Here is a 72,089-nt window from a genome sequence, read left to right as displayed (position 1 = left end):
ACCTCATCATCTTGATATTCCACTTTCCATAGAAAAACTTGACATAGCCTCTATGATTAAACATGAATTTGTTTCTGATTCCTCCAACTTGGGTAACCTGTTTTACAAGATGACATTTTATAAGAAAGTCTGGAGAATAACTAAGAAAACTGAGAAACTAGTAAGATTGCCTGCGCCTGTTCTGTCTAACCTTGATTCCAGGGAGGATTGGTCGGTCACAGAAGGTGCACTGGATGCACACATAGAGGGAGGAGACCATCATGCAAGAGGCAACACGGAGGAGGCTGAGGAACACCTCGACTCATCGTCCGATGCAGCAAGTTCCTCGCATCAACATGTTGGGCATGTGGAGCCTTCACGCTTTTCTTCTGCACAGGAACTTTACTATGACTACGCCGTGAATTATCCACCGGCGAGGAACAGCGGCCCTCGATGGGATTGAACTCCACTTAGGCCAAAAGCCTAAGCTTGGGGGGAGGTATACCGGCATCACTCATTCCTTGCATATTATGGTTGCTGGATACTTGTACATACTTGTTTAGTCTCTTTGAGTGGTTTTCTAATGAGAGGGAGATGATATTTGGGGAAGTGCTGCCTGAAAACAGATTCTGGACTGTTACTAGAAAAATTCGTGCGCACAGCCAGAACGTTATTTTGAGCTGCCAATTTTTGTGCAGGTTCCCCAGGTTGTTATCTAACTTTCATTAGTTGAACACTTTTCTAGCTGAGCAACGTAGGATTTTTGTAAAAATCAATTTCTGTACTGCTGTCAGGTTTTGGCAGATTTCTGCCATCTCGCTTTTCTGTGTTTCTTTTAGTTTTCATTTTCTTGTTCTTGCTTTGTTTCTTTCCTAAAACACAAAAAGACCAAAAATATTTCTGCTGTTTCTCTTCACCATTTGTTTATCTTGGTTTCTTGCATTTGTTTCGCTTTATTTGCTATTGCCAGTTTGCTATAAGAAAACCCAAAAAGATTTTGCTTTGTTTGTTTGTTTCCTTTTGTTCTTGTTCTCAAATTCGAAAACACCAAAAATATTTGCTGTTCTTCTTTGGTTTTGTAAAGTTCTTTATGAGTTCAATGGTCTTCGGTGGCTGGAGCGTGGTTTTCATTTCATATTATCCAAGCTATACAAGTGAAAAGGCAATAATGACGATCTACGACAATCTGATTGTGGTGAGAGGCTGGTATGAACTCTATTTGTTTTCATTTTTGTACATATACTCATCCATGTGAGCATGCTTAGTTGGTTCATGTGAGGTATATGTTATTTGAGAAAGTCTAGTAGTTTATGATCTCTCATGTTTAGCTCCAATTTATTAATATGAGTAGCATGTCATGGATGTTTGTTGCATTGTTTTATTCATAAGTAAGTATGGCATTGTGGTATCCTCCTCTGAATAATTCATTTATATCGACTTGGCACATGCTCACGCATGCATATGACTGAACCAAAGTCAATTAAGCCTCGATGATTTATATTGCTTCAGAGTTCTTGTATCACTTTTATGCCTCCGTTAAGTTATTTTGCCGCAAGCATGATTATGACGATTCTTTGCTCTCTTGATTTGTCGCTCCCTAGTCTTTTGCTAGCCTTCACTTGTACTGAGCGGGAACGCTGCTCGTGCTTCCAAACACATGAAAACCAAGTTATTCCAGAGTGTCCACCATAAATACCTATGCATGGCATTTCAAACCATTCCAAGTAAATTCTCATGCGCTACCTTTAAAACCTTCAAAATGCTTCTCAATTTGTGTTTATGTTTCATAGCTCATGAGGAAGTATGTGGTGTTTAGCTTTCAACCTTGTCATTTACTTTTGACGGACTCTCATATGGACTAGTGGCACATCCGCTTATCCAATAATTTTGCAAAAAGAGCTGGCAACGGGATTCCCAGTCCCAAATTAATTAACCTAAATAGACACTCCTCCATGGTTTGTGATTGTTGGACGGCACCCGAAGGATTCGGTTAGCCATGGCTTGTGTAAGCAAAGGTTGGGGGGAGTGTCATCATCATAATAAAACTAAAATAAAAAGGCACTCCTTCATAGTATGAGATTGTTGGCAGGCACCCGAGGATTCGGTTAGCCATGGTTTGTGTAAGAAAGGTTGGAAGGAGTGCCACATAAACATAAAAAATAATTCATGGGAGCCGCTCTTGGAAGTCCGGTTGGCGAGGTAGTTATTGTACCCATTACCATTCGTTGACAATGACAAACACCTCTCAAAATAATTTTACTCTTGATTTCAAAAATGAAAAGCTCTAGCGCATGTTAATCCCTGCTTCCCTCTGCGAAGGGTCGATCTTTTACTTTTGTGTTGTGCCTCCATTCTTTCTTTGAGCACTATCTTGAGAGCACAACTGTCATTCTTAGTATAATATGCTTGTCTCAAAATATGATTGATTGTGGTATAACTTTGATGCTTTTATCTTTGACAATCACTACTTCTAGTCTTTCTATGAACTCCAGAGGTGCCTTGGCATTTATGTTTTGCCGATCAAATACGGGCAAGCGAGATACCACTTTATCATACTCTCTTATGAACATTGCAATCCTGCTTATATACATGATTCATGATGCTTATTATTAATTGTTGGTACCTCTCCATGATTGACATAGCTGTTAGATGATCTTATTTGCATGTATCTCATTTTGAACTGTTTAAGTATTAGCCATAGCATGAGAATATATACATCATATGAGCAAATGTGTTCGTGAAAGTTCTTTTATCGCTCAGTTGTTAACTGAATTGCTTGAGGACAAGCAATAAGCTAAGCTTGGGGGGAGTTGATACGTCCAAAACGTATCTACTTTCCCGAACACTTTTGCTATTGTTTTGCCTCTAATTTGTGTATTTTGGATGCAACTAACACGGACTAACGCTGTTTTCAGCAGAACTATTCTGGTGTCTCGTTTTTGTGCAGAAATCCAACTTTCGGGAAAATCCTCGGAATTTATGCAGAAGGCCCAATTTTCCCAGAATACTGACGGAGCCAGAAGGACAAGTAAGGTGGAGGCCCGAGGGCCCCACACCATAAGGCGGCGCGGCCTAGGGGGGCCCGCGCGGCCCTATGGTGTGGCCCCCTCGGCCGGCCTCCGACGCCCTCCTTCGGACTACTTATCGGCCTCGACCTAAAAACGCACGGAGAGAAGTCGAAGTCGCCAGAAAGCCTCCAGAACGCCGCCACATCGCGAAACTCCGTCTCGGGAGCCAGAAGTCTCCGTTCTGGCGCTCCGCCGGGACGGGGAATTGGAGGAGATCATCGCCATCATCACCGCCAACGCCTCTCCATCAACCAGCCATGTTTCCCCCATCCATGTGTGAGTAATTCCCCCACTGTAGGCCGAAGGGGATGGTAGGGATTGGATGAGATTGGTCATGTAATAGCATAAGATTGTTAGGGCATAGTGCCTAGTGTCCGTAATTGGTACTTTGATGATATTGTTGCAACTTGCTATGCTTAATGCTTGTCACTAGGGCCCGAGTGCCATGATCTCGGATCTGAACATGTTATTGTTTCATCATGATATTCATTGTTTTATGATCTTACCTGCAAGTTGTATACACATGTCGCTGTCCGGAACCAATGGCCCCGAAGTGACAAGAATCGGGACAACCGGAGGGGATGGTAGTGATGTGAGGATCACATGTGTTCACGGAGTGTTAATGCTTTGCTCCGGTACTCTATTAAAAGGAGTACCTTAATATCCAGTAGATTCCCTAGAGGCCCGGCTGCCACCGGCTGGTAGGACAAAAGATGTTGTGCAAGTTTCTCATTGCGAGCACGTACGACTATAATTGGAATACATGCCTATTGATTGCTTTGTACTTGGACACCGTTTTATTATTATCTGCAAATGCCCTGCTATGATTGTTACATGAGTTTCTCTCATCCATGCAACGCCCGTTCATCCGTCCCCGTGCCTACAGTATTTTAATCCTGCTGTTTACTAAAATCACTACTGCTGTCTTTGTTACTCTGCTTTGTTATTTCACCATCTACTGCTATAAAACTGTTACCTCTTGATAAACTCTTGCGAGCTAGTCTGTTTCAGTGCGGCTGAATTGACAACTCCGCTGTTAAGGCTTTCAAGTATTCTTTGTCTCCCCTTGTGTCGAATCAATAAATTGGGTTTTACTTCCCTCGAAGACTGTTGCGATCCCCTATACTTGTGGGTCATCACTTACCGTATTCATATTTTCTGAAGTCGTCGTTCGCGGTATTATGCGAAGAATCTTGAAAAATTTGTCGGGTGTCCCGAATCAATCGAATGTTTGCATAAACAAAACTTGAACTTTATTAATAAGTCTATAACGATAAGATAAGCTAAATTTCTATGGCTTAAAAAAGCCGTATTGAAAATAAAGATGCTACTAAAGGTAAAGATGTATGCCACCACTCGTCTTCTTAAGTAAGAGGAGGGCTCTTCTTGGCTTGGCTAACGTCTGCTGAACTGCCGATGACTTCCGGGGTGGTGCCGATAGTTTTCGTAGAAGCATTGGCAATTGTTCCCATTGTTGCCTTGCATCTTGAGCTCTAAATACGCATAGTGTGGTACGGCCATGAATTTAGCGTAAGCTAGTCTTCCAAGAATAGCATGGTACTGCGATTCCCAATTTACTACCTCGAACTCGATCCTTTCCCTCCTGAAATTGTCGGGTTTTCCGAATATTACATTCAAGGAGATCCTGCCGAGAGGGTATGCTGGCAAGGTTGGACAATGCCATGGAAACACATATCAGACTCCTGCAACATGTCGACTGTGATGCCAAATTCTTGATTGTGCTTGTGAATATCAGATTCAATCCGCTTCCACCGTCCAGGAATACTTTGCTCATGCTGAACCCTCCAATTTGTGCTTCGATTACCAAAGCTGCATGACCTGGCCTTGGAATAGACATCGGGTGATCGACTCTACTGAACAAGATGCTTTGCGCAGACCAATCGATGAATTATGGGACGTTAGCCATGGTGCCTTCCGCAAGATTAATTTCTTGCGTGAGCTTTTTCATTTCTCTTCTGGAGATACCGGTCTTGTGGATCATGCTCATTTGTCCTTGAGGTGGAGGGAAAGCTTCGTTAGAGGCATGAGCTTGAACTTGTTGAACTTGATGCTGAGGTGGCGGCGGTGGGCTCGGCAGCTGCGTCTGCCCTCTATACGACTAATAGAACTTCTGAAGTTCAAGAAACTATCGGCAATCCCTGAGCAGATGACCCGACTTTTTGGTGTTGTCCTTCGGGTCGATGTACGCGTGTATGTAACAAGGAGCATTTAACTGCTCGGCGAACGGTAACTCCGAGACCCGTGGTGGTCGTTCCCTATAATTGCCTCGATTTCCTCGAGAATCGTTGCAGTTACCATCCCGATGATTGTCGCGTCTGTCGATGCGTTGATCATCGTACCGATCATCACGTCGATCGGAGTATCGGACAGCTACAATGTTGGTGTCGCCGAAGGTTTCGTACCCACGATCTCTCCTCTTTTTGTGGCGATCACGACGATGACCTGACTCGTGTTTCTGATCATCTTCTTTGTTGTCACTGCGCGGGCGCGGTTTCCGCACATGATCTTCTCTATCAGCCCAACTATTATCAATTTCCATGAGCTTGGTAATAGTCTTCGGCTTCTTCCGGCCGAGTTCCTCGATGTAAGATTCTCGTCGAATGCCATTGCGGAAGGCGTCAATCACCCTGTCAACGGAGACATCTTCGGCAGCATTCAGAAGATTAGTAAAACGTCCAATGTACGCGCGCATTGACTCCTTCGGCTTCTGATAGCATTGACACAATTCTTTGATTCCGACATGCCTTTTGTATGTGGCTTGGAAATTTTTGACAAAAGCGTCGACTAAGTCTTCCCATGACCTGATAGATCCCTTCGGCAGCCCTCTCAGCCATTGATACGTCTCCGATGTATCGATAATTTCTTATGTTCCATGCCACATTATTGATGTTATCTACATGTTTTATGCACACTTTATGTCATATTCGTGCATTTTCTGGAACTAACCTATTAACAAGATGCCGAAGTGCCGATTCTGTTTTCTGCTGTTTTTGGTTTCAGAAATCCTAGTAACGAAATATTCTCGGAATTGGACGAAATCAACGCCCAGGTTCCTATTTTGCCCGGAAGCATCCAGAACACACGAGAACCGCCAGAGAGGGGGCACAGGGCCACCAAACCCTAGGCCGGCGCGGCCAAGGGGGGGCCCGTGCCCCCCTATAGTGTGGGCCCCCCAGAACTCCACCGACCTTGCCCTTCCGCCTATTTAAAGCCTCCGTCGCGAAAACCCTGATATGTTCGACGAAACCAGAGAAAACCTTCCAGAGCCGCCGCCATCGCGAAGCCAAGATCTGGGGGACAGGAGTCTCTGTTCCGGCACGCCGCCGGGACGGGGAAGTGCCCCCGGAAGGCTTCTCCATCGACACCGCTGCCATCTCCACCGCCATCTTCATCACCGCTGCTGCTCCCATGAGGAGGGAGTAGTTCTCCATCGAGGCTCGGGGCTGTACCGGTAGCTATGTGGTTCATCTCTCTCCTATGTACTTCAATACAATAATCTCATGAGCTGCCTTACATGATTGAGATTCATATGATGATGCTTGTAATCTAGATGTCGTTATGCTAGTCAAGTGAATTTTACTTATGTGATCTCCGGAGACTCCTTGTCCCACGTGTGTAAAGGTGACAGTGTGTGTACCGTGTGGGTCTCTTAGGCTAAATTTCACAGAATACTTATTCACTGTTATGAATGGCATAGTGAAGTGCTTATTTATATCTCTTTATGATTGCAATGTGTTTGTATCACTACTATTCTATGTGCTACTCTAGCAATGTTATTAAAGTAGTTTTATTCCTCCTGCACGGTGTAATGGTGACAGTGCGTGCATCCGTGTTAGTACTTGGCGTAGGCTATGATTATGATCTCTTGTAGATTATGAAGTTAACTATTGCTATGATAGTATTGATATGATCTATGCCTCCTTTCTTAGCATGAAGGTGACAGTGTGCATGCTATGTTAGTACTTGGTTTAGTCGTATTGATCTTCATGCACTCTAAGGTTATTTAAATATGAACATTGAATTGTGGAGCTTGTTAACTCCGACATTGAGGGTTCGTGTAATCCTACGCAATGTGTTCATCATCCAACAAGAGAGTGTAGAGTATGCATTTATCTATTCTGTTATGTGATCAATGTTGAGAGTGTCCACTAGTGAAAGTCTGATCCCTAGGCCTTGTTCCTAAATACTGCTATCATCGCTTGTTTCTTGTTTCTTTGCGTTACTACTGCTGCGTTACTACTGCTGCGTTACTACTGCTTGTTTACTGTCCTGGGCAAAGCACTTTTCTGGTGCCGTTGCTACTTATTCATACCACCTGTACTTCACTATCTCTTCGCCGAACTAGTGCACCTATTTGGTGTGTTGGGGACACAAGAGACTTCTTGCTTTGTGGTTGCAGGGTTGCATGAGAGGGATATCTTTGACCTCTTCCTCCCTGAGTTCGATAAACCTTGGGTGCTCCACTTAAGGGAAAACTTGCTGCTGTCCTACAAACCTCTGCTCTTGGAGGCCCAACACTGTCTACAGGAAAAGGAGGGGGGCGTAGACATCAAGCTATTTTCTGGCGCCGTTGCCGGGGAGGAAAGGTAAAAGGTACTCACACTCCGGATCTCGGCTACTAAGCTATTTTCCGGCGCATTGTAAGTACTCGAAGCTATTTCCTTTAGATCCTGCAATTGCATCTTTTTGTTTCTTGTTTACACTAGTAAGGCATAATGGACGACAATGAGCTTCTTATTCTATTTCCTGATTTAAAACATGGATGGTTTGATCCGAAAATTTAAAAACCCATGGAACATATTAGTATGAACACTTTGAACACCATTGTTGCTAACGATATGGAAAATTCTAAGCTTGGGGAAGCTGGTTTTGATGAGCATGATCTTTTTAGTCCCCCGGGCATGGAGGAGAAAATTTACTTTGATGATACTTTGCCTCCTATTTATGATGATTATAATGATATTGGTCTTTTAGTACCGCCTGTTATGGAGGATAAATTTGATTATGATTACAATATGCCTCCAATATTTGATGATGAGAATAATAATGATAGCTACTTTGTTGAATTTGCTCCCACTACAACTAATAAAATTGATTATGCTTATGTGGAGAGTAATAATTTTATGCATGAGACTCATGATAAGAATGCTTTATGTGATAGTTATATTGTTGAGTTTGCTCATGTTGCTACTGAAAGTTATTATGAGAGAGGAAAATATGGTTGTAGAAATTTTCATGTTACTAAAACACCTCTCTATGTGCTGAAATTTTTGAAGTTACACTTGTTTTATCTTCCTATGCTTGTTACTTTGCTCTTCATGAACTTGTTTATTTACAAGATTCCTATGCATAGGAAGCATGTTAGACTTAAATGTGTTTTGAATTTTCCTCTTGATGCTCTCTTTTGCTTCAAATACTATTTCTTGCGAGTGCATCATTAAAACTGCTGAGCCCATCTTAATGGCTATAAAGAAAAGAACTTCTTGGGAGATAACCCATGTGTTATTTTGCTACAGTACTTTGTTTTATATTTGTGTCTTGGAAGTTGTTTACTACTGTAGCAACCTCTCCTTATCTTAGTTTTGTGTTTTGTTGTGCCAAGTGAAGCCTCTAATCGAAGGTTGATAATAGATTTGGATTTCTGCGCAGAAACAGATTTCTATCTGTCACGAATCTGGGCTGTTTTATCTGTAGGTAACTCAGAAAAATATGCCAATTTACGTGCGTGTTCCTCAGATATGTACGCAACTTTCATTAGTTTTGAGTTTTCTGACCTGAGCAACGGAAGTATTTATTAAAAATTCGTCTTTACGGACTGTTCTGTTTTGACAGATTCTGCCTTTTATTTCGCATTGCTTCTTTCGCTGTGTTGGGTGGATTTCTTTGTTCCATTACCTTCCAGTAGCTTTGGGCAATGTCCAGAAGTGTTAAGAATGATTGTGTCACCTCTGAACATGTGAGTTTTTGATTATGTACTAACCCCTCTAATGAAGTTTATGAGAAGTTTGGTGTGAAGGAAGTTTTCAAGGGTCAAGAGAGGAGGATGATATACTATGATCAAGAAGAGTGAAAGCTCTAAGCTTGGGGATGCCCCGGTGGTTCACCCCTGCATATATCAAGAAGACTCAAGCGTCTAAGCTTGGGGATGCCCAAGGCATCCCCTTCTTCATCGACAACATTATCAGGTTCCTCCCCTGAAACTATATTTTTATTCCATCACATCTTATGTGCTTTTCTTGGAGCGTCGGTTTGTTTTTGTTTTTTTGTTTTGTTTGAATAAAATGGATCCTAGCATTCTTTGTGTGGGAGAGAGACACGCTCCGCTGTTGCATATGGACAAGTATGTCCTTAGGCTTTACTCATAGTATTCATGGCGAAGTTTCTTCTTCGTTAAATTGTTATATGGTTGGAATTGGAAAATGATACATGTAGTAATTTGCTATAATGTCTTAGATAATGTGATACTTGGCAATTGTTGTGCTCATGTTTAAGCTCTTGCATCATATACTTTGCACCCATTAATGAAGAAATACATAGAGCTTGCTAAAATTTGGTTTGCATATTTGGTCTCTCTAAAGTCTAGATAATTTCTAGTATTGAGTTTGAACAACAAGGAAGACGGTGTAGAGTCTTATAATGTTTTCAATATGTCTTTTATGTGAGCTTTGCTGCACCGGTTCATCCTTGTGTTTGTTTCAAATAACCTTGCTAGCCTAAACCTTGTATCGAGAGGGAATACTTCTCATGCATCCAAAATACTTGAGCCAACCACTATGCCATTTGTGTCCACCATACCTACCTACTACATGGTATTTCTCCGCCATTCCAAAGTAAATTGCTTGAGTGCTACCTTTAAAATTCCATCATTCACCTTTGCAATATATAGCTCATGGGACAAATAGCTTAAAAACTATTGTGGTATTGAATATGTACTTATGCACTTTATCTCTTATTAAGTTGCTCGTTGTGCGATAACCATGTTCACTGGGGACGCCATCAACTATTCTTTGTTGAATATCATGTGAGTTGCTATGCATGTTCGTCTTGTCTGAAGTAAGAGAGATCTACCACCTTATGGTTAAGCATGCATATTGTTAGAGAAGAACATTGGGCCGCTAACTAAAGCCATGATTCATGGTGGAAGTTTCAGTTTTGGACAATATCCTCAATCTCATATGAGAAAAATAATTGTTGTTACATGCTTATGCATAAAAGAGGAGTCCATTATCTGTTGTCTATGTTGTCCCGGTATGGATGTCTAAGTTGAGAATAATCAATAGCGAGAAATCCGATGCGAGCTTTCTCCTTAGACCTTTGTACATGCGGCATAGAGGTACCCCTTTGTGACACTTGGTTAAAACATGTGCATTGCGATGATCCGGTAGTCCAAGCTAATTAGGACAAGGTGCGGGCACTATTAGTATACTATGCATGAGGCTTGCAACTTGTAAGATATAATTTACATGATACATATGCTTTATTACTACCGTTGACAAAATTGTTTCATGTTTTCAAAATCAAAGCTCTAGCACAAATATAGCAATCGATGCTTTTCCTCTATGGAGGACCATTCTTTTACTTTCATTGTTGAGTCAGTTCACCTATTTCTCTCCACCTCAAGAAGCAAACACTTGTGTGAACTGTGCATTGATTCATACATACTTGCATATTGCACTTATTATATTACTCTATGTTGACAATATCCTTGAGATATACATGTTACAAGTTGAAAGCAACCGCTGAAACTTAATCTTCCTTTGTGTTGCTTCAATGATTTTACTTTGAATTATTGCTTTATGAGTTAACTCTTATGCAAGACTTATTGATGCTTGTCTTGAAGTACTATTCATGAAAAGTCTTTGCTATATGATTCACTTGTTTACTCATGTCATATACATTGTTTTGATCGCTGCATTCATTACATATGTTTACAATATGATCAAGTTTATGATGGCATGTCACTCCAGAAATTATCTTTGTTATCGTTTACCTGCTCGGGACGAGCAGAAACTAAGCTTGGGGATGCTGATACGTCTCCGACGTATCGATAATTTCTTATGTTCCATGCCACATTATTGATGTTATCTACATGTTTTATGCACACTTTATGTCATATTCGTGCATTTTCTGGAACTAACCTATTAACAAGATGCCGAAGTGCCGATTCTTTGTTCTGCTGTTTTTGGTTTCAGAAATCCTAGTAACGAAATATTCTCGGAATTGGACGAAATCAACGCCCAGGTTCCTATTTTGCCCGGAAGCATCCAGAACACACGAGAACCGCCAGAGAGGGGGCACAGGGCCACCAAACCCTAGGCCGGCGCGGCCAAGGGGGGGCCCGCGCCCCCCTATAGTGTGGGCCCCCTAGAACTCCACCGACCTTGCCCTTCCGCCTATTTAAAGCCTCCGTCGCGAAAACCCTGATATGTTCGACGAAACCAGAGAAAACCTTCCAGAGCCGCCGCCATCGCGAAGCCAAGATCTGGGGGACAGGAGTCTCTGTTCCGGCACGCCGCCGGGACGGGGAAGTGCCCCCGGAAGGCTTCTCCATCGACACCCCTGCCATCTCCACCGCCATCTTCATCACCGCTGCTGCTCCCATGAGGAGGGAGTAGTTCTCCATCGAGGCTCGGGGCTGTACCGGTAGCTATGTGGTTCATCTCTCTCCTATGTACTTCAATACAATAATCTCATGAGCTGCCTTACATGATTGAGATTCATATGATGATGCTTGTAATCTAGATGTCGTTATGCTAGTCAAGTGAATTTTACTTATGTGATCTCCGGAGACTCCTTGTCCCACGTGTGTAAAGGTGACAGTGTGTGCACCGTGTGGGTCTCTTAGGCTAAATTTCACAGAATACTTATTCACTGTTATGAATGGCATAGTGAAGTGCTTATTTATATCTCTTTATGATTGCAATGTGTTTGTATCACTACTATTCTATGTGCTACTCTAGCAATGTTATTAAAGTAGTTTTATTCCTCCTGCACGGTGTAATGGTGACAGTGTGTGCATCCGTGTTAGTACTTGGCGTAGGCTATGATTATGATCTCTTGTAGATTATGAAGTTAACTATTGCTATGATAGTATTGATATGATCTATGCCTCCTTTCTTAGCATGAAGGTGACAGTGTGCATGCTATGTTAGTACTTGGTTTAGTCGTATTGATCTTCATGCACTCTAAGGTTATTTAAATATGAACATTGAATTGTGGAGCTTGTTAACTCCGGCATTGAGGGTTCGTGTAATCCTACGCAATGTGTTCATCATCCAACAAGAGAGTGTAGAGTATGCATTTATCTATTCTGTTATGTGATCAATGTTGAGAGTGTCCACTAGTGAAAGTCTGATCCCTAGGCCTTGTTCCTAAATACTGCTATCACTGCTTGTTTACTGTTTTACTGCGTTACTACTGCTGCGTTACTACTGCTTGTTTACTGTCCTGGGCAAAGCACTTTTCTGGTGCCGTTGCTACTTATTCATACCACCTGTATTTCACTATCTCTTCGCCGAACTAGTGCACCTATTTGGTGTGTTGGGGACACAAGAGACTTCTTGCTTTGTGGTTGCAGGGTTGCATGAGAGGGATATCTTTGACCTCTTCCTCCCTGAGTTCGATAAACCTTGGGTGATCCACTTAAGGGAAAACTTGCTGCTGTCCTACAAACCTCTGCTCTTGGAGGCCCAACACTGTCTACAGGAAAAGGAGGGGGGCGTAGACATCAGCCATGCTCATGCCGAATCTTGCAGGTAAAGTTGCAGACATTGCATTGTCGCTACTTGGTTTCCCTTGTGTAAGATTAGAGTTTGCATATAATCATCTATCCATGACCTCGGCTCCTGCTGACCATCATATTTGGCAGCATCAGTAGGTGTAGGCTTGAATCTCTTTGGCGGCATCGCCTCTCGAATCCTGTGGCTTAGACAATCGGCACCTCGGAGTTCACCATCATACTCTTGAGTTTCCTCGAAATCATCGCTGTCATAGCCTTCTCTTGCAGCACGTCGACGGCGAGCTTTGTCAATTTTACTCCGCGTAATGTCGTCGCGGGCATCTTTTGAGCGATGCTTAGATCCTCTACCTTGATGCGTAGTTTTCTCTTTTCTAGGAGTGAGCTTATATCCGAGGATCGCAAGACTTTCCAAAGCGCCCTTATGAGCTTGCACCATTGGATCATTGGGTGTTGTCTGGTGGTTGATCAAATAAGCCGCGAGGTTGGCTATTGCCCCTTCGACAGTCTTTGGCCGGACCATGCCTGTGGTGTCCGTAGTCATGAAAGAGTTGGAGAGATTCAAGGTAATCTCCCTTGCATCAGCTTCTGAAAGGCGAGGGATTCATGGGAGAAATCTCCCCTGACCTTGGTTGCTGCGAGACGCGCTCCCGTGCGAAGGTAACCCCCTTTGTCGTTCGCTTGATCTATCGGCTGACTGTCGGCGCCGATTGAGGTCAGCTTGCTCATTTGCTAACCGAACTCGATTCTTCTCTAGAATACCATGATACGCGTTGAGAGTTCCTGCCGAAGCTCCGGGGGGATCCGAGTGTTATTGGCTTTGGCATTGCGAGCAATCTCCCACTCTTCCTCGGTGATGGTGTAAGCGCTATCGTCATTGCTGGTGCTGGCTTCGATATTGCGACGTCCACCACGATTGACACGTGGGGTGCGCTCGCCTTCGAAGAGTTCGCCTCCCGTAAAAGGGTTGATGATAGCATAAATTTGGTGGTGGGCCGCTTTCCAGGTGGTCGCCCTGGTGATGCTGTCGATACTCTCTTCGTCGGAGGAGTACTTGGCGCTGCAGACGAAAGGTGTATCGTCCGAGCCTAGCCCATGCCTAGTGTCGCAGTTGAGGCAGTAGTACGATGTTAGATCTGATGATGCAGAATCTTCAGATCCAAGAGATATAGATGACGTGGAACGGCGTGAAGATGTTGGAGTCGACGCCGATAACATAACCAATAGATTGACTATGATCGGTGATGAAGCGGTTGATGCAGCAGTCGATGAAGCCGTAGTTATTGATGTGCTGGGAGCAAACGGGTCAGGGAGCCGAAGGATTCCCCCAGAGTCGACGCAGAAGTGAACGCTCCCGAACATCAGGTCCAACCCGCCGCGCAGGCCTGAGAAGGCCGAACGCGACGCGTCGCTGTGTGGAGTAAACTCCAAGGACCCGAAACGAATCAAGTTCCCCGAGCTTGGTGATGATGGAGCCGATGATGATGTCAGTGATGCCGCCGAAGATGTAGCCGACATGATTGGAGCAGCCGATGAAGTACCTTGTACCAGCAGATTTCCCACAGACGGCGCCTATTGACGAGGGTGCTCCTCGGCAATGCCCACCATGAGGGGCTTAGGGTTGACGGAATCCTCCAGGCTAGCACGAGACATCAAATACCAAACAAACAGGGAGAGAGATTTACCTAGGTTCGGGGCCCTCGATGAGGTAAAACCCTTACCTCCTGCTTGTCTGATCTTGATTATCGAATATATCGAGTTACAATGGGTAGCCGATAGGCTGCTATGGTCGACTCGCCGAGAGGCAAGGATTCTAGGTTTATAGCTCTAACTTGCGGTGGTTCTACGTATTGATGTTGTGTTGTTCCGCAGGCCCCCTCCTGGCCTTTATATAGCAGGCCAGTTCTCGAGAGTCCTGTCTGAAAGGACGAGATGTCGCCTATAGGGGGGTGAATAGGCGTTTTAAAAACTCTTACGAATTTGGCTTGTAAGAATGCGGAATTAAACTAAAGTTTATTTTACAAGCACAAACCCTAAATATGCTAGGCTCAACTAAGTGCAACAACAACAACTAGAGCTAAGCAAGATAGGCACAATATATATATATATGAACAACAAGTGATAGAAAGATGTAGGAAATACTTCAAGATCGATGGCTATCACAAGGGAAAGTAAACTCGGGTGCTGGGCTGGCCGGTCCGGCGGCCACCTGGAAGGGTAAAGATGTCCAAACTCGAAAATGCAATAGAAGATGCATGCAGATTCCGTTTTCGATGAACTTGGGCTTGTTGAAAAGCTAGCAACAAGCTTAAGAACCTCACACAGAGAAACAACAAGAAGCAATAGGGATATGCAAGCATGCAAAGGATTGAGCTCCCTAAGACGATGTGATCAAGTTACCCAACCGAAAGCTCCTCTTGATAGTGCGGCTATCTATCATATAACCCGGTCTCCCAACAACCACCTTGAGACCAGTAAAAGGAAAACCTAGCAAGGCCATACCTTTGCCTTATGCAACCCGCTTGATCTTGATGACAATGCTTCAAGTTCCATCAAGCCAGAGTATATCACTTGATCATTGTTGTTTCGTGAAGACTCATGATTTGCTCCCCCATACGCCACTATGGGATAGCTTCATTAAGCACATCTTCACATGTCCATTATCACCAAATGGACGGCAAGCTTCAAGCATGTGATCCTCTTGAGATGCTCATCTTGAACTTGCTCAACTCAACCTTGATGACGATCACCACTTGATGTCATCCTCTCATGGGCTATATGAGATCTTACTTTTGACGCATGCCCATGGAAAGATACCTAACCCACATAGACAACACAAGGGCACATATATGATGGGTTAGTTCATAAATCATAATTGACAAGGCTTACCATACCACATGACTTCACGTGGCACATTCTTCACGCTTCATGTGTTGACCAAACTTGAATCTATTCTTCACTCTTTGTGTTGGTCAACCTTGTATCTTCTCATGCTCTATCATACTATCTTGAAGTGTATAAAGAATTATTCATTTGTTTGCATGCTCTAAATCTTAGTCAACCATAGCTCAACTTATGAGACTATCATGACACCGACTTAGAGCCATATCTTAAATTCTTCACTCAGAATCAAGCACTCAAGATCTTGATCATTCATTGCTTAACACATAAGCTAGAGCATGGCTAATATTGAGTTCCACATAAATACTCCATCTTAATTTCTTCTTCTTGATCATATCACATATATGTCTTGATGGTAATACTTGATACGTCTCAAACGTATCTATAATTTCTTATGTTCCATGCTACTTTTATGATGATACTCACATGTTTTATACACATTATATGTCATTATTATGCATTTTCCGGCACTAACCTATTGACGAGATGCCGAAGAGCCAGTTGCTGTTTTCTGCTGTTTTTGGTTTCAGAAATCCTACAAAGGAAATATTCTCGGAATTGGACAAAATCAACGCCCAGGGTCTTATTTTTCCACGAAGCTTCCAGAAGACCGAAAGGATTACGAAGTGGGGCGACGAGGCGCCGCCACGCCAGGGCCGCGCGGCCAGGGCTGGGCCCGCGCCGCCCTGGTGTGTGGGGCCCTCGTGTCTGTTGGAGATATGCCCAAGAGGCAATAATAAAAGTGGTTATTATATATCTTTATGTTTATGATGAATGTTTATATACCATGCTATAATTGTATTAACCGAAACATTGATACATGTGTGTTATGTAAACAAAGAAATGAGTCCCTAGTAAGCCTCTTAACTAGCTTGTTGATTAATAGATGATTAGTTTCATAATCATGAACATTGGATGTTATTAATGACAAGGTTATATCATTATATGAATGATGTAATGGACACACCCAATTAAGCGTAGCATAAGATCACGTCATTAAGTTATTTGCTATAAGCTTTCGATACATAGTTACCTAGTCCTTATGACCATGAGATCATGTAAATCACTTATACCGGAAAGGTACTTTGATTACATCAAACGCCACTACGTAAATGGGTGGTTATAAAGGTGGGATTAAGTATCCGGAAAGTATGAGTTGAGGCATATGGATCAATAGTGGGATTTGTCCATCCCGATGACGGATAGATATAATCTGGGCCCTCTCGGTGAAATGTCGTCTAATGTCTTGCAAGCATATGAATAAGTTTATAAGAGACCACATACCACGGTACGAGTAAAGAGTACTTGTCAGGAGACGAGGTTGAACAAGGTATAGAGTGATACCGATGATCAAACCTCGGACAAGTAAAATATCGCGTGACAAAGGGAATTGGTAATGTATGTGAATGGTTCATTCGATCACTAAGTCATCGTTGAATATGTGGGAGCCATTATGGATCTCCAGATCCTGCTATTGGTTATTGGTCGGAGTGAGTACTCAACCATGTCCACATAGTTCGCGAACCGTAGGGTGACACACTTAAAGTTGGATGTTGAAATGGTAGAACTTGAATATGGAATAGAGTTCGAATATTTGTTCGGAGTCCCGGATGAGATCCCGGACATCACGAGGAGTTCCGGAATGGTCCGGAGAATAAGATTCATATATAGGAAGTCATTTTATGTGTTTTGAAAATGATCCGGAAGGTTCTATGGAAGGTTCTAGAAGGTTCTAGAAAAGTCCGGAAGAAACCACTAAGGAAGGCGGAGTCCCGGAGGGACTCCACCTCCCATGGCTGGCCAACCCTAAGGGGGAGGAGTCCCAAGTGGACTCCCCAAAGGGGGCCGGCCACCCCCCCCCCCCCCCCACATGGAAGGGGGGAATCCCACCTCAAGTGGGATTCCCACCTTGGGTAGGTTTCCCTATCATATGGAAGGTTTTGGGTTCGGGTCTTATTCAGAGACTTGTAGTCCAACACTTGGGGCTTCCACCTATATAATGAGGGGCCAAGGGGAGGGAGCCGGCCACCCAAACACCACAAGGTGGCCGCACCCCTAGATGGCCGGCACCCCCCTCTCCCCAAACCCTAGCCGCCCCACTCCTCCTTCTTCCCCGCACGCTTAGCGAAGCTCCGCCGGGATTCTCCACCGCCACCGACACCACGCCGTCGTGCTGTCGGATTCAAGAGGAGCTACTACTTCCGCTGCCCGCTGGAACGGGGAGGTGGACGTCGTCTTCATCAACAACCGAACGTGTGACCGAGTACGGAGGTGCTGCCCGTTCGTGGCGCCGTGATCAAGATCTTCTACGCGCTTTTGCAAGCGGCAAGTGAACGTCTACCACAGCAACAAGAGCCTCATCTTGTAGGCTTTGGAATCTCTTCAAGGGTGAGACTCGATAATCCCCTCGTTGCTACCGTCTTCTAGATTGCATCTTGGCTTGGATTTCGTGTTCGCGGTAGGAATTTTTTTGTTTTCTATGCTACGTTATCCTACAGTGGTATCAGAGCCGTGTCTATGCATAGATGGTTGCACGAGTAGAACACAATGGTTTTGTGGGCGTTGATGCTTATGTTGTCTTTAGTTTGAGTACTTTGCATCTTTGTGGCATAGTGGGATGAAGCGGCTCGGGCTAACTTTACATGACCGCGTTCATGAGATTTGCTCCACGCTCGACATGCAACTTGTATTGCATAAGTGGCTTTGCGGGTGTCTGTCTCTCCTACTATAGTGAAGATTCAATTTACTCTTCTATTGACAACACTAGTATCACCGTTGTGGTTCATGTTCGTAGGTAGATTGGATCTTACTCGAAAACCCTAAACCACGTAAAATATGCAAACCAAATTAGAGAACGTCTAACTTGTTTTTGCAGGGTTTGGTGATGTGATATGGCCATAATGTGATGATGATTATGTATGAGATGATCATTATTGTATTGTGGCAACCGGCAGGAGCCTTATGGTTGTCTTTAAATTTCATGTTGAGTAGTATTTCAAAGTAGTTGTAATAGTTGCTACATGGAGGACAATCATGAAGACGGCGCCATTGACCTTGGTGCTTCGCCGACGATGATGGAGATCATGCCCGTTGATGATGGAGATCATGTCCGTGCTTTGGAGATGAAGATCGAAGGCGCAAAGACAAAAAGGGCCATATCATATCACATATGAACTGCATGTGATGTTAATCCTTTTATGCATCTTATTTTGCTTAGATCGCGATGGTAGCATTATAAGATGATCCCTCTCACTAAAATATCAAGATAATAAAGTGTTCATCCTTAGTAGCACCGTTGCCAAGACTTGTCGTTTCGAAGCATCTCGTGATGATCGGGTGTGATAGAATCAACAAGTGCATACAACGGGTGCAAGCCAGTTTTGCACATGCGGATACTAAGGTGGCCTTGACGAGCCTAGCATGTACATACATGGTCTCGGAACACGTGATACCGAAAGGTAGAGCATGAATCATATGATTGATATGATGAACACTTTGAGTGTTCGCCATTGAAGTTACATCTTGTCTCGTGATGATCGGACTTGGTGTGGTGGATTTGGTTCGTGTGATCACTAAGACAATGCGAGGGATATTGTTTTGAGTGGGAGTTCACCTAGTCTTTAATTTTGTTAAATTAAAATTTGAACTCAATTTGTCATAAACTTAGTCTAAACTATTGCAAATATGTTGTAGATATGGCGTCCCTAATCAATTTTAACCAGTTCCTAGAGAAAGAAAAGCTTAAGAGCAACGGTAGCAACTTCACCGACTGGTTCCGTCATGTGAGGATCTTCCTCAATGGCGGAAATCTGCAATATGTGCTTGATGCACCGCTAGGTGACCCTCCTGCAGAAACTAAAACCGTTGAAGTAAAGAATGTTTACGCGACTCGGAAAACTCGGTACTCTCAAGTTCAGTGTGCCATCATGTGCAGTCTGGAAGCCGATCTTCAAAAACGTTTTGAGCACCACGATCCACATGAGTTAGTCAATGAGTTGAAAACTATCTTTGAGACTCATGCGGCCGTGGAATGCTATGAAGCATCGAAACACTTCTTCAGCTGCATGATGGAAGAAGGCAGCTCCGTTAGTGAGCACATGCTCGCCATGACCGGGCATGCGAAGAAACTCAGTGATTTGGGAATAGTGATTCCTAACCGACTGGGGATTAATCGTGTCCTTCAATCACTGCCACCTAGTTACAAGAACTTTGTGATGAACTACAATATGCAGAACATGAACAAAGAGTTACCTGAACTCTTCTCCATGCTAAAATCTGCTGAGATTGAGATCAAGAAAGAGCACCAAGTGTTGATGGTCAACAAGACCACCAGTTTCAAGAAACAGGGCAAGTCTAAGGGAAAATTCAAGAAGGGTGGCAAGAAAGCTGCCACGCCTCCTGTGAAACCTAAGACTGGCCCTAAGCCTGATGCTGAGTGCTATTACTGCAAGGAGAAGGGACACTGGAAGCGTAATTGCTCCAAGTATTTGGCGGATCTGAAGAGCGGCCTTGTCAAGAAGAAGAAAGAAGGTATATCTGATATACATGTTATAGATGTTTATCTTACTGGTTCTCGCACTAGTACCTGGGTATTTGATACTGGTTCGGTTGCTCATATTTGTAACTCGAAACAGGAACTAAAGAATAAACGAAGACTACTAAAGGATGAAGTGACCATGCGCGTTGGAAATGGATCCAAAGTCGATGTGATCGCTGTCGGCACACTTCCTCTACATCTACCTTCGGGATTAGTTTTAAGCCTCGATAATTGTTATTTTGTACCCGCGTTGAGCATGAACATTATATCTGGATCTTGTTTAATGCAAGACGGTTATTCATTCAAGTCTGAGAATAATGGTTGTTCTATCTTTATGAATAATATCTTTTATGGTCGAGCACCTGAAAAGAATGGCTTATTTCTATTAGATCTCGATAGTAGTGATACACATATACATAACATTGATGCTAAGCGAATTAAATTGAATGATAATTCTACTTATATGTGGCACTGTCGTCTTGGTCATATTGGAGTGAAACGCATGAAGAAACTCCATACCGATGGATTACTTGAATCACTTGACTTTGAGTCACTTGATAGATGCGAAGCATGTCTAATGGGAAAAATGACTAAGACTCCATTCTCTGGTATTATGGAGCGAGCTACTGACTTATTGGAAATCATACATACCGATGTGTGCGGACCAATGAGTGTAGCATCGCGCGGTGGTTATCGTTATGTTCTAACCTTCACAGATGATCTGAGTAGATATGGGTATATCTATTTCATGAAACATAAATCCGAAACTTTCGAGAAGTTTAAGGAATTCCAAAGTGAAGTAGAAAATCAACGTAACAAGAAGATTAAATTTCTACGATCTGATCGTGGAGGTGAATATCTGAGTTATGAGTTTGGCATGCATTTAAAGAAATGCGGAATACTTTCACAATTGACACCGCCGGGAACACCACAACGAAATGGTGTGTCCGAACGTCGTAATCGAACTCTCTTAGATATGGTTCGTTCTATGATGTCTCTTACTGATTTGCCGTTATCATTTTGGAGTTATGCATTAGAGACAGCCGCATTCACTTTAAATAGAGCACCATCAAAATCCGTTGAAACGACGCCGTATGAATTATGGTTTAATAAGAAACCTAAGCTGTCGTTCCTTAAAGTTTGGGGTTGCGAAGCCTATGTAAAAAAGTTACAACCGGACAAGCTAGAACCCAAAGCGGAGAAATGCGTCTTCATAGGATACCCTAAGGAAACTATAGGGTACACTTTCTATCACAGATCCGAAGGCAAGATCTTTGTTGCTAAGAACGGAACCTTTCTTGAGAAAGAATTTCTCACTAAAGAAGTGACTGGAAGAAAAGTAGAACTCGATGAGATTGATGAATCTTCACTCATTGATCAGAGTAGCGCAGTACCGGAAGATGTTCCGGTGCCGCCTACACCGTCAACAGAGGAAGCTAATGATAATGATCATGAAACTTCAAATGAGATAGCTACTGAACCTCGCAGATCGACAAGGGAACGTGCCACTCCAGATTGGTATGATCCTTGTCTAAATGTCATGATTGTGGATAACAATGATGAAGACCCTGCGACGTATGAAGAAGCGATGATGAGCCCAGATTCCAACAAATGGCAAGAAGCCATGAAATCCGAAATGGGATCCATGTATGATAACAAAGTATGGACTTTGGTAGACTTACCTGATAGCCGCAAGGCTGTCGAGAATAAATGGATCTTCAAGAGAAAAACAGATGCTGATGGTAATATTACTGTCTATAAAGCTCGACTTGTCGCAAAGGGTTTCTGACAAATTCAAGGTGTTGACTACGATGAGACTTTCTCACCTGTAGCGAAGCTAAAATCTGTGAGGATTTTGTTAGCAATAGCTGCATTTTTCGATTATGAGATTTGGCAGATGGATGTCAAAACGGCGTTCCTTAATGGAGACATTGAGGAAGAATTGTATATGGTACAACCAAAAGGTTTTGTCGATCCTAAAAATGCTGACAAAGTATGCAAACTTCAGCGTTCAATTTATGGACTGAAGCAAGCATTGAGAAGTTGGAACCGACGCTTTGATAAGGTGATCAAAGACTTCGGGTTTATACAGTGTCATGGAGAGGCCTGTATTTACAAGAAAGTGAGTGGGAGCTCTATAGCATTCCTGATATTATATGTAGATGACATATTATTGATTGGGAATGATATAGAACTATTAAGCAGTGTAAAGGGTTATTTGAATAATAGTTTTTCAATGAAAGACCTTGGTGAAGCATCGTATATATTAGGCATCAAGATTTATAGAGATAGATCAAGACGTCTAATAGGGCTATCACAGAGTACATACCTGGACAAGATTCTAAAAAGTTTAGAATGGACGAAAGTAAGAAAGGATTCTTACCTATGTTACCAGGCAAGGTCTTGAGTAAGACTCAAGGTCCGGCTACGGCAGAAGAAAGAGAAAGGATGAGTCAGATCCCCTATGCCTCGGCAGTAGGCTCTATCATGTATGCCATGCTATGTACAAGACCGGATATAGCACATGCTGTTAGTTTGACTAGCAGATATCAAAGTGATCCAGGAATGGAACACTGGACAGCGGTCAAGAATATCCTGAAGTACTTGAAAAGAACTAAGGATATGTTTCTTTGTTATGGAGGTGACCAAGAGCTCGTTGTAACAAGTTACACCGATGCAAGTTGGAACACTGATCCTGATGACTCTAAGTCACGATGGGTACGTGTTTATATTGAATGGTGCTGCAGTAAGCTGGGCAAGCTCGAAGCAGTGCACGGTGGCGAAATCCTCAACAGAATCGGAGTACATAGCGGCTTCAGAGGCTTCATCAGAAGCGGTATGGATGAAGAGGTTCATTGTAGAGCTCGGTGTGGTTCCTAGTGCATTGGACCCACTAGTCATCTACTGTGACAACATGGGTGCCATCGCCAATGCACAAGAACCAAGGTCACACAAGAGGCTGAAGCATATCAAGCTGCGTTATCATTCGATTCGCGAGTACATCGAAGATGGAGAAGTAAAGATTTGCAAAGTACACACTGATCTGAATGTAGCAGATCCGTTGACTAAAGCTCTCCCTAGGGCAAAGCATGACCAACACCAGAATGCCATGGGTGTTAGGTACCTTACAATGTAATCTAGATTATTGACTCTAGTGCAAGTGGGAGACTGTTGGAGATATGCCCAAGAGGCAATAATAAAAGTGGTTATTATATATCTTTATGTTTATGATGAATGTTTATATACCATGCTATAATTGTATTAACCGAAACATTGATACATGTGTGTTATGTAAACAAACAAATGAGTCCCTAGTAAGCCTCTTAACTAGCTTGTTGATTAATAGATGATTAGTTTCATAATCATGAACATTGGATGTTATTAATGACAAGGTTATATCATTATATGAATGATGTAATGGACACACCCAATTAAGCGTAGCATAAGATCACGTCATTAAGTTATTTGCTGTAAGCTTTCGATACATAGTTACCTAGTCCTTATGACCATGAGATCATGTAAATCACTTATACCGGAAAGGTACTTTGATTACATCAAACGCCACTACGTAAATGGGTGGTTATAAAGGTGGGATTAAGTATCCGGAAAGTATGAGTTGAGGCATATGGATCAATAGTGGGATTTGTCCATCCCGATGACGGATAGATATACTCTGGGCCCTCTCGGTGAAATTTCGTCTAATGTCTTGCAAGCATATGAATAAGTTCATAAGAGACCACATACCACGGTACGAGTAAAGAGTACTTGTCAGGAGACGAGGTTGAACAAGGTATAGAGTGATACAGATGATCAAACCTCGGACAAGTAAAATATCGCGTGACAAAGGGAATTGGTATCGTATGTGAATGGTTCATTCGATCACTAAGTCATCGTTGAATATGTGGGAGCCATTATGGATCTTCAGATCCCGCTATTGGTTATTGGTCGGAGTGAGTACTCAACCATGTCCACATAGTTCGCGAACCGTAGGGTGACACACTTAAAGTTGGATGTTGAAATGGTAGAACTTGAATATGGAATGGAGTTCGAATATTTGTTCGGAGTCCCGGATGAGATCCCGGACATCACGAGGAGTTCCGGAATGGTCTGGAGAATAAGATTCATATATAGGAAGTCATTTTATGTGTTTTGAAAATGATCCGGAAGGTTCTATGGAAGGTTCTAGAAAAGTCCGGAAGAAACCACTAAGGAAGGCGGAGTCCCGGAGGGACTCCACCTCCCATGGCCGACCAACCCTAAGGGGGAGGAGTCCCAAGTGGACTCCCCAAAGGGGGCCGACCACCCCCCCACATGGAAGGGGGGAATCCCACCTCAAGTGGGATTCCCACCTTGGGTAGGTTTCCCTATCATATGGAAGGTTTTGGGTTCGGGTCTTATTCGGAGACTTGTAGTCCAACACTTGGGGCTTCCACCTATATAATGAGGGGCCAAGGGGAGGGGGCCGGCCACCCAAACACCACAAGGTGGCCGCACCCCTAGATGGCCGGCGCCCCCCTCTCCCCAAACCCTAGCCGCCCCACTCCTCCTTCTTCCCCGCACGCTTAGCGAAGCTCCGTCGGGATTCTCCACCGCCACCGACACCACGCCGTCGTGCTGTCGGATTCAAGAGGAGCTACTACTTCCGCTGCCCGCTGGAACGGGGAGGTGGACGTCGTCTTCATCAACAACCGAACGTGTGACCGAGTACGGAGGTGCTGCCCGTTCGTGGCGCCGTGATCAAGATCTTCTATGCGCTTTTGCAAGCGGCAAGTGAACGTCTACCGCAGCAACAAGAGCCTCATCTTGTACGCTTTGGAATCTCTTCAAGGGTGAGACTCGATAATCCCCTCGTTGCTACCGTCTTCTAGATTGCATCTTGGCTTGGATTTCGTGTTCGCGGTAGGAAATTTTTTGTTTTCTATGCTACGTTATCCTACAGTGTCGCCCCTAAACCTACCCTTCCGCCTACTTAAAGCCTTCATCGCGAAACCCCCAGTACCGAGAGCCACGATACGGAAAACCTTCCAGAGACGGAGCCACCGCCAATCCCATCTCGGGGGATTCAGGAGATCGCCTCCAGCACCCTGCCGGAGAGGGGAATCATCTCCTGGAGGTCTCTTCATCACCATGATCGCCTCCGGATCGATGTGTGAGTAGTTCACCCCTGGACTATGGGTCCATAGCAGTAGCTAGATGGTTGTCTTCTCCTCATTGTGCTATCATGTTAGATCTTGTGAGCTGCCTATCATGATCAAGATCATCTATTTGTAATGCTACATGTTGTGTTTGTTGGGATCCGATGAATATTGAATACTATGTCAAGTTGATTATCAATCTATCATATATGTTGTTTATGTTCTTGCATGCTCTCCGTTGCTAGTAGAGGCTCTGGCCAAGTTGATACTTGTAACTCCAAGAGGGAGTATTTATGCTCGATAGTGGGCTCATGCCTCCATTGAATGCAGGAAGGATGTGAGAAAGTTCTAAGGTTGTGGATGTGCTGTTGCCACTAGGGATAAAACATCAATGCTTTGTCTAAGGATACTTGTGTTGATTATATTACGCACCATACTTAATGCAATTGTCTGTTGTTTGCAACTTAATACTAGAAGGGGTTCGGATGATAACCTGAAGGTGGACTTTTTAGGCATAGATGCATGCTGGATAGCGGTCTATGTACTTTGTCGTAATGCCCTGATTAAATCTCATAGTACTCATCATGATATATGTATGTGCATTGTTATGCCTTCTTTATTTGTCAATTGCCCAACTGTAATTCGTTCACCCAACATGCTATTTATCTTATGGGAGAGACACCACTAGTGAACTGTGGACCCCGGTCCATTCTTTACATCTGAAATACAATCTACTGCAATTGTTCTTTACTGTTCTTCGCAAACAAACACCATCATCCACACTATACATCTAATCCTTTGTTTACAGCAAGCCGGTGAGATTGACAACCTCACTGTTACGTTGGGGCAAAGTACTTTGATTGTGTTGTGCAGGTTCCACGTTGGCGCCGGAATCCCTGGTGTTGCACCGCACTACACTCCGTCACCAACGACCTTCACGTGATCCTTGACTCCTACTGGTTCGATAAATCTTGGTTTCTTACTGAGGGAAACTTGCTGTTGTACGCATCACACCTTCCACTTGGGGTTCCCAACGGGCGTGTGCTTTACGCGTATCGAGCTAAATTTCTGGCGCCGTTGCCGGGGAGATCAAGACACGCTGCAAGTGGAGTCTCCCACATCCAATCTCTTTACTTTGTTTTTGTCTTGCTTTACTTTACTTTATTTACTGCTTTGTTTGCTCTTATATCAAAAACACAAAAAATTAGTTGCTAGTTTTACTTTATTTACTGTTTTGTTCTCCATATTAAAAACACAAAAAAATTAGTTACTTGCATTTACTTTATTTAGTTTGCTTTATTTACTACTGCTGAAATGGGTACTGTTGAGAATACTAAGTTGTGTGACTTCACTAGCACAAATAATAATGATTTCTTATGCACACCTATTGCTCCACCTGCTACTACAGCAGAATTTTTTGAAATTAAACCTGCTTTACTAAATCTTGTTATGAGAGAGCAATTTTCTGGTGTTAGTTCTGATGATGCTGCTGCCCACCTTAATAATTTTGTTGAACTTTGTGAAATGCAAAAGTATAAGGATGTAGATGGTGACATTATAAAATTAAAATTGTTTCCTTTCTCCTTAAGAGGAAGAGCTAAAGATTGGTTGCTATCTTTGCCTAAGAATAGTATTGATTCATGGACTAAATGTAAGGATGCTTTTATTGGTAGATATTATCCTCCCGCTAAAATTATATCTTTGAGAAGTAGCATAATGAATTTTAAGCAATTAGATAATGAACATGTTGCTCAAGCATGGGAGAGAATGAAATCTTTGGTGAAGAATTGCCCTACCCATGGACTAACTACTTGGATGATCATCCAAACCTTCTATGCAGGATTGAATTTTTCTTCGCGGAACCTATTGGATTCAGCTGCTGGAGGTACCTTTATGTCCATTACTTTGGGGGCGGCAACCAAGCTTCTTGATAATATGATGATCAATTACTCCGAATGGCACACTGAAAGGGCTCCACAAGGTAAGAAGGTAAATTCTGTTGAAGAAACCTCCTCCTTGAGTGATAAGATTGATGCTATTATGTCTATGCTTGTGAATGGTAGATCTAATGTTGATCCTAATAATGTTCCTTTAGCTTCATTGGTTGCCCAAGAAGAATATGTTGATGTGAACTTCATTAAAAGTAATAATTTCAACAACAATGCTTATAGGAATAATTCTGGTAACAACTATAGGCCATATCCTTCTGCTAATAGTAATGGTTATGGTAATTCTTATGGGAATTATTACAACAATAATAGGAGTGTACCCCCTGGTCTTGAAGCCATGCTTAAAGAATTTATTAGTACACAAACTGCTTTTAACAAATCTGTTGAGGAAAAGCTTGATAAAATTGATATTCTTGCTTCTAAGGTTGATAGACTTGCCTCTGATGTTGATCTTTTAAAATTGAAAGTTATGCCTAATAAGGATAATGATAATAAAATTGTTACTACAGCAAACGCCATCCAAGTTCGAATTAATGAAAATATTAGATTGATGGCTGAATTGCATGCTAGGTGGGAAAGAGAAGAAAACAAAAAACTTGCTAAAGAGAATAATGTAGCTAAAGTTTGGACTATTACCACCACTAGTAATGATAATGCTTCACATGTTTCTACACCTCCTACTATCAATGGTAAAATAATTGGTGTTCGCAATGTTTCTACTCCTAGTGCAAAGCGTGCAAAATTGCCTGAAACTGCTAAAACTGCTGAAACTGTTTGTGATAAAACTGCTGAAATTTTTCAAAATATTGGGGACAATGATCCCATTGCTGTAGATCATAATGGTTTAGATTTTGATGATTGTCACATCTCTGAAGTTATAAAGTTCTTACAAAAACTTGCTAAAAGTCCCAATGCTAGTGCTATAAATTTGGCCTTTACAAAACATATTACAAATGCTCTCATAAAAGCTAGAGAAGATAAACTAAAACTTGAAACTTCTATTCCTAGGAAGTTCGAAGATGGTTGGGATCCCATCATTAAGATGAGGGTCAATGATTTTGATTGTAATGCTTTATGTGATCTTGGTGCAAGTATTTCTGTTATGCCTAAGAAAATCTATGATATGCTTGACTTGCCACCATTGAAAAATTGTTATTTGGATGTTAATCTTGCTGATAATGCTATAAAGAAACCTTTGGGGAGGATTGATAATGTTCGTATTATGGTTAACAATAACTTTGTCCCCGTTGATTTTGTTGTCTTGGATATTGAATGCAATGCATCTTGTCCCATTATATTGGGAAGACCTTTTCTTCGAACTGTTGGTGCTACCATTGATATGAAGGAAGGTAATATTAAATATCAATTTCCTCTCAAGAAAGGTATGGAACACTTCCCTGGAAAGAGAATGAAGTTACCTTATGATTCTATTATTAGAACAAATTATGATGTTGATGCTTCGTCTCTTGACAATACTTGATTCACACTTTCTGCGCCTAGCTGAAAGGCGTTAAAGAAAAGCGCTTATGGGAGACAACCCATTATTTTACTACAGCACTTTTGTTTTATATTTGAGTCTTGGAAGTTGTTACTACTGTAGAAACCTCTCCTTATCTTTATTTTATTGCATTGTTGTGCCAAGTAAAGTCTTTGATAGTAAAGATGATACTAGATTTGGATTACTGCGCAGAAACAGATTTCTTACTGTCATGAAATTGAGCAGCCCCTTCTGTAGGAAATTTAGAAAAATCTGCCAATTTACGTGCGTGATCCTCATATATGTACGCAACTTTCATTCAATTTGAGCATTTTCATCTGAGCAAGTTAAGTGCCCCTGAAAAATTCGTCTTTACGGACTGTTCTGTTTTGACAGAGTCTGCCTTTTATTTCGCATTGTCTGTTTTGCTATGTTTGTTGGATTTCTTTGCTCCATTAACTTTCAGTAGCTTTGTACAATGTCCAGAAGTGTTAAGAATGATTATGTCACCTCTGAATATATGAATTTTCGATTATGCACTAATCCTCTAATGAGTTTGTTTTGAGTTTGGTGTGGAGGAAGTTTTCAAGGGTCAAGAGAGGAGGATGATACAATATGATCAAGAAGAGTGAAAAGTCTAAGCTTGGGGATACCCCCGTGGTTCATCCCTGCATATTTTAAGAAGACTCAAGCATCTAAGCTGGGGATGCCCAAGGCATCCCTTCTTCATCGACAACTTATCAGGTCACCTCTAGTGAAACTATATTTTTATTCCGTCACATCTTATGTGCTTTACTTGGAGCGTCTGTTTGCTTTTATTTTTGTTTTTGTTTGAATAAAATTGGATCCTAGCATTCTTTGTTTGGGAGAGAGACACGCTCCGCTGTTTTGTATGAACACATATGTTCTTAGCTTTATTCTTAATGTCCATGGCGAAGGTTGAACTACTTCGTTCATTGATATATGGTTGGAAACAGAAAATGCTGCATGTGGTAATTGGTATAATGTCTTGAATAATTTGATACTTGGCAATTGTTGTGCTCATATAGATCATGTTTAAGCTCTTGCATCATGTACTTTGCACCTATTAATGAATAACTACATAGAGCTTGTTAAAATTTGGTTTGCATGATTGGTCTCTAGAGTCTAGATATTTTCTGGTTAAGGTGTTTGAACAACAAGGAAGACGATGTAAATTCTTATAATGCTTACAATATGTTCATATGTGAGTCTTGCTGCACCGTTTTATACTTGAGTTTGCTTCAAACAACCTTGCTAGCCTAGCCTTGTATTGAGAGGGAATTCTTCTCGTGCATCCAAATCCTTGAGCCAAAAACTATGCCATTTGTGTCCACCATACCTACCTACTACATCGTATTTCTCTGCCATTCCAAAGTAAATTACTTGAGTGCTACCTTTAAAATTCTATTCTTTGTCTTTGCAATATATAGCTCATGGGAAAATAGCCTTAAAAACTATTGTGGTGAAGAATATGTACTTATGTATCTTATTTCTTAATAAGTTGCTTGTTGAGCGGTAACCATGTTTCTGGGGACGCCATCAACTTTTACCTTTGTTGAATATCATGTGAGTTGTTATGCATGTTCGTCTTGTCTGAAGTAAGGGCGATTTTCATGATCAAATGGTTTGAGTATGCATATTGTTAGAGAAGAACATTGGGCCGCTAACTAAAGCCATGATCCATGGTGGAAGTTTCAGTTTGGACAATTAATCCTCAATCTCTTATGAGAATTTTATCTGTTGTTGAATGCTTATGCATTAAAGAGGAGTCCATTATATGTTGTCTATGTTGTCCCGGTATGGATGTCTAAGTTGAGAATAATCAAAAGCGAGAAATCCAATGCGAACTTTCTCCTTAGACCTTTGTACAGGCGGCATAGAGGTACCCCTTTGTGACACTTGGTTGAAACATATGCTATGCAATGATAATCCATGTTAATCCAAGCTAATTAGGACAAGGTGCGGGCACTATTGGTATACTATGCATGAGGCTTGCAACTTATAGGATATCTTATACATAACACATATGATTTATTACTACCGTTGACAAAATTGTTTCTATGTTTTCAAAACGAAAAGCTCTAGCACAAAAATAGTAATCCATGCTTCCCTCTGCGAAGGGCCATTCTTCTACTTTATTGTTGAGTCAGTTTACCTATTCTTTCTATCTCAGAAGCAAACACTTGTGTAAACTGTGTGCATTGATTCTTACTTTGTGTTGACAATTATCCATGAGATATATATGTTGAAGTTGAAAGCAACTGCTGAAACTTATATCTTCCTTTGTGTTGCTTCAAAGCTTTCTACTAAGAATTTATTGCTTTATGAGTAACTCTTATGCAAGTCTTATTGATGCTTGTCTTGAAAGTTTTATTCATGAAAAGTCTTTGCTATATGATTCATTTGTTTACTCATTGTCTTCATCATTGCTTCGAATCGCTGCATTCATCTCATGTGCTTTACTATAGTATTGATCAAGATTATGATAGCATGTCACTTCAGAAATTATCTTTGTTATCGTTTACCTACTCGAGGGCGAGTAGGAACTAAGCTTGGGGATGCTTGATACGTCTCAAACGTATCTATAATTTCTTATGTTCCATGCTACTTTTATGATGATACTCACATGTTTTATACACATTATATGTCATTATTATGCATTTTCCGGCACTAACCTATTGACGAGATGCCGAAGAGCCGATTCTTTGTTTTACGCTGTTTTTGGTTTCAGAAATCCTACAAAGGAAATATTCTCGGAATTGGACGAAATCAACGCCCAGTGTCTTATTTTTCCACGAAGCTTCCAAAAGACCGAAAGGATTACGAAGTGGGGCGACGAGGCGCCGCCACGCCCGGGCCGCGCGGCCAGGGCTGGGCCCGCGCCGCCCTTGTGTGTGGGGCCCTCGTGTCGCCCCTAAACCTACCCTTCCGCCTACTTAAAGCCTTCGTCGCGAAACCCCCAGTACCGAGAGCCACGATACGGAAAACCTTCCAGAGACGCAGCCACCGCCAATCCCATCTCGGGGGATTCAGGAGATCGCCTCCGGCACCCTGCCGGAGAGGGGAATCATCTTCCGGAGGTCTCTTCATCACCATGATCGCCTCCGGATCGATGTGTGAGTAGTTCACCCCTGGACTATGGGTCCATAGCAGTAGCTAGATGGTTGTCTTCTCCTCATTGTGCTATCATGTTAGATCTTGTGAGCTGCCTATCATGATCAAGATCATCTATTTGTAATGCTACATGTTGTGTTTGTTGGGATCCGATGAATATTGAATACTATATCAAGTTGATTATCAATCTATCATATATGTTGTTTATGTTCTTGCGTGCTCTCAGTTGCTAGTAGAGGCTCTGGCCAAGTTGATACTTGTAACTCCAAGAGGGAGTATTTATGCTCGATAGTGGGTTCATGCCTCCATTGAATCTGGGACAGTGATAGAAAGTTCTAAGGTTGTGGATGTGCTGTTGCCACTAGGGATAAAACATCAATGCTTTGTCTAAGGATATTTGTGTTGATTACATTACGCACCATACTTAATGCAATTGTCTGTTGTTTGCAACTTAATACTGGAAGGGGTTCGGATGATAACCTGAAGGTGGACTTTTTAGGCATAGATGCATGCTGGATAGCGGTCTATGTACTTTGTCGTAATGCCCTGATTAAATCTCATAGTACTCATCATGATATATGTATGTGCATTGTTATGCCTTCTTTATTTGTCAATTGCCCAACTGTAATTCGTTCACCCAACATGCTATTTATCTTATGGGAGAGACACCACTAGTGAACTGTGGACCCCGGTCCATTCTTTACATCTGAAATACAATCTACTGCAATTGTTCTTTACTGTTCTTCGCAAACAAACACCATCATCCACACTATACATCTAATCCTTTGTTTACAGCAAGCCGGTGAGATTGACAACCTCACTGTTACGTTGGGGCAAAGTACTTTGATTGTGTTGTGCAGGTTCCACGTTGGCGCCGGAATCTCTGGTGTTGCGCCGCACTACACTCCGTCACCAATGACCTTCACGTGATCCTTGACTCCTATTGGTTCGATAAACCTTGGTTTCTTACTGAGGGAAGCTTGCTGCTGTACGCATCACACCTTCCACTTGGGGTTCCCAACGGGCGTGTGCTTTACGCGTATCAATACTCAAGGTATATCTTTATCTTCATGGCATCCATACTTGAATCCAACACATGGACTACAAGTAGTACCTATGGAATATTCCTTCACATAAACTCAATGAGAACATTAGTCCATAGGGTCATTAATTACCAAAACCACACATAGGGGCAATGTACCCTTACACTGTCCGAACTCGACTAGGTTACAATGAGATTTATTCTAGGCTTTCCTTTAACGATGTCTTCTTGCCTTGTTTATCAAGAATTCATTTTGTAGTAGGCCTCCTTTGCTGGAACCGACGTGCGGGTCCACCTTGGTTGTTGGGCAATTTTCATGGGCCCCTAGTTGGGCCGGAGGAGTTAGACTAATGTCGGGTACCCGAAGGGTAATGCCCACATCACTTGGAAAACATCAGAGCATTTCTTGAGAAAATAAATCCAAGTAAATTTACTATAATCATCGATGAAGCTTACATAATATAAGTGTTTGCCAACAGAGGGAGGGGCATGACCCCATACATCAGAAAAGACTTGTTCCAAGGGTACAGTAGAAACACCAGTGGAGACCGGATATGGTAGATGATGGCTCTTGGCTTGTTAGCAAGGATCACATATGTAAGGAGTTATTTATGGCGAATGCGATAATTTATGCTTCCTAAAAACTTGTTGAACAATAAAGTATGAAGGGTGGCTGAGGCGGCAATGCCACGTAGAGGATGAAGGCTTGATGGTGATGAAGGCGTGCTTGGGAGACCCCGTGGAGACTAGCACTAGAGGACTAAAGGATATAAACCACCATGATGACCTCTAAACATAATTTTCTTCGTGACTTGATACTTAATCAAGAAAAAAAATGGTGAAAGTCAACAAAGGCATGATTATCAAGAGCAATTTTATGTGTGGAAAGTAAATTTTTCGAAGCACTAGGAACATGTGGAATATTGTGAAGATGAATGGAGCTATGAGGGGTATGAAAAACTGAATGGCCAACATGTGTAAATGGGCATACCTTTTCCACTCACATTATGAACTTGATCACGGCCATTGTAGGTGTCACAGGTGGTCAGTTTGTTTAACTCTCCAGTAATGTGATTTGTGGCACCAGAATCCATGTACCACTTGGTATCAACACCATAAGCCCCCTTTTCTTCAGAATCATTACCATCATCTTAATCAGCATAACGCCACCAACATTCGTTGGCGGGGTGGCCATCCTTATCGCAGATTTGGCACATCACGTCTTGCCAAGGGGAGGGGGTGCGCCCACGCCCATGACCTCCTTGAGGTGGACGGCGCTGATCATCACGATGACCTTGGTAACCATCATCACGGCGACCTTGGTACACATCACGACGGCCCGGATAACCATCATCACGCCGATGGTAGTTATCATTGCGGCGGTAGCCATCGCGGTGGTAGGTGTCATCACGGTGGTAGGTGTCATCACGGCGACGAGTATCATCACGGCGACGCTGGTCTGGGCGCTAGTCTAGGCGACCACGCGCATCATCCCGTGGTGGATGCCTGTCAGTGCTTCCTCCACAAGCTACAAGGTTGGCACAGACAAATGTGCTTGTGTGCTGTCCCGAGGCAGTGAGCATAGTCTGACGCATATCAAACGCCTTGAGCTGAGAACACATCTCGTTTAGGGTGGTACTTGGGACAACATTGATGGAGGCGACGAGTGAGTTGTAGTCCTCGTCGAGCCCATTAAGGATGTAGTCTTTGAGCTTGTCATCATCAACTCGTTTTCCAGCGGCGACAAGCTCAGACACGAACCCACGCATCTTGGAGATGAACTGATCCACTGTCATAGCCTCCTTTTTTGTATTGGCAAGAGCTCTAATGCAGAAAATTGACTCGGGCCTTAGACTGCATGGAGAAAAGATCAGTAAGAGCGCCCAGATATCTGCAGCATGCTCAAGACCAAACACATGAGCTAGAACATCCTCGCTCAAAGAGTTGACGAGGTAGCTCGCAACTTGCTGATCTCTGGCAATCCAAGTGTCATAGGCCAGGTTCGACAGCTTCACGGTTTTCTTATTGTCGTCTTCAACCTCCAATTCTTCTGGTGGGGAGCGGTCGGAGCCTTCGAGAAGCCTCATGACACGAGCGCCATGGAGAGCGGGCAGAACATGTGCCTTCCAGTACAGATAGTTCTCGCGCTTCAACTTGATAGCAGGCGGAGCACCAATGACCGCCGAGGAAGCAGTCGAGGAGGACGCCATCGAATGGTCGGGAGGGAGGGTGTGGGGATTGTTTTTGTAGGTGTTTGTTGGGCTGGCGGCAGCGGCAATCAACACATCACGGCGGTTGAGAGATTGTTTTCGTTGGTTGTGGCGGCGATGGCGATCACGGCGGCGGCAGAGGATTTGTAGGTTGTGGTTTTGTTGGTTGTGGCGGTGGCGATCACGAGATCACGGCGGTGGCAGAGAATTTGTAGGTTGTGGTGGCGGCGGTGATCAACAGATCACATCGACGACAAAAAAATCTGGCTTGTAGATCGGTTTCACAGGCGGCGGCTATATGAGAAGAAGATCGCTATGATTACCATGTACCATGTTAGCGTGCAGGGAAACGATGCCCGGTTGAGGGCTCGTGCTTCGTGTTATATACTTATATTGGATAGGAAAAGCCCCTATGGTGGCTGAATACAAAAGGGTATGTACAGAGTTGGAGTACTACACCATACTCTATGTATATGGTACAAAATATGTATAACACCATTGTTGTGCGTTGGAGCTTGAAAGAAGAGGATGTGAATTACAGGAGCATTTATTATCAGAGGCATGCCATCGGGTCCTTGTTTCAAGGAAAGAATCGAGCGGGGCCTCGCTAAAAATCTGACGTCAATCCTGCTTCCTATCCAGAGACTAGTCCGATGGAAGCTAGATATCGGAGGCCGATTGCTAGTGATGCCCGAGAGTTTTGGACGGTTTAGTTTCGGACTTGCTCTCTTTCCGAGATATGATCGGGTCGGAATCTTAACATGGTTATAAAAGCCAATGGAAGCTTTGAGAAAATTAGTTCACAGCAGGACGAGGACGATGGACATGGAGCAGGACCACATCAGCCTTCTCCCGGACTGCGTGTTGGGCAGCATCGTGTCTCTCCTCCCCGTCAAGAACGCGGCCGCTACCATGGCGCTCTCCCGCCGCTGGCGGCCTCTCTGGCCTTCGCTGCCGCTCGAGCTCGACGTCGGCGATCACTCCCCTGGCGGTGGGCGGCTAATCTCGGGTGCCCTCTCCTCCCACAGCGCCGTTCGGATCCGCCGCTTCCACGTGGACACCCTCAAAGACGAAACGACCCTCCCGTGGCTGCATGCCCTAGAAGGTAGGCGCGTCGATGGCAGCCTCGTCATCAGGTTCGCTCGCGACGGCCCCCGGCCAATGCTTCCCGCGAACCTCCTGCGCGCCAGCACGGGCGCCGGCCCGGGCACCGCGCTCCGCCATCTTGAGCTTCGCTGGTGCAAGCTCCACCCCCGCACGACCGACGGACCATGCACCTTCCCTAGCTTGGTCGTCCTGCACCTGTCCTCCGTGGTGATCGGCGACGCGGGGCTGCACCGCCTGATCGCCGGCTGCCCGGCGCTGCGGGAGCTGCACCTCATCCGGGTTCATGAGCTCCGTCGCTTCGCCCCCCGCTCTGGCACCCTCCTCCGGGTCACCATCGGGTCGCCGCACGTCCCCATCCGGGAGATCTCCTTCAGGGGCACGCCCAATCTCCAAAGCCTCCAGCTCTGGCATGCCGATATTTGGCAGCTCTATCCTGCCATCATCAACCAAGCTGCCATGCCCTGTAAATCCCGGACGTCGGTTGGCATTGCACTTGACACGCTGGACTCGCCGTGCTTCAGGATTATGCCTAAGGTACGTACGCCTCTCTACTATTTTCGTCTGAGTATTTAATTCATGCACTGATTCTCTTCCGGCCGGTTTCAAGACCTTTTTTTTGGAATTCCATTGAAGGCTCTTTTTTTTTCTATCAATGCATCTAAGTGCAATGCCTTTTGCGTTTTTACGAATTTTTTTGCTTGTTTATTTTAGATTTTATTTTGTCACAACTGAAGACAGCTAATGTATCTCTACTCTGTAAATATATCATGGTATTGACTGTCATTTTTCCCCCTTTATGCAGAGGTCGATCCCCATCGTAACAACACTGAAACTCTCCATGAAGTTTAGCGATATCGAGGAGCTGGGGAAGGTGGTACACATGTTAAATTTATTCCCGTCTTTGCAGACTCTTGAGATTTGGGTAATCAATTAACCTTCAATTTTTCATAAACAGACTTTTCACTGTAAGTTTGGCTCATTGATGGTTAACTTGTCTTGCTACTCCTTTGCTACATGCAGCGCTACAACTTCTTCTGCTCAAATAAGGATAAAAAGGCGCATGCACAGAGGCGGTTACCAGCAGCTAATACAGTTATCTGCCTCAAAAAGCATCTAAAATATGTGATACTTGAAGGGTATTGTGGGACCGAAACAGAGGTAGAGTTTGCCAGGTTCATTCTGGCAGGAGCAAAATCTCTCAACAACATGCAGATATTTTATCATGCTGCAGCTAACTGGAGCGACCACGATGTCAACAATGAAAAAGACCTGATATGCAGAGGTGGTAAAGCCTCTTCGAAAGCTCGAGTAAACTTTAGCAAGAGCAACAACAGTGATGTTTTTCTAAAGAAAAGCTTATAGTTCGGTGAACAAAGTTCTATTGTTTGATTCCCCCACCCCCCATATTTGTCCGCATGCACTTCTGTGACATTGTATCATGATCAACAATATACTACAGACGTTGTGCAACATTATAATGCATGTCATTTTCAGTAAAATATGACATCATATTTTTCAGCAACAAGCATATCAACTGTTTGGAAAAATAATGTACAAATTGCTACAGAAAGTTGTTTATTTTGTACACATTTCAACTTATTCAGATTGAGAAGCCAAATTTTAGTATGTGCATCATCCTGTGTAGGGGTGTTCAAGACGGTTTTAACACCCCTGATCATGTGCCATAGCAGCCTGCTGAAAATCCACTCTCCACAACACGTCATGCCACAAACAGAGACGGATGCTCTTACAAAATGAAGGAGACAAATGCAGTAGGTCTATAAACTCAGGCAGCAGCAGGACAAGTGTCAAGATCCAAAATCAAATATAAATGTCTAGCCTAGAGATATAGCGCAATATCATTCAATCAGAAGTGTTACAGACCAGAGTCATCTTCCATGGATAGTTCTATTTCGGATAAATGATATCATAGTGCCCAGGCCTATATAATAAGGTCACTAACCTCCTTCTTTCTGCCGGCGACAAGTTTCTAGACCCCTCACGCTCAACATGGGCCATGGGTGTTGTGGTATCATCACTATCAATTGACTGCTCCAATTCTTCTGCTTTAGATTCTTGACTAGGGTAGATGTGATGCGGATTAAGCCTTACAGGCGAGCTTCCATCAAGATTTTCCAGGATGAGAGGGATGCCTAGTGCATCTACAAGCGCTCTGATCTGCATATGGTTGGCTTCGCCGTCCTCAGCACGCACTTCCCATATGCAAAGCTGTTTAAAAAAACACAAGCAAAAGAGTTGTAAATTTTAGTTGATGTAGTTCCAAAAATATTTTGTGCTGAATAAATTTCTATAATATAGAGATAGATCAATTCCTCCACTTCTGAACAGTGTGGATAATGGAAGATCGACAACGAAAACGACGAACTAATTCAAGAAATTAACTAACATAGCAAACTTTTCAGAATACAAGAGTGGCGAGGACAAAAAAGACACCCTGTTTTCCCCCTGGTATTTCAGAATATCAAATAAGCTTTCCAAAAAGAACTTTGCTCTCCAAGAATATTCCCAACAATTGGCGAATAGCCGAAATCATAGCATAGTAATGAAGTTTTAAAGTTTCAGAATTTAAAAGCAAATTTCAAGAAATAGTCTCTGCTAATAAGATTTCATCAGTATCAATGCAATGAAAATTTCTAAAGCGTGAGCATAGACACACAATAAACATATCACAGTTACTCAACAAGATTTTTTTGTTTTGGTGGATGGTGTCATGTCACAATTAGTCTAACCTCAAAAACTGATTCATAACCTCCTCCAAAAAAGCATTGCAGAAGTTACTCAAGAAGATTTATTATTATTATTATTGGGTGGATGGTGTCAGGTCACAATCCGCCTAACCTCAGAAACTGATTCATAGTCTCCTGGAAGAAAAGCATGGTAGTAGTCTTCGCTCATGCGTATCTCAATCTCAGTCAGCGACCTGAGGAGGGGCAATACTGAACAACAAAGTTCTGTTATTTCCTGAAATAGACAACATAATAATAATCATTAAGAATCCTCACTTTGTGATGTGACATGTTCGGTCATCTCCATGTGATATAGTTCTCCGGCAGCAAGGCTACAAAACAGAAAGGTTTTAACAGTGAGGACTCAATCAGAAAGAATTGGTTTATGTTGTAGATATAGCTTGAAATTCTCAGGATGGTTTAACCATACCCCTGTTCAATTAAGCTAACCACAGATTCAAATCCCTGCAAACATAAATTTAGCAAATTAAGTGATTATTCAACATATATTGTAAGGGAAACCAAATGCAACAAATCTTAACCAGTATCGAGCATAGTAAACTAAGTTATTTGGGAATTGTGCAAATGACTGTAAAGGATCCCAAACAGAAGAGTGCTCAGATACAGTGTTAAAAACGCCAACTCTATTTTGTTTGAAATGCATTTGTAGTAACGTACAAGAATCTTTGACTTCAGTCAGTCTACTAATGTAGCAGAACCTGTAAATTCGAAATAACTGAACACTATGCAAAGTAGCAAAAGGGACAATCCCATGATAAATGGTAACCATATCCAGCATATACAGTCTTTTGTTTTCTGTGATAGATGGAAAATTTATGTATAACATTTATGTTTGATCTATGGAGCATGCAAAGCATACATGTAATTTACAAGTACATATAATGTAGACTCGACCCACTTATGGTATGTATGTGCTACCCGAAGGCAAAGCGTTTTAAAGGACTGTCAGTTTGCTAGACAATGAGCCAACGCCAATTATAGTTGTATCTGAAACTCAATGGAGTTGTCTGAAAAGAATATACACACTGGAAAAATTGAATAAATGTGTTCTAAGCTGAGAATTGAGTAATACATACACAAAAAGCAGGCAGTAAGTCTTCGTCGTAACGATAACAAGCTAGCATGTATGTTTCAACACGCTGTCTGAGGCGGGCAGCTTCTGTCTTGCGATTGTCATCATCCTTTATTTCTACAGTATTCTCCTGTTTAAACATCAATTATTTCTAGCGTCCACACATGCATATGGCAGAAATGCATAATGAGAGCAAGTGGATTGAGACTGTTACCAAGTAATTGAAAATGAAAGCTCTGTAAAAACAGCTGCCATCTCCAGGGACTCGTCTAAAGAAACCATACTTTTTACTGAGTAGCTGTGTAGTGTTGGATCACGGAGTTAGAAGAACTGAAGTTAATAGTATCGTATACATAACTAAAGAATAGTATACATGAATATACCATGATCTTTTCAGTGATGATGTCATTATCATAATTGTCCAAAGTCAGAACAAGTTCCTATAAAACCAGCAAAATCATGATCACAGAGATATGCCAAATAATCCAATAAAACTTTAGTACATCAATCAGCCAATAAATATTGGAGGTCCACGAATTTGCATTTTTTTTTACTAGACAAAAGTTTGTCCCATTATTTCACAGGTGTTGATAGTGAGAATCATCTGAGTTGCACCTGTTTTATAAAATTTACAATTCAAGAAGAACACAATCTAAAGTAGCTAAAAAAAGCATGTTCAGTATAGAGTTGCAGTTTCACACCTTATGACCAAGCTTGAATCTACTGTTGGAAACCCCTCCACTGTCATCATTCTCGGTGATCATCTAGAGATAATTGAAAGGTGGCAATAAGGCATGATCAGATCATGGAGTAAATATGAGCTAACATTCAGACTATATTAGGTTGAGCATTTCTAATTGGACAAGTCTAATTAACGAGCTTAAAGAGTCAATAAAGGGGGTGAATCATTCATACTTGAGAGCGTGTGCTAGTCAGATGAGTGGTGCCAAGAGACTCCAGAAATGGATCAACTTCCTGCTCCTCCCCCCGTTCGTCTTCCTGTGATGAACATTTTTCAGTAGCTGAAACCACAGTATCTAAATCTTACAGTTCCAACCAATTTCAAAGAACCGAGGTTCATAGCTTGCACACTTGGATCAGAGGATCCAGCAAGATGCAGTTCATCAACAGGTACCATAAATAATCAGGAACCGTCAATAAAGATTCGAGGTTGAGGAGAGAACAGTCCCTTTTCTGCAGCCAAGATTCATACCTGAGGGTGCGTGATTTCAATAGACTGTAGGAACTCCTCTTCCCATAGGTCTTCCTGTAATCGCCATTTTTCCAGTGTTAAAACCAGAGGATCAACGAATCACACACGGCAGAAAAATAGATAAAGATTCCGGGGCGGGGGGAAAGGGTTGTGGGCAATCGGATCAAATATTACAGAATCGACCAAGAACGGAACAGGGCCAGCAAAAGGGGATGCAAGAAAGAACGAGAGCCTAACCTCGTCAGTAGATGATGTCGACGAAGGCGTCGATGTTGAGGACTGCGGAGGCGTAAATCACCAAGAATGCAAGAAGGAGTTGCGAAGGGGACATAACAGAAATCAGCCAAGAATGCAAGAACAAGAGCCTAACCTCATCAGCAGATAATAGCGACGAAGGCGTCGGACTCGGGGACTGCGGACGCGAAGGCGAAGGCGAAGATGTCGACGGCGAGGGCGAGGAAGCCGTCGGCGACGAAGGCGTCGGCGCTGCGGGAGGCGAAGTCGACGAAGGCGTCGGCGCTGGGGGAGGCGAAGGCGACGAAGGCGTCGGCGCTGGGGGAGGTGAAGTCGACGGCGTCAGCAACGCCGACCGCCGTGTAGCTGCGTCTCCGCAATCGCTGGAGGTTCCAGCGGCCGCGGCTGCGGCCTTGTCACATCCCGGGCCCTCCCCGGCCCTTGACAGCTTACACCCCATTTCTTGGAGTCTTTTCTTTCTCCCCTTGAGATTTCCAAGAATTGTGTGTACAGGTGTTGTTCGTGTGAACCGCTGAAGGACGGGGGCAGAATTTATAGGCGTGGAGGGGGTTATATATGAGCTTCTAGTTTCTCGAGGCTTCCCAGGAAACTGACCAACTGTTAGGAATTTTAGTTGTAAAATTCTTTTGCAGACGATTTTCATTGATACAATTATGAGTATCAGAATTATTATTTGTTCGAGTCAGTCATTTTTTCTCTAGGAAATTCTTTGCACTCGAGAAATTTGCATCTCGAAAACTAGCTAAATACGCAAGCTTAACTACAGTCAATAAATTAAAACGTTTCAGCATGTCAAACAATTGTTGTTGTACTTTCATGTCTCGTGAGCCCCATCTCAGAACGAAGGATCAAGAGAACCAACTTGTGGTTGGATGCTTAGGAGGGTAGTAGCACCCTCAGCCCACCAGAGTTCAAATCCCGGATTTGACACTTTGGTATCTCATAAAGGCGGAATATTCTTCAGTGGGAGGCGACGTTCCTGTTGACAGCGAGGTGCCTATGGTGACTTCGTCAATCTCAAGACCCGTCGGATCAGATCTTCGATGCAGCCTCTCGGAGGTGCTCATAGGGGTAGGGGTGTGCGTGTGTGCGTTCATAGGGGTGAGTGTGTGCGCGTATGTGTGAGCGTCTTTGATTGTATTGTGTTTCACAAAAAAATGAAGGATCAATTGGGCCACGTTTGGTAGCCTGCCTGCCCCTTGGCTCGCATCGGCCCAGCTTTTTTTGGCCCGTTTGGTTACCTGGCCGAGGTCGCGTTATTGCACGAACCGCTTCTCAAAGCATCCTCGGACCAGGTCCTGGAGGAATGCCTTTTGCTCCATGATGTCGACGCCTTTTGCTCCATGATCTGATCATGCCTTATTGCCACCAATTATCTCTAGATGCTCACTGAGAATGATGACAGCAGAGGGGTTTCCGACAGTAGATCCAAGCTTGGTCATAAGGTGTGAAACTGCAACTCTATACTGAACATGCTTTTTTTAGCTACTTTAGATTGTGTTCTTCTTGAATTATAAATTATATAAAACAGGTGCAACTCATATGATTCTCACTATGAACATCTCTTGATACCTACTATGTGAAATAATGGGACAAATTTTTGTCTAGTAAAAAAAATGCAAATTTATGGACCTCCAAGATTTATTGGCTGATTGATGTACTAAAGGTTTATTGGATTATTTGGCATATCTCTGTGATAATGATTTTGTCGGTTTTGTAGGAACTTGTTCTGACTTTGGACAATTTTGATAATGACATCATCACTGAAAAGATCATGGTATATTCATGTATACTGTTCTTTAGTTATGTATAGGATACTATTAACTTCAGTTCTTCTAACTTGGTGATCCTAACACTACACAACTACTCAGTAAAAAGTATGGTTTCTTTAGACGAGTCCCTGGAGATGGCAGCTATTACTTGGTAAAAGTCTCAATCCACTTGCTCTCATTATGCATTTCTGCCATATGCATGTGTGGATGCTCATCCATTACATACACGCGCATACACTCACCCTTATGAACGCACACATGCACACCCTAAATGTATGAGCACCTCTGAAAGACTGAGCCGACGGGTTGAATCTTGAAATTGACGAAGTCATCACAGCCGCATCGTTATCGACGGAAACGTCGTTTCCCACTAAATGAATATATACCAGAACTCTAGTAGGCTAGGGGTACAACTACCCTCCTAACCACCCAACCTCGGGTTGGTTCTCTGTCCCAGTATTATTTAATTTTGCTTGCGTCACAACTTTATTTTTATTACATTAAAACTCAGTTTTGTTTTGATACAAAAAGAATTAACTAGTTTGTTTTCGGCATATCAAACTGCTTGTGTGGGTAGATATTGCTTCAATGTACAAAATTTCGCCATGTGAAATAGGATGATAATTACACCAAAATCTCAAATTTTAACTGTTCTAACGAAATTTCCTAATATTGCAAGCACATATAGCTGATTAGTGTTCCAGAAGTTTAAGGGCCCGTTTGGTTTCTAACCACACTTTGCCAAGCCTAACTTTGGCAAGTGTGGCTTGGATTTTAGAACCCACAAAGTGTGATAAAAGTTGACAAAAATGCACTCTATGACAGGTGGATCATATGAATAGTAAAATGCGGCACCTTCAAAATGTGGCAAGAACCAAATACATGGCAAATTGCCAAACTTTGGCTTGACAAAATGTGGATAGAACCAAACAACCCCTAATTCACGGGCCTTGGAAGCATAGTGCACCACCAGGAACTTATATGCACCACCAGAAGTTTAATTCATGTTCCAGAAGTTTTTTCTCCTTTTCATTCGCGGAAGTCCATGTGAACTTATATGTTAGTTTTGTTTTGTTATGTGCATGTCGTAGAGTACTACCGAAGAGCACCACCAGGACTTAGAACTTAGAGCATATCTAACATGCCCCCTAAAACGCCGAAACCTGTAAAATAACCGCTGGAATACGTGTTTCGGCGCTTTTGCAGTGTTTATCAGGTCTCGTAAAATAGCCGGCCCGTATCGAAAATTCCCAGTTCCGGCCCGGGTAAGTGATACGCGTACAGCACGCGTCCGTTGGGAACCCCAAGAGGAAGGTGTGATGCGTACAGCGGCAAGTTTTCCCTCAGTATGAAACCAAGGTTTATCGAACCAGTAGGAGCCAAGAAGCACGTTGAAGGTTGATGGCGGCGGGATGTAGTGCGGCGCAACACCAGGGATTCCGGCGCCAACATGGAACCTGCACAACACAACCAAAGTACTTTGCCCCAACGAAACAGTGAGGTTGTCAATCTCACCGGCTTGCTGTAACAAAGGATTAGATGTATAGTGTGGATGATGATTGTTTGCAGAAAAACAGTAGAACATTATTGCAGTAGATTGTATTTCAGTATAGAGAATTGGACCGGGGTCCACAGTTCACTAGAGGTGTCTCTCCCATAAGATAAACAGCATGTTGGGTGAACAAATTACAGTTGGGCAATTGACAAATAAAGAGGACATGACCATGCACATACATATTATGATGAGTATAGTGAGATTTAATTGGGCATTACGACAAAGTACATAGACCGCTATCCAGCATGCATCTATGCCTAAAAAGTCCACCTTCAGGTTATCATCCGAACCCCCTCTAGTATTAAGTTGCTAACAACAGACAATTGCATTAAGTATTGCGCGTAATGTAATCAGTGACTACATCCTTGAACATAGCACCAATGTTTTATCCCTAGTGGCAACAGCACATCCATAACCTTAGAGGTTCTTGTCACCCCTCCAGATTCACGGAGACGTGAACCCACTATCGAGCATAAATACTCCCTCTTAGAGTTACTAGCATCAACTTGGCCAGAGCATCTACTAATAACGGAGAGCATGCAAGATCATAAACAACACATAGACATAACTTTGATAATCAACATAACAAGTATTCTCTATTCATCGGATCCCAACAAACGCAACATATAGAATTACAGATAGATGATCTTGATCATGTTAGGCAGCTCACAAGATCCGACAATTAAGCACAATGGGGAGAAGACAACCATCTAGCTACTGCTATGGACCCATAGTCCAGGGCTAGACTACTCACACATCACTCCGGAGGCGACCATGGCGGCGTAGAGTCCTCCGGGAGATGATTCCCCTCTCCGGCAGGGTGCCGGAGGCGATCTCCTGAATCCCCCGAGATGGGATTGGCGGCGGCGTCTCTGGAAGGTTTTCCGTATCGTGGCTCTCGGTACTGGGGGTTTCGCGACGGAGGCTTTAAGTAGGCGGAAGGGCAGGTCAGGGGGCCACACGAGGGGCCCAGATGACAGGGCCGCGCGGCCAAGACCTAGGCCGCGCCGCCCTGTAGTCTGGCCGCCTCGTGGCCCCACTTCGTCTCCTCTTCGGTCTTCTGGAAGCTTCGTGGCAAAATAGGACCCTGGGCGTTGATTTCGTCCAATTCCGAGAATATTTCGTTACTAGGATTTCTGAAACCAAAAACAGCAGAAAACAAAGAATCGGCACTTCGGCATCTTGTTAATAGGTTAGTTCTAAAAATGCACGAATATGACATAAAGTGTGCATAAAACATGTAGATAACATCAATAATGTGGCATGGAACATAAGAAATTATCGATACATTGGAGACGTATCAGCATCCCCAAGCTTAGTTCTGCTCGTCCCGAGCAGGTAAAACGATAACAAAGATAATTTCTGGAGTGACATGCCATCATAACCTTGATCATATTATTTGTAAAGCATATGTAGTGAATGCAGCGATCAAAACAATGTATATGACATGAGTAAACAAGTGAATCATAAAGCAAAGACTTTTCATGAATAGTACTTCAAGACAAGCATCAATAAGTCTTGCATAAGAGTTAACTCATAAAGCAATAATTCATAGTAAAAGCATTGAAGCAACACAAAGGAAGATTAAGTTTCAGCGGTTGCTTTCAACTCATAACATGTATATCTCATGGATATTGTCAACATAGAGTAATATAATAAGTGCAATATGCAAGTATGTAGGAATCAATGCACAGTTCACACAAGTGTTTGCTTCTTGAGGTGGAGAGAAATAGGTGAACTGACTCAACAATGAAAGTAAAAGAATGGTCCTCCATAGAGGAAAAGCATCGATTGCTATATTTGTGCTAGAGCTTTGATTTTGAAAACATGAAACAATTTTGTCAACGGTAGTAATAAAGCATATGTATCATGTAAATTATATCTTACAAGTTGCAAGCCTCATGCATAGTATACTAATAGTGCCCGCACCTTGTCCTAATTAGCTTGGACTACCGGATCATCACAATGCACATGTTTTAACCAAGTGTCACAAAGGGGTACCTCTATGCCGCCTGTACAAAGGTCTAAGGAGAAAGCTCGCATTGGATTTCTCGCTATTGATTATTCTCAACTTAGACATCCATACCGGGACAACATAGACAACAGATAATGGACTCCTCTTTTATGCATAAGCATGTAACAACAATTAATAATTTTCTCATATGAGATTGAGGATATATGTCCAAAACTGAAACTTCCACCATGGATCATGGCTTTAGTTAGCGGCCCAATGTTCTTCTCTAACAATATGCATGCTTAACCATAAGGTGGTAGATCTCTCTTACTTCAGACAAGACGAACATGCATAGCAACTCACATGAAATTCAACAAAGAGTAGTTGATGGCGTCCCCAGTGAACATGGTTATCGCACAACAAGCAACTTAATAAGAGATAAAGTGCATAAGTACATATTCAATACCACAATAGTTTTTAAGCTATTTGTCCCATGAGCTATATATTGCAAAGGTGAATGATGGAATTTTAAAGGTAGCACTCAAGCAATTTATTTTGGAATGGCGGAAAATACCATGTAGTAGGAAGGTATGTGATACGTCTCCGACGTATCGATAATTTCTTATGTTCCATGCCACATTATTGATGTTATCTACATGTTTTATGCACACTTTATGTCATATTCGTGCATTTTCTGGAACTAACCTATTAACAAGATGCCGAAGTGCCGATTCTTTGTTTCTGCTGTTTTTGGTTTCAGAAATCCTAGTAAGGAAATATTCTCGGAATTGGACGAAATCAACGCCCAGGGGCCTATTTTGCCACGAAGCTTCCAGAAGTCCGAAGACGAAACGAAGTGGGGCCACAGGGTGCCCAAACCCTAGGGCGGCGCGGCCCCCCCCCCCCTGGCCGCGCCGGCCTATGGTGTGGGGCCCCTGTGCCCCCTCCTGACTTGCCCTTCCGCCTACTTAAAGCCTCCGTGACGAAACCCCCAGTACCGAGAGCCACGATACGGAAAACCTTCCAGAGACGCCGCCAACGCCGATCCCATCTCGGGGGATCCAGGAGATCGCCTCCGGCACCCTGCCGGAGAGGGGAATCATCTCCCGGAGGACTCTACGCCGCCATGGTCGCCTCCGGAGTGATGTGTGAGTAGTCTACCCCTGGACTATGGGTCCATAGCAGTAGCTAGATGGTTGTCTTCTCCCCATTGTGCTATCATTGTCGGATCTTGTGAGCTGCCTAACATGATCAAGATCATCTATCTGTAATTCTATATGTTGCGTTTGTTGGGATCCGATGAATAGAGAATACTTGTTATGTTGATTATCAAAGCTATGTCTATGTGTTGTTTATGATCTTGCATGCTCTCCGTTATTAGTAGATGCTCTGGCCAAGTTGATGCTAGTAACTCCAAGAGGGAGTATTTATGCTCGATAGTGGGTTCATGCTCGCATTGACACCTGGGACGATGTGATGAAAGTTCTAAGGTTGTGTTGTGCTGTTGCCACTAGGGATAAAACATTGATGCTATGTCTAAGGATGTAGTTGTTGATTACATTACGCACCATACTTAATGCAATTGTCTGTTGCTTTGCAACTTAATACTGGAAGGGGTTCGGATGATAACCTGAAGGTGGACTTTTTAGGCATAGATGCAGTTGGATGGCGGTCTATGTACTTTGTCGTAATGCCCAATTAAATCTCACTATACTCATCATGATATGTATGTGCATGGTCATGCTCTCTTTATTTGTCAATTGCCCAACTGTAATTTGTTCACCCAACATGCTGTTTGTCTTATGGGAGAGACACCTCTAGTGAACTGTGGACCCCGGTCCAATTCTCTTTACTGAAATACAATCTCTTGCAATCTTTTGTTTTTCTTGTTTTTCTGCAAACAATCATCTTCCACACAATACGGTTAATCCTTTGTTACAGCAAGCCGGTGAGATTGACAACCTCACTGTTTCGTTGGGGCAAAGTACTTTGGTTGTGTTGTGCAGGTTCCACGTTGGCGCCGGAATCCCTGGTGTTGCGCCGCACTACATCCCGCCGCCATCAACCTTCAACGTGCTTCTTGACTCCTACTGGTTCGATTAAACCTTGTTTTCTTTCTGAGGGAAAACTTGCTGCTGTGCGCATCATACCTTCCTCTTGGGGTTCCCAACGAACGTGTGAGTTACACGCCATCAAGCTAGATTTCTGGCGCCGTTGCCGGGGAGATCAAGACACGCTGCAAGGGGAGTCTCCACTTCTCAATCTCTTTACTTTGTTTTTGTCTTGCTTAGTTTTATTTACTACTTTGTTTGCTGCACTAAATCAAAATACAAAAAAATTAGTTGCTAGTTTTACTTTATTTGCTATCTTGTTTGCTATATCAAAAACACAAAAAAATTAGTTACTTGCATTTACTTTATCTAGTTTGCTTTATTTACTGTTGCTAAAATGGCCAACCCTGAAAATACTAAGTTGTGTGACTTCACAACCACAAATAATAATGATTTCTTATGCACACCTATTGCTCCACCTGCTACTACAGCAGAATTCTTTGAAATTAAACCTGCTTTACTGAATCTTGTTATGCGAGAGCAATTTTCTGGTGTTAGTTCTGATGATGCTGCTGCCCATCTCAATAATTTTGTTGAATTATGTGAAATGCAAAAGTATAAGGATGTAGATGGTGACATTATAAAATTAAAATTGTTCCCTTTCTCATTAAGAGGAAGAGCTAAAGATTGGTTGCTATCTCTGCCTAAGAATAGTATTGATTCATGGACTAAATGCAAGGATGCCTTTATTGGTAGATATTATCCCCCTGCTAAAATTATATCTTTGAGGAGTAGCATAATGAATTTTAAACAATTAGATACTGAACATGTTGCTCAAGCTTGGTAAAGAATGAAATCTCTGGTTAAAAATTGCCCAACCCATGGACTGACTACTTGGATGATCATCCAAACCTTCTATGCAGGACTAAATTTTTCTTCACGGAATTTATTGGATTCAGCTGCTGGAGGTACCTTTATGTCCATCACTCTTGGTGAAGCAACAAAGCTTCTTGATAATATGATGATCAACTACTCTGAATGGCACACGGAAAGAGCTCCACAAGGTAAGAAGGTAAATTCTGTCGAAGAAACCTCTTCCTTGAGTGATAAGATTGATGCTATTATGTCTATGCTTGTGAATGGTAGGCCTAATGTTAATTCTAATAATGTTCCGTTAGCGTCATTGGTTGCTCAAAAAGAATATGTTGATGTGAATTTCATTAAAAATAACAATTACAATGATTCTAGGCCATATCCTGCTAATGGTAATTCTCATGGTCGATATGTTTCACCTAATGAAGAGAAGATGCTAGAAATTGAAAGATCCACTAAGAGCTTTATGCAATCACAATATGAGCAAAATAAATTGTTTACCAAAACTATGAATGAGCAATCTACCTTGTTGAAGAATATAGGGAATCAACTTGAAAATCTGAATAGGGAGATCTCGGGGTTGCAAACTAAACTTGCTAATGCTGAAAACCGAATCTCATACATGTCTGCATCACAATCTTCTTTAATTAATAAAATGGCTGCTAAACCTGAGGATTTAGATGATAAAATTACTACTACAGCAAATGCCATCCAAGTTAGAATTAATGAGAATATAAGATTAATGGCTGAACTGCGTGCTAGGTGGGATAGAGAAGAAAATGAAAAACTAGCTAAAGAGAAGAATGTAGCTAAAGTTTGGACTATTACCACCACTTGTAATGCTAATGCTACACATGTTGCTGCACCTCCTACTAATAATAATAAAAGAATTGGTGTTAGCAATGTTTCCACTTCTAATGCAAAGCGCGAGAAACTGCCTGAAACTGCTAAAACTACTTTGAAACTGCACTGTGATAAAACTGCTGAAATTTTTCCAACATTGGGGATGATGATCCCATTGCTTTAGATTATAATGGTTTGAATTTTGATGATTGCCACATCTCTGAAGTTATAAAGTTCTTGCAAAAACTTGCTAAAAGTCCTAATGCTAGTGCTATAAATTTGGCTTTCACGCATCATATTACAAATGCTCTCATAAAAGCTAGAGAAGAGAAACTAGAGCGCGAAGCCTCTATTCCTAAAAAGCTAGAGGATGGTTGGGAGCCCATCATTAAGATGAAGGTTAAAGATTTTGATTGTAATGCTTTATGTGATCTTGGTGCAAGTATTTCTGTTATGCCTAAGAAAATTTATAATATGCTTGACTTGCCACCGCTGAAAAATTGTTATTTGGATGTTAATCTTGCTGATCATTCTACAAAGAAACATTTGGGGAAAGTTGATAATGTTCGCATTACCGTTAACAATAACCTTGTCCCCGTTGATTTTGTTGTCTTGGATATTGAATGCAATGCATCTTGTCCCATTATATTGGGAAGACCTTTTCTTCGAACTGTTGGTGCTATCATTGATATGAAGGAAGGTAATATAAAATATCAATTTCCTCTCAAGAAAGGTATGGAACACTTCCCTAGAAAGAGAATGAAGGTACCTTTTGATTCTATTATGAGAACAAATTATGATGTTGACACTTCATCTCTTGATAATACTTGATACACACTTTCTGCGCCTAGCTGAAAGGCGTTAAAGAAAAGCGCTTATGGGAGACAACCCATGTTTTTACCTACAGTACTTTGTTTTTATTTTGTGTCTTGGAAGTTGTTTACTACTGTAGCAACCTCTCCTTATCTTAGTTTTGTGTTTTGTTGTGCCAAGTAAAGCCGTTGATAGAAAAGTAAGTACTAGATTTGGATTACTGCGCAGTTCCAGATTTCTTTGCTGTCACGAATCTGGGTCTACCTCCCTGTAGGTAGCTCAGAAAATTAAGCCAATTTACGTGAGTGATCCTCAGATATGTACGCAACTTTCATTCAATTTGAGCATTTTCATTTGAGCAAGTCTGATGCCATTTTAAAATTCGTCAATAAGAACTGTTCTGTTTTGATAGATTCTGCCTTTTATTTCGCATTGCCTCTTTTGCTATGTTGGATGAAATTCTTTGATCCACTAATGTCCAGTAGCATTATGCAATGTCCAGAAGTGTTAAGAATGATTGTGTCACCTCTGAATATGTTAATTTTTATTGTGCACTAACCCTCTAATAAGTTGTTTCGAGTTTGGTGTGGAGGAAGTTTTCAAGGATCAAGAGAGGAGTATGATGCAACATGATCAAGGAGAGTGAAAGCTCTAAGCTTGGGGATGCCCCGGTGGTTCACCCCTGCATATTCTAAGAAGACTCAAGCGTCTAAGCTTGGGGATGCCCAAGGCATCCCCTTCTTCATCGACAACATTATCAGGTTCCTCCCCTGAAACTATATTTTTATTCCATCACATCTTATGTGCTTTTCTTGGAGCGTCGGTTTGTTTTTGTTTTTTGTTTTGTTTGAATAAAATGGATCCTAGCATTCACTTTATGGGAGAGAGACACCCTCCGCTGTAGCATATGGACAAGTATGTCCTTGGTTTCTACTCATAGTATTCATGGCGAAGTTTCTCCTTCGTTAAATTGTTATATGGTTGGAATTTGAAAATGATACATGTAGTAATTGCTATAAATGTCTTGGGTAATGTGATACTTGGCAATTGTTGTGCTCATGATTAAGCTCTTGCATCATATGCTTTGCACCTATTAATGAAGAAATACATAGAGCATGCTAAAATTTGGTTTGCATATTTGGTTTCTCTAAGGTCTAGATAATTTCTAGTATTGAGTTTGAACAACAAGGAAGACGGTGTAGAGTCTTATAATGTTTTCAATATGTCTTTTATGTGAGTTTTGCTGCACCGGTTCATCCTTGTGTTTGTTTCAAATAAGCCTTGCTAGCCTAAACCTTGTATCGAGAGGGATTACTTCTCATGCATCCAAAATACTTGAGCCAACCACTATGCCATTTGTGTCCACCATACCTACCTACTACATGGTATTTTCCGCCATTCCAAAGTAAATTGCTTGAGTGCTACCTTTAAAATTCCATCATTCACCTTTGCAATATATAGCTCATGGGACAAATAGCTTAAAAACTATTGTGGTATTGAATATGTAATTATGCACTTTATCTCTTAATAAGTTGCTTGTTGTGCGATAACCATGTTCACTGGGGACGCCATCAACTATTCATTGTTGAATTTCATGTGAGTTGCTATGCATGTCCGTCTTGTCTGAAGTAAGAGAGATCTACCACCTTATGGTTAAGCATGCATATTGTTAGAGAAGAACATTGGGCCGCTAACTAAAGCCATGATCCATGGTGGAAGTTTCAGTTTTGGACATATATCCTCAATCTCAAATGAGAAAATTATTAATTGTTGTTACATGCTTATGCATAAAAGAGGAGTCCATTATCTGTTGTCTATGTTGTCCCGGTATGGATGTCTAAGTTGAAGAATAATCAATAGCGAGAAATCCAATGCGAGCTTTCTCCTTAGACCTTTGTACAGGCGGCATAGAGGTACCTCTTTGTGACACTTGGTCAAAACATGTGCATTGTGATGATCCGGTAGTCCAAGCTAATTAGGACAAGGTGCGGGCACTATTAGTACACTATGCATGAGGCTTGCAACTTGTAAGATATAATTTACATGATACATATGCTTTATTACTACCGTTGACAAAATTGTTTCATGTTTTCAAAATCAAAGCTCTAGCACAAATATAGCAATCGATGCTTTTCCTCTATGGAGGACAATTCTTCTACTTTCAATGTTGAGTCAGTTCACCTATTTCTCTCCACCTCAAGAAGCAAACACTTGTGTGAACTGTGTATTGATTCCTACATACTTGCTTATTGCACTTATTATATTACTCTATGTTGACAATATCCATGAGATATACATGTTACAAGTTGAAAGCAACCGCTGAAACTTAATCTTCTTTTGTGTTGCTTCAATGCTTTTACTTTGAATTATTGCTTTATGAGTTAACTCTTATGCAAGACTTATTGATGCTTGTCTTGAAGTGCTATTCATGAAAAGTCTTTGCTATATGATTCACTTGTTTACTCATGTCATATACATTGTTTTGATCGCTGCATTCACTACATATGCTTTACAAATAGTATGATCAAGATTATGATGGCATGTCACTCCAGAAATTATCTGTGTTATCGTTTTACCTGCTCGGGACGAGCAGAACTAAGCTTGGGGATGCTGATACGTCTCCGACGTATCGATAATTTCTTATGTTCCATGCCACATTATTGATGTTATCTACATGTTTTATGCACACTTTATGTCATATTCGTGCATTTTCTGGAACTAACCTATTAACAAGATGCCGAAGTGCCAGTTGCTGTTTTCTGCTGTTTTTGGTTTCAGAAATCCTAGTAAGGAAATATTCTCGGAATTGGACGAAATCAACGCCCAGGGGCCTATTTTGCCACGAAGCTTCCAGAAGTCCGAAGACGAAACGAAGTGGGGCCACGGGGTGCCCAAACCCTAGGGCGGCGCGGCCCCCCCTGGCCGCGCCGGCCTATGGTGTGGGGCCCCTGTGCCCCCTCCTGACTTGCCCTTCCGCCTACTTAAAGCCTCCATGACGAAACCCCCAGTACCGAGAGCCACGATACGGAAAACCTTCCAGAGACGCCGCCAACGCCGATCCCATCTCGGGGGATCCAGGAGATCGCCTCCGGCACCCTGCCGGAGAGGGGAATCATCTCCCGGAGGACTCTACGCCGCCATGGTCGCCTCCGGAGTGATGTGTGAGTAGTCTACCCCTGGACTATGGGTCCATAGCAGTAGCTAGATGGTTGTCTTCTCCCCATTGTGCTATCATTGTCGGATCTTGTGAGCTGCCTAACATGATCAAGATCATCTATCTGTAATTCTATATGTTGCGTTTGTTGGGATCCGATGAATAGAGAATACTTGTTATGTTGATTATCAAAGCTATGTCTATGTGTTGTTTATGATCTTGCATGCTCTCCGTTATTAGTAGATGCTCTGGCCAAGTTGATGCTAGTAACTCCAAGAGGGAGTATTTATGCTCGATAGTGGGTTCATGCCTGCATTGACACCTGGGACAGTGACAGAAAGTTCTAAGGTTGTGTTGTGCTGTTGCCACTAGGGATAAAACATTGATGCTATGTCTAAGGATGTAGTTGTTGATTACATTACGCACCATACTTAATGCAATTGTCTGTTGCTTTGCAACTTAATACTGGAAGGGGTTCGGATGATAACCTGAAGGTGGACTTTTTAGGCATAGATGCAGTTGGATGGCGGTCTATGTACTTTGTCGTAATGCCCAATTAAATCTCACTATACTCATCATGATATGTATGTGCATGGTCATGCTCTCTTTATTTGTCAATTGCCCAACTGTAATTTGTTCACCCAACATGCTGTTTGTCTTATGGGAGAGACACCTCTAGTGAACTGTGGACCCCGGTCCAATTCTCTTTACTGAAATACAATCTACTGCAATACTGTTTTACTGTTTTCTACAAACAATCATCTTCCACACAATACGGTTAATCCTTTGTTACAGCAAGCCGGTGAGATTGACAACCTCACTGTTTCGTTGGGGCAAAGTACTTTGGTTGTGTTGTGCAGGTTCCACGTTGGCGCCGGAATCCCTGGTGTTGCGCCGCACTACATCCCGCCGCCATCAACCTTCAACGTGCTTCTTGACTCCTACTGGTTCGATTAAACCTTGGTTTCTTTCTGAGGGAAAACTTGCTGCTGTGCGCATCATACCTTCCTCTTGGGGTTCCCAACGAACGTGTGAGTTACACGCCATCAGTATGGTGGACACAAATGGCATAGTGGTTGGCTCAAGTATTTTGGATGCATGAGAGGTAATCCCTCTCGATACAAGGCTTAGGCTAGCAAGGCTTATTTGAAACAAACACAAGGATGAACCGGTGCAGCAAAACTCACATAAAAGACATATTGAAAACATTATAAGACTCTACACCGTCTTCCTTGTTGTTCAAACTCAATACTAGAAATTATCTAGACCTTAGAGAAACCAAATATGCAAACCAAATTTTAGCATGCTCTATGTATTTCTTCATTAATGGGTGCAAAGCATATGATGCAAGAGCTTAAACATGAGCACAACAATTGCCAAGTATCACATTACCCAAGACATTTATAGCAATTACTACATGTATCATTTTCCAATTCCAACCGTATAACAATTTAACGAAGAAGAAACTTCGCCATGAATACTATGAGTAGAAACTAAGGACATACTTGTCCATATGCTACAGCGGAGCGTGTCTCTCTCCCATAAAGTGAATGCTAGGATCCATTTTATTCAAACAAAACAAAAACAAAAACAAACCAACGCTCCAAGCAAAGCACATAAGATGTGATGGAATAAAAATATAGTTTCAGGGGAGGAACCTGATAATGTTGTCGATGAAGAAGGGGATGCCTTGGCCATCCCCAAGCTTAGACGCTTGAGTCTTCTTAGAATATGCAGGGGTGAACCACCGGGGCATCCCCAAGCTTAGAGCTTTCACTCTCCTTGATCATGTTGCATCATACTCCTCTCTTGATCCTTGAAAACTTCCTCCACACCAAACTTAGAACAACTCATTAGAGGGTTAGTGACAATAAAAATTAACATGTTCAGAGGTGACACAATAATTCTTAACACTTCTGGACATTGCATAAAGCTACTGGACATTAATGAATCAAAGAAATTCATCCAATATAGCAAAAGAGGCAATGCGAAATAAAAGGCAGAATCTGTCAAAACAGAACAGTTCGTATTGACGAATTTTATCGAGGCACCAGACTTGCTCAAATGAAAATGCTCAAATTGAATGAAAGTTGCGTACATATCTGAGGATCACTCACGTAAATTGGCATAATTTTCTGAGTTACCTACAGAGAAAACAGCCCAGATTCGTGACAGCAAAGAAATCTATTTCTGCGCAGTAATCCAAATCTAGTATGAACTTTTCTATCAACGACTTTACTTGGCACAACAAAACACTAAACTAAGATAAGGAGAGGTTGCTACAGTAGTAAACAACTTCCAAGACACAAAATAAAAACAAAGTACTGTAGGTAAAAATATGGGTTGTCTCCCATAAGCGCTTTTCTTTAACGCCTTTCAGCTAGGCGCAGAAAGTGTGTATCAAGTATTATCAAGAGACGAAGTGTCAACATCATAATTTGTTCTAATAATAGAATCAAAAGGTAACTTCATTCTCTTTCTAGGGAAGTGTTCCATACCTTTCTTGAGAGGAAATTGATATTTTATATTACCTTCCTTCATATCAATGATAGCACCAACAGTTCGAAGAAAAGGTCTTCCCAATATAATGGGACAAGATGCATTGCATTCAATATCCAAGACAACAAAATCAACGGGGACAAGGTTATTGTTAACGGTAATGCGAACATTATCAACTTTCCCCAAAGGTTTCTTTGTAGAATGATCAGCAAGATTAACATCCAAATAACAATTTTTCAGCGGTGGCAAGTCAAGCATATTATAAATTTTCTTAGGCATAACAGAAATACTTGCACCAAGATCACATAAAGCATTACAATCAAAATCTTTAACCTTCATCTTAATGATGGGCTCCCAACCATCCTCTAGCTTTCTAGGAATAGAGGCTTCGCGCTCTAGTTTCTCTTCTCTAGCTTTTATGAGAGCATTTGTAATATGTTGCTTGAAAGCCAAATTTATAGCACTAGCATTAGGACTTTTAGCAAGTTTTTGCAAGAACTTTATAACTTCAGAGATGTGGCAATCATCAAAATTCAAACCATTATAATCTAAAGCAATGGGATCATCATCCCCAATGTTGGAAAAAATTTCAGCAGCTTTATCACAGGCAGTTTCAGCAGTTTTAGCAGTTTCAGGTAGTTTCTCGCGCTTTGCATTAGAAGTGGAAACATTGCTAACACCAATTCTTTTATTATTAATAGTAGGAGATGCAGCAACATGTGAAGAGTCAACATTACTTGTGGTGGTAATAGTCCAAACTTTAGCTACATTCTTCTCTTTAGCTAGTTTTTCATTTTCTTCTCTATCCCACCTAGCACGCAATTCAGCCATTAATCTTATATTCTCATTAATTCTAACTTGGATGGCATTTGCTGTAGTAACAATTTTATTTTCAATATCCCTATTAGGCATAACTTTCAATTTCAAAAGATCAACATCAGCAGCAAGACTATCGACTTTAGAAGCAAGTATATCAATTTTCCCAAGCTTTTCTTCAACAGATTTGTTAAAAGCAGTTTGTGTACTAATAAATTCTTTAAGCATAGCTTCAAGTCCAGGGGGTGAATTCCTATTATTGTTGTAAGGATTCCCATAAGAATTACCATAGCCGTTGCCATTATTATAAGGATATGGCCTATAGTTGTTACTAGAATTGTTCCGGTAAGCATTGTTGTTGAAATTATTATTTTTAATGAAGTTTACATCAACATGTTCTTCTTGGGCAACCAATGAAGCTAACGGAACATTATTAGGATCAATATTAGTCCTATCATTCACAAGCATAGACATAATAGCATCAATCTTATCACTCAAGGAAGAGGTTTCTTCGACAGAATTTACCTTCTTACCTTGTGGAGCTCTTTCCGTGTGCCATTCAGAGTAGTTGATCATCATATTATACAGAAGCTTTGTTGCTTCACCAAGAGTGATGGACATAAAGGTACCTCCAGCAGCTGAATCCAATAAATTCCGCGAAGAAAAATTTAGTCCTGCATAGAAGGTTTGGATGATCATCCAAGTAGTCAGTCCATGGGTTGGGCAATTTTTAACCAGAGATTTCATTCTTTCCCATGCTTGTGCAACATGTTCAGTATCTAATTGTTTAAAATTCATTATGCTACTTCTCAAAGATATAATTTTAGCAGGGGGATAATATCTACCAATAAAAGCATCCTTGCATTTAGTCCATGAATCAATACTATTCTTAGGCAGAGATAGCAACCAATCTTTAGCTCTTCCTCTTAATGAGAAAGGGAACAATTTTAATTTTATAATGTCACCATCTACATCTTTATACTTTTGCATCTCACACAATTCAACAAAATTATTAAGATGGGCAGCAGCATCATCAGAACTAACACTTAAAATTGCTCTCGCATAACAAGATTCAGTAAAGCAGGTTTAATTTCAAAGAATTCTGCTGTAGTAGCAGGTGGAGCAATAGGTGTGCATAAGAAATCATTATTATTTGTGGTTGTGAAGTCACACAACTTAGTATTTTCAGGAGTACCCATTTTAGCAATCAGTAAATAAAGCAAACTAGATAAAGTAAAATGCAAGTAACTAATTTTTTCGTGTTTTTGATATAGCAAACAAGATAGCAAATAAAGTAAAACTAGCAACTAATTTTTTTGTATTTTGATTTAGTGTAGCAAACAAAGTAGTAAATAAAACTAAGCAAGACAAAAACAAAGTAAAGAGATTGGGAAGTGGAGACTCCCCTTGCAGCGTGTCTTGATCTCCCCGGCAACGGCGCCAGAAAAAGAGCTTGATACGCGTACAGCACGCGTCCGTTGGGAACCCCAAGAGGAAGGTGTGATGCGTACAGCGGCAAGTTTTCCCTCAGTATGAAACCAAGGTTTATCGAACCAGTAGGAGCCTAGAAGCACGTTGAAGGTTGATGGCGGCGGGATGTAGTGCGGCGCAACACCAGGGATTCCGGCGCCAACGTGGAACCTGCACAACACAACCAAAGTACTTTGCCCCAACGAAACAGTGAGGTTGTCAATCTCACCGGCTTGCTGTAACAAAGGATTAGATGTATAGTGTGGATGATGATTGTTTGCAGAAAAACAGTAGAACAGTATTGCAGTAGATTGTATTTCAGTATAGAGAATTGGACCGGGGTCCACAGTTCACTAGAGGTGTCTCTCCCATAAGATAAACAGCATGTTGGGTGAACAAATTACAGTTGGGCAATTGACAAATAAAGAGGGCATGACCATGCACATACATATTATGATGAGTATAGTGAGATTTAATTGGGCATTACGACAAAGTACATAGACCGCTATCCAGCATGCATCTATGCCTAAAAAGTCCACCTTCAGGTTATCATCCGAACCCCCTCCAGTATTAAGTTGCTAACAACAGACAATTGCATTAAGTATTGCGCGTAATGTAATCAGTGACTACATCCTTGAACATAGCACCAATGTTTTATCCCTAGTGGCAACAGCACATCCATAACCTTAGAGGTTCTTGTCACCCCTCCAGATTCACGGAGACGTGAACCCACTATCGAGCATAAATACTCCCTCTTGGAGTTACTAGCATCAACTTGGCCAGAGCATCTACTAATAACGGAGAGCATGCAAGATCATAAACAACACATAGACATAACTTTGATAATCAACATAACAAGTATTCTCTATTCATCGGATCCCAACAAACGCAACATATAGAATTACAGATAGATGATCTTGATCATGTTAGGCAGCTCAGAAGATCCGACAATTAAGCACAATGGGGAGAAGACAACCATCTAGCTACTGCTATGGACCCATAGTCCAGGGGTAGACTACTCACACATCACTCCGGAGGCGACCATGGCGGCGTAGAGTCCTCCGGGAGATGATTCCCCTCTCCGGCAGGGTGCCGGAGGCGATCTCCTGAATCCCCCGAGATGGGATTGGCGGCGGCGGCGTCTCTGGAAGGTTTTCCGTATCGTGGCTCTCGGTACTGGGGGTTTCGCGACGGAGGCTTTAAGTAGGCGGAAGGGCAGGTCAGGGGGCCACACGAGGGGCCCAGATGACAGGGCCGCGCGGCCAAGACCTAGGCCGCGCCGCCCTGTAGTCTGGCCGCCTCGTGGCCCCACTTCATCTCCTCTTCGGTCTTCTGGAAGCTTTGTGGCAAAATAGGACCCTGGGCGTTGATTTCATCCAATTCCGAGAATATTTCGTTACTAGGATTTCTGAAACCAAAAACAGCAGAAAACAGCAACTGGCACTTCGGCATCTTGTTAATAGGTTAGTTCCAGAAAATGCACGAATATGACATAAAGTGTGCATAAAACATGTAGATAACATCAATAATGTGGCATGGAACATAAGAAATTATCGATACGTTGGAGACGTATCAGTAGGCTCCTCGACCCCTACTAGTGGGGGTTGGAAGGCCGAACTGGAGGCCGACCGCACTCCTCCCCTTCACAGCGCACGAAGGATTTCAGCTCACCCAACCCCCACCAACCCGCGCTGCCACCCGGATCTCCAACACCCTGCCCTCTCCGGCCACCATGTGTCCGATCTCGCCGGCATGGACCTCCTGCAGGCCCCGTTGACCGCTGAAGGTGTATCGCCATCGTCAATTGTGGTGGACGTCCCCGTGGCCGTCATAGGAGGTCAGCCGAGCACCGGCGATGTAGCGGCCATGATCTCCGCCACCATGCTCACGAAGAGGAAGCGGGCCGCGAAACCCCCCTTCCAAGCCCAGCGACGGCCGCTGCTGCGCCGGCTGTGACCCATGCCGCTGCTTCGAAGGGGAGTCGCGCGAAGACAAAGGTCGGGGGGCCGAGGGGACCCCCGTCGTCCAAGATGAAGAAGCCAGCCAGCCGTCTCGGCCTCGTCGCCCCGCCGCGACCCCTCCTCATTTCGTTCTGTCGCATCCGATTCCACCCTTCACCGATGCCGACAGGGTGTTCGACGGTGCGTCCACAACATCATACATGGACATGCTCAACGGTCTGCGGTGGACCTGGATGCCGACATCGATCCGTTCGATGAAGAGGTTCATGTCGAGGAGATTGATGATGATGGCGACGAAGAGGCTGATGATGATGACGTAGAGGTCGATGATGAAGTGACTGAGGTCGAGCCAACTGTTGTCGAGCCTGGTGCAGCCGCGCCATCGAAGCCGCGCACGTCCAACTACACCGAGGTTGAAGACGTGACTTTGATCCATGCTTGGGGCAGGGTGGGGTTGGATGCGTGCACCGACACAGATCAAACCGGCAAGCGCTATTGGCAGCGCATTGAGAATCAATATCAGAAGCTCAAGCCTCGGAAGAAAATTTTGGCGGATCGGTCATACCGCTCCCTTCAAGGCCGGTGGGACACGATTAAGCCATGTTGTTCTCGTTGGAGTGATGCAATGGACCAAGTGGCGGATAATCCTCCTAGCGGATCCGTGCCGGAGTACTATGTAAGTTCTCTACCATTATTGATGTGCAAACTATGTGTGTTCATATTCTCACCATATTATTGTTGTTGTGTAGCCCAAGTATGCTCAATTGCGGTACAAAGACATGGCCGGCTCCAAGCACAAGGAGTTTCAGTTCCAGCATTACTTCGCCTTGCTTCAACATCTTCCCAAGTGGAAGAAGTCGGAAATGGTTAAGATGGATGATGAAGAGGATGACAAGAGTGCAAGAAATAAAGGCAAGCCCGAGGGAACTGATGTCTACGGGTGCTTCTATTCTTGTAGACAGTGTTGGGCCTCCAAGAGCAGAGGTTTGTAGAACAGCAGCAAGTTTCCCTTAAGTGGATCACCCAAGGTTTATCGAACTCAGGGAGGAAGAGGTCAAAGATATCCCTCTCAAGCAACCCTGCAATCACGATACAAGAAGTCTCTTGTGTCCCCAACACACCTAATACACTTGTCAGATGTATAGGTGCACTAGTTCGGCGAAGAGATAGTGAAATACAAGTAGTATGAATGAATATGAGCAGTAGTAACGGCGGCAGAAAAGTGCTTGCTGGCGTGCAGTTGATGGTAGTAATATTGCAGGAAGTAAACATGCAGTAGAACAGTAAACAAACGGTGTTTGCAGTATTGGAAATAAGGCCTAGGGATCATACTTTCACTAGTGGACACTCTCAACATTGATCACATAAATAAATAAGTTCTCTTCCTTTGTGCTACATATACTCTTGTTTGATAATGAACACCATTCGTTGTGTAGGGCTACAAGAGCACCTCAATGCCGGAGTTAACAAGCTCCACAACATTCGGTATTCATGTTTAAGTAACCTTAGAGCATAATAGATCTTTGCAATTTAAACCGAGTACTAACATAGCATACACACCGTCACCTTTACGCTATGAAGGGGGAATGAATCACATCAATACTATCATAGTAATAATTAACTCCATAACCTACAAGAGATTATGATCATAGCCTACGCCAAGTACTACACGATGCACACACTGTCACCATTACACCGTGAAGGAGGAATAGAATACTTTAATAACATCACAAGAGTAGCACATAGACTAATAGTGATACAATGCTCATCATATGGATCTCAATTATGCAAGGCAATTCATGAGATCATTGTATTGGAGTACATGAGAGAGAGATTAACCACATAGCTACCGGTACAGCCCTTAGCCTCGAGGGAGAACTACTCCCTCCTCATGGGAGTCAGCAGCGTTGATGAAGATGGCGGTGGTGTCGATGGAGAAGCCTTCCGGGGGCACTTCCCCGTCCCGGCGGAGTGCCGGAACAGAGACTCCTGTCCCCCAGATCTTGGCTTCGCGATGGCGGCGGCTCTGGAAGGTTTCTCGTACCGTGGCTTTTTCGTATCAAGGTTTTAGGTCGAGGAGGCTTAAATAGGCGAAGAGGCGGAGTCGGAGGGCTGACGGGGCCACCACACAATAGGGCGGCGTGGCCAGGGCCTGGGCCGCGCCAGCCTGGCGTGTGGCCCCCCCAGGGCTCCCCTCTGGCGGCTCTCGGGTGTTCTGGAAGCTTCGTGGAAAAATAGGATGCTGGGCATTGATTTCGTCCGATTTCGAGAATATTTCCTTACTAGGATTTCTGAAACCAAAAACAGCAGAAAACAGCAACTGGCACTTCGGCATCTCGTCAATAGGTTAGTTCCAGAAAACGCATCAAAACGATATAAAGTGTGAACAAAACATGTAGGTATTGTCATAAAACTAGCATGGAACATAAGAAATTACAGATACGTTTGAGACGTATCAAGCATCCCCAAGCTTAGTTCCTACTCGCCCTCGAGTAGGTAAACGATAACAAGAATAATTTCTTAAGTGACATGCTACCAACATAATCTTGATCAACATTATTGTAAAGCATATAAGATGAATGAAGTGATTCAAAGCAATGATAAAGACAATGAGTAAACAAATGAATCATATAGCAGAGACTTTTCATGAATAATACTTTCGAGACAAGCATCAATAAATCTTGCATAAGAGTTACTCATAAAGCAATAGATTCAAAGTAAAAGCATTGAAGCAACACAAAGGAAGATTAAGTTTCAACAGTTGCTTTCAACTTGTAACATGTATATCTCATGGATAGTTGTCAACAAAAAGTAATATAACAAGTGCAATAGGTAAACATGTAAGAATCAATGCACACAGTTTACACAAGTGTTTTCTTCTAAGATAGAAAGAATAGGTAAACTGACTCAACAATAAAGTAGAAGATAGGCCCTTCGCGGAGGGAAGCAGGGATTAAATCATGTGCTAGAGCTTTTCAAGTTTTGAAATCATATAGAGAGCATAAAAGTAAAATTTTGAGAGGTGTTTGTTGTTGTCAACGAATGGTAGTGGGTACTCTAACTACCTCATCAACCAGACTTTCAAGAGCGGCTCCCATGAAGGACGTTATTTCTACCACCAAGGTAGATCATCCCTCTTCTCTTTTGTTTACACATGTACTTTAGTTTAGTTCTTATTTTTTTATTTTTTAGATGACACTCCTCGCAACCTTTGCTTTCTCAAGCCATGACTAACCAAATCCTCGGGTGCCTTCCAATCAATCACATACCATGGAGGAGTGTCTATTTGCAAAATTAAGTTGCTTACTGATGAATCAGAGCAAAACATGTGAAGAGAATTATTAATGAAAGTTAATTAATTGGGGCTGGGAACCCCATTGCCATCTCTTTTTGCAAAATTATTGGATAAGCGGATGAAGCCACTAGTCCATTGTGAAAGTCTGTCAAAAGTAAATGACAAGATCGAAAGATAAAACACCACATACTTCCTCATGAGCTATAAAGCATTGACACAAATAAGAGATAATAGCTTTTGAATTGTTTAAAGATAGCACATGAAGTATTTGCTTGGAATGGCAGAGAAATACCATGTAGTAGGTAGGTATGGTGGACACAAATGGCATAGTTTTTTTTTGGCTCAAGGATTTGGATGCACGAGAAGAATTCCTCTCAATCCAAGGCTAGGCTAGCAAGGTTGTTTGAAGCAAACTCAAGTATAAAACGGTGCAGCAAGACTCACATATGAACATATTGTAAGAATTATAAGACTTTACATCGTCTTCCTTGTTGTTCAAACACCTTAACCAGAAAATATCTAGACTCTAGAGAACAATCATGCAAACCAAATTTTAACAAGATCTATGTATTTCTTCACTAATAGGTGCAAAGTATATGATGCAAGAGCTTAATCATGAGCACAACAATTTCCAAGTATCAAGTTATTCAAGACATCATACCAATTACTACATGTAGCATTTCCCGTTTCCAACCATATAACAATTAACGAAGCAGTTTCAACCTTCGCCATGAACATTAAGAGCTAAGAACACATGTGTTCATATGCAACAGCGGAGCGTGTCTCTCTCCCACACAAGCATGAATTTATTCAAACAAAACAAAAACAAACAGACGCTCCAAGTAAAGCACATAAGATGTGACCGAATAAAAATATAGTTTCAAGAGAAGAAACCTGATAAATTGTCGATGAAGAAGGGGATGCCTTGGGCATCCCCAAGCTTAGATGCTTGGGTCTTCTTAAAATATGCAGGGATGAACCACAGGGGCATCCCCAAGCTTAGAGCTTTCACTCTCCTTGATCATATTGTATCATCTCCCTCTCTTGATCCTTAAAAACTTCCTCCACACCAAACTCGAAACAACTCATTAGAGGGTTAGTGCACAATAAAAATTTACATGTTCAGAGGTGACATAATCATTCTTAACACTTCTGGACATTGCACAAAGCTACTGGACATTAATGGAACAAAGAAATTCATCCAACATAGCAAAAGAGGCAATGCGAAATAAAAGGCAGAATCTGTCAAAACAGAACAGTTCGTAAAGACGAATTTTAAAATGGCACCAGACTTGCTCAGATGAAAATGCCCAAATTGAATGAAAGTTGCGTACATATCTGAGGATCACTCACGTAAATTGGCATAATTTTCTGAGTTACCTACAGAGAATTAGGCCTAGATTCGTGACAGCAAGAAATCTGTTCCTGCGCAGTAATCCAAATCTAGTATGAACCTTGCTATCAAATACTTTACTTGGCACAACAATGCAATAAAATAAGATAAGGAGAGGTTGCTACAGTAGTAAACAACTTCCAAGACACAACAAAACAGTAACAAAATAAAAATATGGGTTATCTCCCAAGAAGTTCTTTCTTTATAGCCATTAAGATGGGCTCATCAATTTTAATGATGCTCGCGCAAGAAATAAGAGTTGAAGCGAAAGAGAGCATCAAGAAGCAAATTCAAAACACATTTAAGTCTAACATGCTTCCTATGCATAGGAATCTTGTAAATAAACAAGTTCATGAAGAGCAAAGTAACAAGCATAGGAAGATAAAACCAGTGTAACTTCAAAAATTTCAGCATATAGAGAGGTGTTTTAGTAACATGAAAATTCTTACAACCATATTTTCCTCTCTCATAATAACTTTCTGAGGCATCATGAACAAACTCAACAATATAAGTATCACATAAAGCATTCTTATTCACATGCATAAAAGTATCATTACTCTCCACATAAGCATAATCAATTTTATTAGTTGTAGTGGGAGCAAATTCAACAAAATAGCTATCATTATTATTCTCATCATCAAATATAGGAGGTATAGTATCATCATAATAAAATTTACTCTCCATAGTAGGCGGCACCAAAAGACCACTATCATTATAATCATCATATATGGGAGGCATATCATAATCAACATAAACTTTCTCCTCAATACCCGGAGGGCTAAAGAGATCATTTTCATCAAAACCGACCTCCCCAAGCTTAAATTCTTCCATAGCATTAGAAACAATGGCGTTCAAAGCATTCATACTAATAACATTCCCATTAGCATGCATAAGTTCCATGGGTTTTTTAATTTTCTCTTCAAACACATCATGTCCTAATTCAAGATAAAGTTCATAAAGATCTCTCATTGTGTTGTTCTCCATTAGGCCTAACTAGTGTAAACAAGAGACAAAAAGATGCAATTGCAGGATCTAAAGGAAATAGCTTCGAGCACACGCACACCGGCAATAGAAAAGTACTTAGTTACCTGGGATCGGAATATGAGTGCCTTTTACCTTTCCTCCCCGGCAACGGCGCCAGAAAAGTGCTTCGTTGCCGGGGTCCGGTGTGTGAGTGCCGTTTACCTTTCCTCCCCGGCAACGGCGCCAGAAAAGTGCTTGATGTCTACGGGTGCTTCTATTCTTGTAGACAGTGTTGGGCCTCCAAGAGCAGAGGTTTGTAGAACAGCAGCAAGTTTCCCTTAAGTGGATCACCCAAGGTTTATCGAACTCAGGGAGGAAGAGGTCAAAGATATCCCTCTCAAGCAACCCTGCAATCACGATACAAGAAGTCTCTTGTGTCCCCAACACACCTAATACACTTGTCAGATGTATAGGTGCACTAGTTCGGCGAAGAGATAGTGAAATACAAGTAGTATGAATGAATATGAGCAGTAGTAACGGCGCCAGAAAAGTGCTTGCTGGCGTGCAGTTGATGGTAGTAATATTGCAGGAAGTAAACATGCAGTAGAACAGTAAACAAACGGTGTTTGCAGTATTGGAAATAAGGCCTAGGGATCATACTTTCACTAGTGGACACTCTCAACATTGATCACATAAATAAATAAGTTCTCTTCCTTTGTGCTACATATACTCTTGTTTGATAATGAACACCATTCGTTGTGTAGGGCTACAAGAGCACCTCAATGCCAGAGTTAACAAGCTCCACAACATTCGGTATTCATGTTTAAGTAACCTTAGAGCATAATAGATCTTTGCAATTTAAACCGAGTACTAACATAGCATACACACTGTCACCTTTACACTATGAAGGGGGAATGAATCACATCAATACTATCATAGTAATAATTAACTCCATAACCTACAAGAGATTATGATCATAGCCTACGCCAAGTACTACACGATGCACACACTGTCACCATTACACCGTGAAGGAGGAATAGAATACTTTAATAACATCACAAGAGTAGCACATAGACTAATAGTGATACAATGCTCATCATATGGATCTCAATTATGCAAGGCAATTCATGAGATCATTGTATTGGAGTACATAAGAGAGAGAGATTAACCCCATAGCTACCGGTACAGCCCTTAGCCTCGAGGGAGAACTACTCCCTCCTCATGGGAGTCAGCAGCGTTGATGAAGATGGCGGTGGTGTCGATGGAGAAGCCTTCCGGGGGCACTTCCCACTACAAAGGAAAACAATTTTTTTGACAAATCACTTTCGTCATGTTAAGGCCAATTTTCGTCAAGGATTACTTCGCGGTGACAAAATTTGATCGTCATGGGGTTCGTCAAGGAAGCTCCGTCATAAAATATCGGGGGTGACGGTATGCATTTTTTCGTCAACGTCAAATGTTTGATGGTGACGACCTGCAAATTCGTCAACATCAAAGGTTCATTGTTGACAGACAGGTTTGTCACGAAAAATTGCAACTTTCGTCAATATCTAAATCTTGGGAAGTTTCTGATTGGTCCAAAAAAAGCATACGTGGCCTTACATGTGGGTCCATTTGGCTTCTGACAACATGGGTCCGACGGCGCTGACATGGATATCTGTCATGTGGGACCGGCATGGTGCTGACTGGTGGGACCCACAAAATATTATGACAAGCTGGACCCACAATATCCTGACCGGTGGGATCCACAAAATTCAGACAAGTGGGACCAGGTTGTTGCCGACATATGGGTCCCAATAATGCTGACTGGTGGGACCCACAAATTCTGACAAGTGGGACCAGAAATTGGTGCCACGTGGTTTCATTTAATAGTTACGTTGTGACATTTTCCGTCACCTTTTGAATTTGACAAAATTTGAGAGCATTTGAATTATTTGCGAAATTTGGGAAACAAAAAAACTAGCGAAATATCAAAAAGTAGACAATAAATATCATACTTAAATGGTGGCACAAGAAGTATATATGTCTCTCACAGACCAAAAGATTCATAAGAAAATTACAATTGGAACACAAAGAAATTAAAAGACCTATGATTAATAATGTTGTAGGACGGTGGTGCAATAGATTAGTTGCCCTGGATTTGAGACATGGATGGTGGCTGGGATGTCCTCAAGAGCAAATTAAGCACGGCATCCATTTCTGTCAGCCTCTTTTCATAAGCCAGAGTCTTTTCTTCTTGGGCTTTCTTCACAGCTTCAAGTTCTTCCTCCTGCTTTTTCCTGATCTCTTCAAATTTTTCATCTTGTTCTTGCAGTCTTGCCTGCATCTCACTGTGGTACGTTTCAGCTGCCCGTATGGAGTTCTGCTCTTGATCTGCCAGTCTTTGTTGTAGCTCTCGGATGCGTGTAGCTGAGACAGAAGACTTCCTGGAACTTGTTGCGACGCCCAATCTTGGTAGGAATGTGCTGTTGCAGGTGGTGGATGGGCTTTTCTCGATCATTACTAGCTGAACAATTTGCAAATCAGTCAAATCAGGTTCATCTTCATTGCGTGGCGCCGCTTTTTTTGCCACCATTTGATCCTGCATAAAGATTACAATCATTGCATGGACAACATACAAAACTGGATGATATTATATTGTGCTAATAAGCAATATTTCTTACATATGCACTTTTTGCTTCAGCACTCATAATGTTATCCTTGTTAGTGTGTGTGATTCTAAAAAATTCAATTGGAGAGGTTTCTTCTTCCTGCTGCTTAGCCTTCTGCTTGAAAAAATGTAGAATGCACATTACCATTGTACACTGTGTATGACAGAAGTATGAACTGTATTGGGAAATTTAGAACACTTACTAGATGTTCCCAGTGAGCAACATAGCTTCGAGATCTAGTGGTATGGAACTGTTTCACAGCTTCTCTGTTCTTTCCATTTATTACACACAGTCCCTATGTTCAGTACATGCATTTTATTTATCCAGATCAGAGAAATGTAAGAATTTAGTAGCTGTTATTGAAAGGAATAACGTTTATGTACCTGGTACTTCTCATCAAACCATCTTTTCACCAGTTCTTTCCAGCTTTTCTCTTCTACATGATCTGGCTTCTTGAGATATGCTTGCTCCAGTGTGAGATTTTTAATTTTCGGCCAATACTCCTTTTTAAGCCTATATCGGAACTGCCGAATACTAACTTGCAGCATATCAGTGCACACATCTTGAGCCACCTCATCATTTTTGTCCATATTAAACTTTCCCTTCAAAATAGTGATGCATTAATCAGTAGATTCTTAGATAGTTGATCATGTAGCATACTAATTAGGTTAAACCAAGATTGTACAGGACTCACCGCTACTGTACTTATAGCATGAGGAATGACATGTTTGAGAGTTTCATCTTTCTTGTACTGTGTCCAGTGTGTTGCAAGCGGCATTTTTTCACGGATGTGAATACCAACCTCATTGCTCAGCTTTGCTGACTGGACATAATCCTTGGGTCTCCTGACACCAGCAGTGAATTCAATTGGCATCTTATTGCCACCATGTCTTCTTGTGTACTCATGTAGTCCATGGCCCATGGTACGTCTGCGTCCACCTCTCTTTCTCTTACTACCGCCAGATGTTGTCAATGTCTCTGAAATAAGAGATATGAAATGATTCTCTTTTATATGAAAATATGCGGTACAGTGTTTAGTTTTTACAAATTTTCATACCTTGCCGCTCAAAGTTTACAATTTGATTGTCCTCAGGAGATGAGGTGCTGCCTCCAGATGTCATGATCTGGTTAGGTGAGGGTGCTCCTTCAGTGTTCAGACCAGCAGTGGCTGTCGGCTCATCAGATGACCCAGCTTCAGGTTCAGTTGTTGCCATTGATCTTGTTGCAATGTTGGATGGTGCAACTTCAGGTATGGATCGCTTCTTCTGTGCAACTATTGCAGAAGAAGCAACTATCTGCAAGCAAAGTAGAGGCTACATTAGTAGGAAACATTTAGCATGTACGTATTTCCTATCATAGTTCAGACATAGTTCCACGGACACTGAGCTGAAGTTTTGCCGACGATGCGCTGATCCTCATCTGAATGAAGATCATCATCGCAGTAGCTATCTCTTCTGGATTCGGTTCATACGAAGGGTCCTCTTCGACCTCCATCTCTTCGCAGTCTGTGTCCTTTAGATTGTTACTAGTTCCTATTTGTACCCCACCATACACTAATGTACGTGCAAAACCAGAGAAATCTTTCTGAAATTTGTGGCCAGGTCCATATCTTTCAGCGAAATTTTTTTCCATGCGTACTACATTTTCTTGCATTTGTTTCTCCTTGGCAAGCTCATATGCCGGCTTGACGGGGTTTTGTGTCTCCGCTGAAATAATCGGAAGAGCGGAGCGTGAACAAAACATAAGAGGGGGCCAATTCCATAGAAAACAGCAAATAATTGTCTTTGCAAAATATTGTACAAAGACAAATGATTGAAAACATAAGAGTCTACGTATGATGTCGGCGAACAAAACATAAGAGGGGGCATATGCCAGGCTAAGGGACATCATGTGCTTTTAGATATCTACTCGTAACAAATAATTGACACATGAGACTCCCCTCGCACACTGAATTATGCATGTCTGTTGATAGCTGGTTTCAGTCTGTTATTGGACAACTACCACCTCACATGGTGGATACTACCCTTCTGGTTGCTTGGCGGGCTTGGTATGCACGTAATGAGGTATCGGTAGTTCAGTCCTATACCGATAGAAGTTCAGATATGTGCTGATAGAAGTTCAGATATGTACTGATAGAAGTTCAGATTTGTGCTGATAGAAGTTCGGATATGTGCTGAAATTTTGATTTTTGACTTTTGAAAGACATAGATAAACAAAAATTGTGGAAATAAATAGACTGATGAAACAAAGTACATGATTAAAAAAACTTCATTACATTGTTAAGACGTGCATTGCACGTGCAAACTAACTAGTTCCATAGAAAACAGCAAACAATTGTTCTAGATCAAACTCTGCTTCCCTCTGAAACTGAGGAATAAAAGTCTGAAGCAATGTCGTTGTTCACTGTAGCTCGTCAGGCTG

At 42.2% G+C, this 72,089-nt stretch overlaps 2 protein-coding genes across 2 annotated transcripts; one reads left to right on the top strand and one right to left on the bottom strand.

The window, feature by feature from the left end:
- Positions 1-36,009: 36,009 nt before the first annotated feature.
- On the top strand, positions 36,010-37,659 carry LOC127315653 (F-box/FBD/LRR-repeat protein At1g51370-like). Its single transcript, XM_051346123.1, has 3 exons — positions 36,010-36,831; positions 37,100-37,219; positions 37,318-37,659. Exons 1-3 carry the CDS (start codon positions 36,010-36,012, stop codon positions 37,657-37,659), a joined length of 1,284 nt encoding a protein of 427 aa, XP_051202083.1.
- A 393-nt stretch (positions 37,660-38,052) lies between these two features.
- On the bottom strand, positions 38,053-42,059 carry LOC127314503 (uncharacterized). Its single transcript, XM_051344975.1, has 12 exons — positions 41,721-42,059; positions 41,588-41,629; positions 41,351-41,404; positions 41,053-41,136; positions 40,839-40,901; positions 40,521-40,577; positions 40,352-40,435; positions 40,142-40,267; positions 39,475-39,509; positions 39,321-39,376; positions 39,157-39,254; positions 38,053-38,526 (listed from the first exon to the last, which is right to left on the bottom strand). The coding sequence occupies exons 1-12, from the start codon at positions 42,042-42,044 to the stop codon at positions 38,206-38,208; spliced, it is 1,344 nt and encodes a 447-aa protein (XP_051200935.1). The 5' UTR covers positions 42,045-42,059; the 3' UTR covers positions 38,053-38,205.
- Between the last annotated feature and the right edge of the window lie 30,030 nt (positions 42,060-72,089).

Source organism: Lolium perenne, chromosome 7 (genome assembly GCF_019359855.2).
Source record: "Lolium perenne isolate Kyuss_39 chromosome 7, Kyuss_2.0, whole genome shotgun sequence".
Lineage (NCBI taxonomy): Eukaryota > Viridiplantae > Streptophyta > Magnoliopsida > Poales > Poaceae > Lolium > Lolium perenne.
Note: the sequence above shows the minus strand (reverse complement) of the source record. Positions and strands in the feature narration are given on the sequence as shown.

Bases quoted from the DNA above. Each gene is read 5' to 3' on its own strand.
- LOC127315653 (XM_051346123.1), top strand. From the start codon at position 36,010: ATGGACATGGAGCAGGACCACATCAGCCTTCTCCCGGACTGCGTGTTG. The intron at 36,832-37,099 runs GTACGTACGCCT...CCCTTTATGCAG, and splicing joins GCTTCAGGATTATGCCTAAG to AGGTCGATCCCCATCGTAAC. The intron at 37,220-37,317 runs GTAATCAATTAA...TGCTACATGCAG, and splicing joins TGCAGACTCTTGAGATTTGG to CGCTACAACTTCTTCTGCTC.
- LOC127314503 (XM_051344975.1), bottom strand. From the start codon at position 42,044: ATGGGGTGTAAGCTGTCAAGGGCCGGGGAGGGCCCGGGATGTGACAAG. The intron at 40,268-40,351 runs GTAACAGTCTCA...ATGTTTAAACAG, and splicing joins CTTTCATTTTCAATTACTTG to GAGAATACTGTAGAAATAAA. The intron at 39,510-40,141 runs GTATGTATTACT...TTATGTTTGCAG, and splicing joins ACTTACTGCCTGCTTTTTGT to GGATTTGAATCTGTGGTTAG.